General features: G+C 43.3%; 1 long non-coding RNA gene across 1 annotated transcript; it reads left to right on the forward strand.

Annotated features, from left to right (window-relative positions):
* Positions 1 to 30,797: 30,797 nt before the first annotated feature.
* LOC132535219 (uncharacterized) lies at positions 30,798 to 44,902 on the forward strand. The gene is made up of 2 exons (XR_009546988.1): positions 30,798 to 30,877; positions 44,715 to 44,902. It is a non-coding gene; the product is annotated as an uncharacterized LOC132535219 (long non-coding RNA).
* The last annotated feature ends 18,420 nt before the right edge of the window (positions 44,903 to 63,322 follow it).

The raw sequence follows: 63,322 nt of genomic DNA on the forward strand, positions 1-63,322 counted from the left end.
TCAGGTTCCAGCTCCAGTGCCCGTGGTGCCTGTCTCTTTCTCTGGGTGTCTTTCAGTTGGCAGAGGAGCAGTGAGAGCACATATGTGTGAGGCCCTAGCTCCACTAGATAAATAAATGAAATAAATGGGGTGGGGGAGCATTAAGGAATCTCGCACCCTTACTCTTCAGCCTCATAGCCCTCTCCATTCCATAGGTGGCCACTGCTGTTCATTTCTTGTGCAAGTACACACAAGTATGAAAGTGTCTACTTAGCCCCCTTCCTGGCTTACATAACACAGCATACTATATTTGTTTGCAAGAACTGGTGTAACAAAGAACTACGTGCCAGGTGTCTCACAGCTGTGAAATCTAGATGTTCAAAGGATGACAAGGAAAGGACCTATTCTAGGCACATCCATGGCTTGTGATCCCACGAGCAAGTCTGTCTCCAAATTTCCTCTTTTAATTAGGACACCACTCACGTTGGACTAGAGTCCACCCTAAAGATTTCATATTCACTTGGTTATCTCTTTAAAGATCTTACCTTCGGATAAAGATCCATTTTGAGATTTGGGGCAAGGACTGCAACATGTGCATTTTGAAGGGCCACAATCCAACCCAAACACTACAAGACCTTCTGATTTTTTTCCCCCCAGAGCTATTGCTGGGGCTCAGTGCTGGCACTATGAATCCACTGCTCCTGGCGACTTTTTTTTTTTTTTTTTGATAGGACAGATAGAAATTGAGAGAGGAGGGGAAGACAGAGAAAGACAAAGACACCTGTAGACCTGCTTCACCACTTATGAAGCAGGTCCCTTGCAGGTGGGGAGCCGGGGGCTCTGCCCGGGCTCCTTGTGTATGTCCTCATGCTTCACATGATGCACACTTCACCTGGTGCGTTACCTCCCTGCACCCCTGGTCCTTTTTTTAGGTAAGAACATGACCCCTAGAGATCTTCCCACACTTATCCACATTCAGTCTTTTCATGACTTTTCATCACTGCTACTCTGCTCCATTCAGAAGACCGCGATGGCATATTGGACTAGCTTGCTGTAAGTAACTGCCCAGGGTAGGGAGACAGCATAATGACTATAGAAACAGACTGTCATGCCTGAGGTCCCAAGGACCCAGGTTCAATCTCCCACACCGTCATAAACCAGATCTGAGAAGTCTCAAACATGGGATTGCTTGATCAAAGGGCAAAGGCACTTGTAATCCTCATAGATATTGCCAAGCTAGTGCTTCGTAGGGGTGTGGCTCCCCCAACACTGTAGGAGAGGACTTGCCATCTCAACTACAGCATGCTATAGGGTTTTTGCCAATCCTGATAGGTGAGAAACGCTATCTATTTTCATTTCTCTTGTAAATGAGATTATGTGTATTTCACATATTTGGGAACCATCTGCAAATATTTTTCTGTGACTTGGCAAATTTTAAAATTGGTTTGTCACTTTGTTTGTTCTAGATTTCTAAGCACTTTATGAATTAGCTAGATTAACCCTTTTGGTATGTGACTATTTACCTAAATATGAAACACTTTCCCCAAATTTATCACTGACACACTGACACTACTACACTACATGGCACGAGGCTGGTCTTGTGGCATCACTCGTTGTCTTTTTGGCTCTCTGTCTTTCCATCTGAATGACAAACAGTCCAGGAGCAATGACATTGCACATGTGCAAGGACACACACACACACACACACACACAGCAAAACTTGATCATATTATCTGTAACACATCACAAAATTAACAGTACCTCAGCAATATCATCTAATAACCAACCAGTATTAAAATTTCCTTGAAAATAAATTATAATCGGCTGTTATGTCTCTTAACTTCATTTAAATTTTTTTGTTTGTTTTTTATTGCCTCCAGGATTGTCCCTTGGGCTCAGTGCCTGCACAACGAATCCACCACTAATGGCGGCCATCCCCCTTTCCCCCTTTTTTCTCTTTATTCGATGGGACATAGAGAAAATAAGAGGAGGAGAGAGAGATGGAGAGAGAGAGAGAGAGACACCTGTGCAGCACTGATTCACCATTTGTGGAGCTTTCTCCATGCCGGTGGGGAGCGGGGACTCTAACCAGGGTCCTTGCACATGGTAATGTATGTGCTTAACCCAATGCACCACTGACCAGCCCCCTCTTAAATTCCTTTTCATCTACAGGTCCAGTCTCCATTCCCGCCTGTAAGAGGGAGGCTTCAGGACAGTAGGAAGTGTTGCCAATATCACTCTCCTCTATCTCCCCTTCCCTCTTAATTTACCTGCCTTGATCCAAAAGAGAAAAAAAAAAAGAAAGAAAGAAAAAAGGCAGCGAGAAGAGGTGGATTCATTGAGCAGGCACTGAGCTCCAGTGATAACCGCTGGTAACAATTAAAAAAGCTCCAAGTTTAACTATTAGCAGCTCAAGAATAAAGGGAAAGAAGCAATGAAATAGAGAATATAATTTTCAAAATATTAATGCTTATATCGTTCTGCCCCTGTAAGCCTCCTTAAAAATAACACTGCTAAGCATGCCGAGAGTCAAGCAAGATTTCCTTTCTTTCTTTCTTTCCTTCCTTCCTTCCTCTCTTTCTTTCTTCCTTGGAACATGCACTTGCAGGCATATCCTGGGGAAAATATAGAACTTGAAGGCAAAACAAAATTTTCAAATAGATAAAACAGGTTTTCTAGGATGTGAGAGAAGAATTAAAAGTAAGATATATCTCCGAATCTCTTCTTATAGTACCAGCATTATTCTCTTATTATTCCCTTGATACTCTTTAAAAGAAATACTGTATACCATTGACTAAGATATATACTGGCATAGATATGTCTCTGTGTATATTTATATCAACTAAAGGACAATTATGGGGTTGGGTGGTAGTGCACTAGGTTAAGCGCACATAGTACGAAGCACAAGGACACATGCAAGCATCCTGATTTGAGCCCCCAACTCCCCACCTGAAGGGGTGATTGCTTCATAAGCAGTGAAGCAGGTCTGAAGGTGTCTTTCTCTTTTTTATTAATTATCTTTATTTATTAGATAGACACAGCCAGAAATCAAGAGGGTGGGGGAAGATAGATGGGGGAGAGAAAGAAAGACACCTGCAGCCCTGCTTCACCACTTGCAAAACTTTCCCCCAGCAGGTGGGGACTAGGGACTGAAACCTGGGTCCTTGAGTGTTGTAACATATTCGCTGAACAAACCCACAAATTGATGGGGTTTACAGTCAACAATATTTATACACTTACACTTTCCTACATTTTTAATGGAATGATGAAGTATACAATGTATTGGGGGGCTATTTGGCGGTGTATTGTATCAAAACCTTAACAATATACAGTTTTACTCTGGGAAATTTATTCTAAAGAAAAATTGATTAGTGTGCAAAAACCGTTCCTAGGTGACTGAGAACTTCTGCCTGAATGCCATAAAACTTCATCCTAACCTGGGTCTGCTCACTACAACATGTAAAGCCTGCACACTTACTCTGTCCCCTTTGCCTATATTTTTTGTAGTTTCTCTTATTTTTAGATCACCAAGGTTTATAGTGTTCACAATTGTTTCATAATTGTGAATAAGTCTTCCATGCTGTTTGTAAAAATAGAAACCTAATAAACATCATTTATCACAAGACGATTATGTAAGTTCATTCCTAGAATCAAGAATGAGCTCCCAGGGACAGGGCTATTCATCTGTTCTGACATGAATGTAACCCAGGAGCCTGGAGGAGAGAAGTGCTCAAGTTCTTGTCTTTTGAGTTTGCTTTCTCCGGCCTTTACATCGACACAAGCTGTGAGTCTACAACTCCAGGTGCCATTTTCCTCAGCCCAGGACTTTGAAACATGGACTCCTTGATGTCTTGTTGTAGCTAGCATTTACAGTAAAAAGTATTCCAGGGAAACTTTTAGTAACAAGACTTCGTATCTCAGTCAGATTGCAAATCTGGATGCTTGAAATTTAAAAAAATAAATAACGTGAGACTATGAAGTGGATTGCTGAATTGTATGATAGAAAGAATCTGAATTAATTTTTTTGTTTTAAATTCACCAGTTAGCAGGAATTTGAGTTTCTACACAATCATCTTAACTGTTAGGAAAGTCTCTGTATTCAAAATGAAAGAATAAACATGTTTTACTTTTGCTGATTTAAATATATGAGTGTTTAGGAAATGTGAACTAGTGATACACAATAACTTGGATCCACCTGCACATCAAATTTCAGGCTCAGGGGAAAAAAAAAAAGAAAAAAAACTAGTATAGCCACAAGCCCTTTGGAATATAACTAAAATATGCCTACTAGCTATCTACAGAACGGAGAACCCTCTCCTCACCCCCAACTCTTCAACTGCACTACTCCAGCCCTTAGGTCCATGATTAGTCAGCAACTTGTTTGGCTTTGTATGTTAACTCTCTTTTCAACCACCAGGTTCCAGATGCCAGCATGATGCCAACCAGACTTCCCTGGACAGACGACCCCACCAATATGTCCTGGAGCTCCGCTTCCCCAGAGCCCTGCCCCACTAGGGAAAGAGAGAGATAGGCTGGGAATGTGGATCCACCTGTCAACGCCCATGTTCAGCGGGGAAGCAATTACAGAAGCCAGACCTTCCACCTTCTGCATCCCACAATGACCTTGGATCCATACTCCCAGAGGGATAAAGAATAGGAAAGCTGTCAAGGGAGGTGAGGGGATACGGAGTTCTGGTGGTGGGAATTGTGTGGAGTTGTACCCCTCTTATCCTATGGTTTTGTCAGTGTTTCCTTTTTATAAATAAATTTAAAAAAAAAGACTAAGCAGTGCTCTGATCTCTCACTGTTAATTATTTTTACCTACTCTAGAACATGAATGCAAATGAATCATACAAATGAGTTTATTTTGCTAATCATAATATTTTAAATACGTTTTAATTTATTATTATTTTTAAATAATCATTCTTATATTACAGAATTACATGTCGACAGTGGTTTGAATGACCCCAATTAACACCATACATCAAAATTAACTTTAAATGGATCAAAGATCTATCAGACCTGAAAGTGCAAAGTACATAGAAGAACAAACTGGTGAAACATTTCATAACATTAACACTAGAGACATATTCTGAGACTTCACCCCATGGACAAGGGGAACAAAAACAAGATTGATCAAATAGGACTATATCAAATTAAAAAGCTTCCACGCATCAAAAGAAAACTCCATAAAGATAAACAGGAAATCCAGCAAATGGGAGAACATATTCCCACATCACACTTCAGACAAGTGGTTGACTACCAGGCATCTATCTCTAAAGAACTCGTGCAGCTAAAGAAAAAGGGCAACCCGATAAAAAGCGGGCAGGGGACATGCATGGACAGTTCTCCAAAGAAGAGGCGCGCATGACCTGCAGACACATGCAGAAACGCTCCAGGTCACTCAACACCAGAGAAATGCAAATTAAAAGCACATTGAGATACCACCTCACACCTGTAAGAATGGCCTTCATCAACAAAACAGGAGAGGACAAATGTTGGAAAGTTTTAATTTTGTACGGAACCTTGGTTTACAGCCCTAGAGAGGTCTTACAAGTACTTCTCACCTCCTCAAAATGCATTATTACCACAGTCCCATGAAAGCGCTGATACTCTGCCACCAGAGTTCACTGGATCACCCCTCCATCCATGCAGCCCCTTCCCCCTCCCTCCTTTTCCTGTAGTCTGAGTCCGTGGTCTTCACTGGCCTCTGCTTATTTTCCTTGCTTTATTTACTTATAGGTCATTCTATATTTTCATATCCTATAGTCCCTTTAGTAGTTCTTGTATTTCTAGTTTAGTGGTAATGAATTGTTTTTTCGCTAATGGTTATCTGAAAAACAAAGCACTTTTTGATCCAAGTGGAGGGCAAGGTCCTATGGGGGGCCCACCACTGTGTCCTGGAGCTCCGCTTCCCCAGAGCCCTGCCCCACTAGGGAAAGTGAGAGGCAGGCTGGGAGTATGGACCGACCAGTCAATGCCCATGTTCAGCGGGGAAGCAATGACAGAAGCCAGACCTTCCACCTTCTGCATCCCACAATGACCTTGGGTCCATGCTCCCAGAGGGATAGAGAATAGGAAAGCTGTCAGGGGAGGGGATGGGATACAGAGTTCTGGTGGTGGGAACTGTGTGGAGTTGTACCCCTCTTTTTTTAAAAATATTTATTTATTTCCTTTTTGTTGTCCCCATTTTTTTTTTGTTGTAGTTATTATTGTTGTTGTTATTGATGTCGTCGTTGTTGGATAGAACAGAGAGAAATTGAGAGAGGAGGGGAAGACAGAGAGGGGAGAGAAAGACACCTGCAGACCTGCTTCACCGCCTGTGAAGCGACTCCCCTGCAGGTGGGGAGCCGGGGACTCGAACCGGGATCATTATGCCGGTCCTTGTGCTTTGTGCCACGTGCGCTTAACCCACTGCGCTACCGCCAGACTCCCCCCCAGTTGTACCCCTCTTATCCTATGGTTTTGTCAATGTTTCCTTTTATAAATAAAATAAGGGGGAAAAAGCATTTTTCCCCTCCTTCAAACCTGACTCATGAGAACCTAGCTGGATAAAGCTCTACTGGGTAGTGGTTTTTTTTTTTTTTTCTATGAAAAACTTTGAATGTGTTCTGCCAGTTCTTTCTAGCCTATGGAGTTTCTGAGAGAAATCAAGCTGGTAGTCATGCGGGTTCCACTTAGAGACGGAGCTTCGCTTTTCTCTAGTAGTCTTCAAAATCATCTGTCTGATTTTTTTCCATTTTATTTTATTTTCATAACAGGGAATTAACAGGGAATGTTTAGCTAATAGATTGTTAAGTATGGGTTCTATCCCGTTGTCACTTCTTGTGTCCCTGTGACGTTAAAGTTATTCCTGTTGATGTTGTCTCGTAACTCTCTGATGTGATCTTCATTTTTTAATGCATCTTTCATCTGCTGTTTTGTTTCTGGTGACTTTCTCTATCTTATCTTCATGTTCTCCACTTCAGACTTTGGCATCTGTCTTTCTACAGCTGTTTCCTTCTGCTGTGGATGGGGATTGATATTATTATTGTCGCTGCTCTTTGGGGGTTGTTTGTTCCAGCCTGATCATGGCGCTCTCCATCTCTCTGAGCACTGCTATAAGTTTCCCTGCAGTGTCCATCATTATTGCTCTGAATCTGTCGCAGTCCTCCTCCACAGCTCTTGCCAACTCAGTGAACTGCCTTAGGGCCGTAGCTCTGAAGTCTTTCTCTGGGGTTTCCTTCAAGCTGCTGTCTTGGTTTATCACTGCAGGTGCTTTTCTGTGTCCTCCCACTATGACTGATTCTCTGTGAAGACCATGGCCAGGAGTGTGTATCTGAGCAGATCTGGGCAGGGGCCTAAGATTCACAGACACAGGTGCCTGGCTGAGGCTGTACTGTCAAGGTCCTGCCATGCCAGACACTTGAGGCTGCGGGTGTATCACAGGCTAATCGGAGGACTGGAAGCTCATGTACCTCTGGGGACTGAATTCCACAGTGACTGTCTTCAACTCTCTGCAGTTGCTGTTTTTGTTCCCATTTTTCTGCCGGGCTGACAGGGCGGCAACAGATGCAACTGCTGGGCAGGTGGTTACAGTCATGGCTGGGGAAACAGCAACTGCAAAGGCATCCAGCTGTGCTGGGCAGACAGCAGTGGGTACGGCCAATGGTGAGGGTGAGGGGGAGCGGCGGCGGCAGCAGATGAAGCTGGAATGTACGAGATAGTCACAGGCTGGCTGCTTCTTCTAGCGTTTGCCCTTCTTCCATAGCCAATCAACAGCGTCAGGTTGAGCCTGATGTAAAGCAACAAAGGCAGCCAACTAGGCTATGTGGGTGGCAGTGCCACAGCCCAGCAGGCAGATGACTGGAGCTGTAGGAGCCTAGGCAGGTGTGACAGACCTGGGGTGGGGGTGGGGTAAGGAAGGAAGCAGATCTTTAGCTTTTTTTGGAAGAGCCTCTCTCTATATACTTGGCATCTGATTTGGGGGATCTTTATTTTCTTTTATTTTTATTGATTTAATAATGATCAACAAGACCATAGGATAAGAGGGGTACAATTCCATACAATTCCCACCACCAGAGCTCTGCATCCCAACACCTCCATTGGGAGCTTTCCCATTCTTCCTCCCTCTGGGAGAAAGGACCAAAGATCTCTATGGGGAGCAGAAGGTGGAAGGCCTGGCTTCTGTAATCGCTTCTCCGCTGGACATGGACAATAGCAGGTTGACACATACTCCCAGCCTGTTTCCATCTTTCCCTAGTGGGGTGGGGCTCTGGAGAGGCGGGGTTCCAGGACACATTGGTGAGGTCATCTGCCCCGGGAAGTCAGGTTGGCGTCATGGTAGCATCTGCAACTTGGGCTGAAAAGCATTAAGATATAAAGCAGGACAGACTGTTAAATAATCAGGTACCTAAAGGCAAGAACACAGCAGATGAGATCTGAGGTCTCCACTTTGGAAAAAGCTAAGAAGTCTATTTTAGTTATATTCCAAGGGATCCATGACTTTACCAATTTTTGCCTGAGCCTGACAGCTAACATGTAGGTGAACTAAAGGTATTGTTTGGGGAGATAGTGGCAGAGTTGAGGATAGGATTAGAAATCTGGATCAGGGAAGAGAGTAGATCCCAAATATGGGAAGAGTAGATAGATACTGTAACTGTAAACCTCATCGATCTGATCTGATGCCCATAGTCAGCACAGGAGCCTGTGTAACCTCTGCATCCCTGTAGGTCTGAGCTCACGTTCCGTGGTCATGACTAGGAACATTCCAGGCTGCACTCATTTCAGGACCCATCGTCCTTGAGTGACAGAGGATTTTTGACTCAGCCTCCCTTCAGAGAGTGGGGCACTCCCCACCACTGTTTCTTCTGCTGTTATCTGAACTCCAAGCCCACCGCTATGCCATGTATGCTGCAATTTTCATTGTGGTGACTGAGAAAGTAAACAGGATCTGATAGTCTTTCACCGTCTTTCCTTGACATCTGTTTATAATATTTTATAAACAGATTTATATTTAATAAAATGTCTTTCCTTGACATCTGTTTATAATATTTTTGAGACTCATTCATGTCTACAGCCTGTTGTCTGAGTTAAACATGGTTGAGCCTGGTTAGTTCCGGGATGGGAAGACTCTCTCATGCCCATTATGTTTGAATCTCCATAAAGACCAAGGCCAGCAGTGTGTGTTTGGGCAGATTCACAGACACACGTGCCTGACTGAGGCTATACTGCCATACCCCAAATCTGAAGTTACAGGTGTACATAGCAGCTTCTTCCTGCCACTGCTCAGTATTCAGCTCACTGTACCGATATACTGCATATGGGCTGTCCATTCTTTTGTTGCTAGACACATGTTGCTTCTAGCTTTTTACTACTTTCTCTGTGAAAATGGATTTTTCTTTCATTCCAGTAAAAACTAGAAGTGGAAAATATTTTAAGATTATAGGAAAATGGCAGCTTCCCAAAGTAGTTGTGCCATTCTAGACTCCCACAAATAATACCCTGGTCAACACTTGATATGCTTGGTATTGTCAATCCTTTTAAGGTTTGTCATTCCTGTGGGCATGTAATAAAATCTCCTGGTGTTGCAAACTGAATTGCTCTGAACTACAGTATTAGCATCTTTCTGTGTACTTGTTGGCTATTTGATTTCTTTCTTTCTTATTTTTTTTTTTTAAGTTACTACTTAAGTGTCTTGCCTACTTTTGGAACATCAGGTTCTGGTGCCACTAGCTGAAAAATCTATTTATGTAGAGTCAAAAAGTTGACTCTACATGAGACTTTCTGTACTCTGTCCATTTCCAATAATCAATTTGTGCTTTTTTATTATTATTCTTTTTGCTTCCAGGGTTATTACTGGAGCTCGGTGCCTACACTATGAATCCATTGCTTCTAGAGGCTGTTTTTTTCCCATTTTGTTGCCCTTGTTGTTGTCATTATTGTTCTTCCTCTTCTAGCGTTTGCCCTTCTTCCGTAGCCAGTCAACAGTATCAGGGTGAAAGCTGTCAGGAGCTGCTTGTTGCTGGCTTTGAAAGGGACTGGGATCCATGTGGATTCAGTCGGCTAGGAAGGATCGTCAGTTTCCCCAGTGAATGGGTACTCACGGGATGCACCACGGGAAGGTCGATCCAATGCAACCCATTGTTATTGTTATTGTTGCCATTGATATTGTTGTTGGACAGGACAGAGAGAAATGGAGAGAGGAGGGGAGACAGAGAGGGGGAGAGAAAGATAAGACACCTGCAGACCTGCTTCACCGCTTGTGAGTCGACTCCCCTGCAGATGGGGATCCACAGGCTCAAACTGGGATCCTCATGCTGGTCCTTGCACTTCGCGCCACCTGCGCTTAACCTGCTGCACTACTGCCTGGCGCCCCCTCCCACTTTTTAAATACAGGGTGAGAGACAGACTGAGGAGAGACACTGCTCCATGGCTTATGCAGCTTCCCCCCTGCAGCTGAGGGTTTGAACCCCGGGCCTCCTGCATGCTGTCATGTGTGAGCTTTTCCTGGTGCACCACCATCCGGCCCCTAGACGTTTTAATTTTATTTATTTATTTTGCCTCCAGGATTATTGCTGGGGCTCGGTGCCTGCACCCTGAATCCTCTGCTCCTGGAGGCCATTTTTCCCATTTCCGTTGCCTTTGTTGTTTTTTTAAAATTGTTGTTATTGTTGTTATGGCTGTTGTTGTTGGATAGGACAGAGAGAAATGGAGAGAGATGGGGAAGACACAGAGAGGGGGAGAGAAAGATAGACACCTGCAGACCTGCTTCACCGCCTGTGAAGCGACCCCCCTGCAGGTGGGGAGCCGGGGGCTCAAATCAGAATCCTTATGCCGGTCCTTGTGCTTCGCACCAGGTGCGCTTAACCCACTGTGCTACCACCTGGCCCCTGACATTTTTATTTTTTATTTTTATTGCTCTTTTTAAAACTTTCCCTGGAACCCTCCTGCACTGCTGTGGGAATGTCAGTCGGTCCAACCCCTGTGGTGCCATGTGCACTTAACCTGCTGTGCTACCGCCCGACCCCCAATTTGTGTTTTCTTATGCCAGCAGAGCAGCATGCCCTCTCTTGACTGTTTTAGCCACTATAGTAAGTTCTGGAATTAGACTTCATGAGTCCTTCAGTTGTGCTATACTTCTCTTTTTAATTATCTTAATTTATTTGAGAGAGACCACCAGAACTGAGAGGGAGGGGGAGACAGAGAAGGTGAAAGCAGAGAGAGACACATGCAGCCCTGCCTCACCACTCATGAAGCTTTCTCTCTGAGGATGGGGACCAGGGGCTTGAACAAGAGTCCTTGCGTACTGTAACATGTGCACTCAACTACCTGGCCCCCACCTGGCGGGGTGCTATATTTCTTCAAGAACGTTTTTGGCTACTCTGTGAACTCTTCATTTTACGTAAGTCTTAGAATTCACCTACCATTTTTTGCCAAAAGTTTGCTGGGATTTTTATTGAGGTCCGATAATATTGCAAAGATTTTGATAGATTTTAAACATTTAAAAAGAGCATTCCAACGTATAAGCATAATGCATTTCTCCACTTGTTTAGATCTCCAGTTTCTCTCAACAAAATTGTAATGTTATTATTACTACTTAATGTTTGGCGAGAGAAGGAGAGGAAAGAAAGACAAAGGCATTTTCTGCCACCCACATGTCTGCTTTGTTTGTATTCGCTGCCGATGATCAAACACATGCCAGGGATATACTCTACTGTGGATCTCTTCCTCAACTCTCAGAAGTGTTTTATATGCAAGTATAATTTATAAACATGTAAAATGTGAATGATTTACATGCAAATAGTCAATGCAGCTAGGATTATGTGACTTTTTTTTTCAAATTCCAGATTCCCAAATCCAGACAAATCAGCTACCACAGAGGGAAACACTCAGCAAATAACACTGACGAAAGCTTCTATGTAAGTATACTAGAATCCATTCAAGGCATTAGAATGATGATTTAATGTTTAAATTCTGTAGCAGCTCTTAGTGAAGAAGAATCATATTGAAAACAAAATTTTAGTCTGATTGTTTAAAACAACCTATCTAACCTTGTGTACTACAACTTGTTCTAATGCTCATTGCATGTTCCACTATCCTTTTTTCTTCAATTTTTTTTATTTATTATCCTTTTATTAGTGACTTAACAGTGATTTACAAGATTATCAGATAATAGAGTCCTGTGCTCCACTCCCTCCAACAGCAATCACCATAGTTCTCCCAAGGTCAGACATATGGGTTGACTCTATCTGCCTTTTTTTTCAAGTTCATGCATTTCATTTCTTTATATTCCAAGTATGAGTGAACTCATCAGGCAGCTGGCCTTCACTTCCTTACTGATTTCACTAAGCATAAGTGCCACCAGTTCCGTGCATTTTGTCACCAAGGACAAGACTAGTCTCTTTTGAGTATTGAGTAGTGCTCCATTGAGTATCTATCTTATGGTTTCTTTTTTACATTTGTTTATAAGACTCAGATGAGTGGCTTTTATTTCATTACTAAAGGTCCCATCCCCGCTACTTTAAATGTTCCTCACAGGGCTGTTTCGTTGGGTTTGTTTGTTTGTTCATTTGTTTTGTTTTCCCCTTCCTCTCCTCCTCCAACTTCTTTTTCATCTTTGCCCCAAATATTTGAAACTTTTAATCAGGAAAATGAAAAGGAAGCACATGGGGCAGAGTAGTTGGTGCTGCACCCCTTATTTTTACTTCTAAGGACCACCATCAGTTCCTTTCTTTTTTTATTTCTTTATTGGGGGACTAACGCTTTACATTCGACAGTAAATACAACAGTTTGTACATGCCTAACATTTCTCAGTTTCCATATAACAATACAGCCCCCACTAGGTCCTCTGTCATCCTTCATGGACCTGTATTCTCCCCCCCACCCACCCACCCCAGAGTCTTTTACTTGGGGGCAAGATGCCAATTCCAGTTCAGGTTCTACTTGTGTTTTCTCTTCTAATCTTGCTTCAAATTCTGCCTGTGAGTGAGATTATCCTATATTCATCCTTCTGTTTCTGATTTATTTCACTTAACATGAATTTTTCATGGTCCATCCAAGATTGGCTGAAAACGGTGAAGTCACCATTTTTTACAGCTGAGTAGTATTCCATTGTGTATATATACCACAACTTGCTCAGCCACTCGTCTGTTGTTGGACACCTGGGTTGCTTCCAGGTTTTGGCTATTACAAATTGTGCTGCCAACAACATATGTGTACAAAGATCTTCTTGGATGGGTGTGTTGAGTTCCTTAGGATATCTCCCCAGGAGAGGAATTGCAGGATCATAGGGTAGGCCCATTTCTAGTCTTCTGAGAGTTCTCCAGACTGTTCTCCACAGAGGTTGGACCCATTGACATTCCCACCAGCAGTGCAGGAGGGTTCCTTTGACCCCACACCCTCTCCAGCATTTGCTGCTGTTACCTTTTCTGCTGTAGGACATTTTCCAGAAGTGAAGTGGTATCTCATTGTTGTCTTTATTTGCATTTCTCTCACAATCAAACACTTGAGGCATTTTTTCACGTGTTTCTCGGCCTTTTGGATCTCTTCTGTGAATATTCTGTCCATGTCCTCTCCCTATTTTTGGATAGGGTCCTTTGTTTTCTTGTGGTTGAGTTTGTCATGCTCTTTATATATTTTGGTTATTAAACTCTTGTCTGATGTATGGCATGTAAAGATCTTCTCCCATTCTGTGAGGGATCTCTTGGCTTGGGTAGTGGGGTTTTTTTTTTTTTTGCTGTGCAAAAGCTTTTTAATTTTACGTAGTCCCATAGGTTTATACTTGCCTTAGTCTTCTTCGTAACTGGATTAGTTTCATTGAAGATGTCTTTAAAATTTATAGGGAAAAGAGTTCTGCCAATATTTTCCTCTAAGTAGCTGATAGTTTCTGGTCTAAGATCCAAGTCCTTGATCCACTTGGAATTTACTTTTGTATTTGGTGAAATATAGTGGTTCAGTTTCATTCTTCTGCATGTTTCAACACATTTTTTCCAACACCATTTGTTGAAGAGACTCTGCTTTCCCCACTTAATAGTCTGGGCAGCTTTGTCAAAGATTAGATGTCCATAGGTGTGGGGCCTCACTTCTGGGCTCTCAATTCTATTCCACTGGTCAGTGTATCTATTCGTGTTCCAGTACCAAGCAGTTTTAATGACAGTGGCCCTATAATACAATTTGAGATCTGGGAGTGTGATGCCTCCAGTTCTGTTCTTTCTTCTCAAGATTGTTTTGGCAATTCTAGGTCTCTTCTGGTCCCAAATAAACATTTGTAGCATTTGTTCTATTCTCCTAAAAAGTGTGGTTGGGATCTTGATGGGGATAGCATTAAATCTGTATATGGCTCTGGGTAGTATATTCATTTTGATAATGTTAATTCTTCCAACTCATGAACATGGAATGTCTTTCCACTTCTTTGTGTCTTTTTCAATTTCCTTGAGTAATGACTCATTTTCAGTATACAAGCCTTTCACTTCTTTGGTTAGGTTTATTCCTAGACATTTTATTGTTTTTGTTGCTATAGTAAAAGGAATTGATTTCTGTATTTCAACTTCTTCTAACTTAGTGTTTGCATAGAGGAATGCCACTGACTTTTGAATGTTAATTTTGTAGCCTGACACCTTACTGTATTTCCTGATGATTTCCAAAAGCTTCTTGCTGGATTCCTTATACTATCATGTCATACTATCATGTCATCTGCAAATAGAGTTTGACTTCTTCTCTTCCAATCTGTATCCCTTTAATTCTTTGCTCCTGCCTGATTGCTATGACAAGAACTTCCAACACTATGTTGAATAGTAATGGTGATAGTGGGCAGCCCTGTCTAGCACCTAATCTGAGTGGAAATGCTTCCAGTTTATCACCATTGAGTATGATGCTGGCTGTAGGTTTGCTATATATAGACTCCACTATCTTCAGGAATTTTCCATCTATACCCATTTTTTGTAGTGTTTTGATCATAAAAGGATGGTGTATATTGTCAAAGGCTTTCTCTGCATCTATTGATATGACTATGTGCTTTTTGGTCTTGCTTTTGTTGATGGGGTGGATCACGTTGATTGATTTATGTACCTTGCATGCCTGGGATAAACCCCACTTGGTCATGATGAACAATCTTTTTAATATACTGCTGTATCTGGTTGGCTAGAATTTTGTTCAACATTTTAGCATCTATGTTGATAAAGAGATATTGCTCTGTAGTTTTCTTTTTTCATTGTGTTCCTGTCTGCTATTGGTATCAAAGTGATGTTGACTTCATAGAAGCTGAAAAGGAGTATTCCAGTGTCTTCAATCTTCTGTAAGACTTTTTAAAGTAGAGGTATTAGTTCTTCTTTGAAAGTCTTGTAGAATGCAGTTGTAAAACCATCTGGTCCAAGACTTTTATTCTTGGGAAGGTTTTTGATAACTGTTTCAATTTCATTAGCTGTGATGAGCCTGTTCATGTTATCTAGTTCCTCTATTTAATTTTGGAAGTTCGTAGTAGGTATCTAGGAAATCATCCATTTCTTCCAAGTTCTCTAGCTTGATGGCATATTCTGTGAACAACCGTTCATAGAATCCTCACGTGATATGCTGAATTTCTGTGGCGTCTCTTGTGATACCTCCTCTTTCATTTATGTTCTGATTTATTTGGGTCTTCTCCCTGTTATGTTTTGTGAGTCTGGCTAAAGGTTTGTCGATTTTGTTCACTCTTTCAAAGAACCAACATTTACTTTCATTGATCTTTTGTATGGTTTTCTTATTTTCAATGTTATTGATTTCTTCCCTAACTCTAGTCATTTCTGTCCTTCTGGTTGCTTTAGGTTTCCTTTGTTCTTCTTCTTCTAGGTCTTTAAGATGTGCAATCAGGCTGTTTATTTGTGCTTTTTCTTGTTTCCTAATGTGTGCTTGTATGGCTATGAACTTCCCTCTCAGTACTGCCTTACCTGCGTCACAAATATTTTGATAGGTAGTGTCAACACTGTCATTGAACTCTTGAAAGATTTTGATTTCTTCCTTTATTTCTTCTTTGACCAAGTAGCTGTTAAGTAGTGTACTGTTGAGCTTCCACATTGTGGGACTACTACTAATCTTTTGTTGACTGTTAAGTGTTAGTTTAATTCCACTGTCGTCTGAGAAGATGCTTGGGATGATTTCAATGTTCTTGAATTTGCTGATACTGTCTTTGTGGCCTAACATATGGTCTATCCTTGTGAATGACCCATGTGGACTTCAGTAAAATGTGTATTCCAGTTTCTTGGGTTGAATGACTCTGAAAATGTCCAAAAGTTCTAGATTACCTATCTCCTCATTTAGCTCCCTCATGTCTTTATTGATTTTCTTCCTGGGATGATCTGTCAAGTTGAGAGAGTGGGGTGTTGAAGTCCCCTACAATGACTGTGCTGCCATTAATATATTGTTGTAGCTCTTTCAGTAGATGTTTGATGTATTTAGATGGCTTCTCATCAGGTGCATAGATGTTAATAATTGTTAAGTCCTCTTGATTGACTGATCCACTGAGCATTAAGTAGTGTCCATGCCTATCTTTTTAAATTTTATTTATTTTAAAGTCTATCATGTCAGATATGAGAATAGCTGTTCTTGCCCTTTTTTGTGGGCCATTGGTTTATATGATAGTTTTCCATCCTTTCACTTTGAGTCTGTGTTTGTCTTGTTGAGTTAGGTGGGTGTTGTATGCTTTACATTGGGTTGTTCCAGATCTCCCCCACCAAGAAAATTGGATCAGTCCTGCTAATTTCACGGGCCCGCTTGGCCCCGCCCCAAAGAACCCCGAGAGAGTTCCAGAGTTCCAGAGTTCGAGAGTTGGAGAGTTAGAGAGTGCTTGGTGCCGCCACGGGGGAAAGAGGCAACAGAGTTTTGTTTGGTGATTAGTTTGGGTTAGTTTATGAATTGTTGTTCCTGAACAAAGAAATACAGCTTCCCTGCCCAGCCGTGTGTCTGGTCGTCTCTGTTACCCACCCGTGAAGCTAGCCCGGCCAGCTGGAGCCGCCAAATTTTAACAACAGTGGGTTTCCTGTAGACAGCATATTGTTGGGTTGTATTTTCTGATCCATCTTCCTACTCGGTGTCTTTTAATAGGTGAATTCAGGCCATTGGCATTTATTGATATCAAAGATTGAAGATATTTTAACGCCATTCTTGTAGAGTTTTAGAGTGTTCTGATATATGGCCTATTTATGGTGGTCTGACTGTTTATAGGAGACCTTTCAGAACTTCTTTCAGGGAAGGCTTGGTGATAATTGATTCTTTCAACTGTTGCTTGTCTGAGAAGGTTTTGATGCCTCCATCTAGTTTGACTGACAGTCTAGCAGGATACAGTAGTCTTGGTTGAAAACCTTTCTCATTGAGCACTCAATAGGTATCTTGCCATTCTCTTCTGGCCGGTAGTGTTTGTATAGAGAAGTCTGCTGCTAATCTTATGGGTTTTCCTCTGTAAGTGACTCTTTTGTTTTTTCTCTTACAGCCTTCAGGATCCTTCCTTTATCCTTATTCCTTTCCATTCTAAATATAATGTGTCTTGGTGTCTTTAAGTCTGGGTTAATTCTGTTTGGGACCCTCTGTGCTTCTTGAACCTTTATGTCTTTGATGTTGTCTAGACTAGAGAAGTTCTCAGCTATTATGTCCTGATGAATGCCTTCTTCCCCTCCCTCTCTTTCTTCCTCTAGTAAGCCAATAATATGTATGTTATTTCTTTTGAAGTCATCCCATAGGTCTCTGTTGTTGTTTTCAGTATCTCTTAATCTCTTTTTGAGATCTCTTACTTCTTTTTTAGTTGTCTCTAATTTGTCCTTGATCTTGTTAATTCTGTCTTCAGCTTCATTCATTCTATTCTCTCTCCCCTCTACTGTTTTCTAGAGTTCATCTATTTTGTTACCCTGTTCTGATACTGTTTTAGCTTGTTCAGCTAGTTGTGTTCTTAGCTCAGCTACTTCAGCTTTCAGCTCTCTAATAACCTTGAGATAACTAGTGTTTTCTTCCAGAGTCTCATTTGTTGTTTCTGCATTTCTGATGACAATTCTTTCAAACTCTTTACTCACTCCTGTGATTATTTCCTTAACTAGTGTTTGGATGTTGAACTCGTTATTTTGTGCTTCAACCTTTGGGGGGCTTTTAGCTGGACTCTTGTCCTGGTTCATTTCTCCAATATTTCTTCTTGTTGGCTTAACCATCTTACATAGTATGTTCCCTCTCTCAGTAATTTTCTCAGTATAGTTCCCTCTCTCAGTAATTTTCAAATTAGTGATCACTCTTGCCTGGATTGACTTGTGTCTAAATAAGGTAATTAAAGGGTTCACAGTTGTGGAAACTGACAGTTGTTTCAATATTACTTTAATCCCTGAGTTGGAGCTCAGTGGCTTAAAAGCTTCTTTTGTGCTTTTTCTTCCCTGTAGTCTATGGGAGCCTGAGCACTTTTAAAGTATAAGTAGGCTTCTTAGCTTAATTACTGACTCCTGACCAAGAGATAAAGCAGCGTGGGGCAGAGATAATGCAGTGATTATGCAAAGAGACTCTCACAGACCCACCACTAGGCCACAGAGGTATAGCTCTTCTCCTGAGTTTCCTAGTTAGTTCTTTGTCCCCTGGTGTCAGCACAGGGCCTCCCTGCAACTGCTCCAGATTCTGAGGACAGTAGCAATGGAGGCTCACAGTTGGGTTTGGTGAGTCTTAGGGGAGTCCTCTCCTCCCTTCAGCCGTCTTTTTGTTGGTGAAACAGACTGGAGGTGGTGTCTCAACTGGTAAAATGCAGGACTGTTATCAGCCACTTAATCTCTCCCTAGGCTCCTCTCTGTCCATACGTGTTTGCACTCACTGGTGACTTGGTGGGTTCCTGAAGTCATTCTAGTCCTGTCTTGTTGTGGTTCCAGGTGGTCTCCTTTGGTTTTCCTAGTTGACCCGGGAGAGGAGAGGAGAGGAGAGAAACACAGCTGCTGCTGCTCCATAGTCCCACCTCCAGGAAAGTCAGTTCCTTTCTAAGCCTCACATATCCACTCCTCTTAATCCACCAAGCTGATCCTTTACTTCCAAGGGATCAACACTGCCTGGAGCCTGCACTCCTTAGCTCTTTCCTAGACTACTGAAATAATGTCTCAACTATTCTCCATGCCTCCACCTACCAGCTACAAATTTACTCTGCATGCTGACTTCAATGTTTCTTTTTTAAAACCTACACTTGTGCATTTAGTTTATGTTTGGTATCTCTATTAAATAGAATGGTTCAGATACATTTGTTGTCTTTCTTTCAAATAGCTTGGGAAATATCTTTCTTCTCCATAGAGCCATGATTATTTTGTTATATTAGAAATGATCAATCCGTGGTCAGGAGGTGGCGCAGTGGATAAGGCTTTAGGCTCTCAAGCATGAGGTCCCAAGTTCAACCCCTGGCAGCACATGTACCAGTGATATCTGGTTCTTTCTTTCTTATCATTTCTCACAAATAAATAAAATCATAAATTAAAAAAAATTATCAATCCTCCAGTTAACAAAATGCTTTGAACAAATTGGTTAAAATCTCTGAATCACACTCAGAATTTTTATTAAGTTAGAAAATTACTGATCTGAAATCATAAAATCAAAATTCTACACTGAAACAGTATACACCATCTACCTCTGGGGGAAAAAAAAACTTAACTTGCTGCTAGACCAAAATGTTAGATGCACCCTTTGCAGAAGAAATAAATAGCAAATTGTGTCTCCTTGATAAATGATTTGAGTGGATTCTTCCTGACTGTGACATAAATCATGATTTTAAAAATGTTATTAGCACTGACTCGATGTCAAAAAAATCCACACTATCTGGAAACCTTGGTTTCAAACTGTGGGTAGTTTATCACCATGTAAATGACCCCAAGAGAGGACCCATGTAATTTTCAGAACATAAACAAGCAACAGGAAATTTCTATGCAGCGGAATTACAGCTTTGTGCCTCAAAAGGGTGGACCCAATTCGTTTTCATTACTAATAACTCTCCAATCCATTCTATGAACCTGACTTCATTATGTTGAGGGGGGAAAAATACAAAACAAAAAATTGTGGTCTGTGGCTGCACTTCTGCTTGCCAAACTGGAAGAGAAGAAAAAGACTATTATGCCACTTTGCTCTACTACTGCATTCCAGCAGTTCTGGGTGACAAACCAACATCCATCATGCTTTGCATTACAATTTTTCTTTGCCACTTTCCCCAAGCTCATTATAACATAATTATGTTCCTTTTTTTTTCTAGTCAGGGACCTGTATTTTCTTTCATACAGCACAACAGCTGCAAAGCTCAACCTTGATACCTCGTCAAAATGGTGAAATGGGGTTCGCTTTTGTTTTGGACTTGGCCATTCCAATTCGCATACTCCTGCCTGACAAATTTTCTTGCTGCCAAAACAAACAAACAAAAAATGCATTCAGCCCTGAAACTTTCATAAAGCTGGGCAAAGGAGCTTCCAGGGTATCAGTACTTGTCTGTACTGTAATTTATCCTAGAGCCAAGTTGTTTTGGAAATGTGTTGAGAAGACTAATGCTGCTCATTCTTTTTATAGCTTCATAATTGCTAAAGGGGAATTGTCTTTGTGTCAAACCCATCTGAACATTTTTATTCTTCTTTCTATTTATGTCTACTCATGTATACTTGCATCAACACTTGCTGAGAGTTGGGGATAACAGGCCAAAATCTTCTCAATAAAAACCCCATGCTTCATGGCAAAAATTCCAAGATCTTATGGGAATGGTATAAGAACTAACTTTTTTGAGCATCACTCTGTGATAGACATGCTTCCATATGCTTCTGATGAAGAATCTAATCTATTCTGCACAAAAGCCATGAAAAGGTTCCTAATAGGACCCTCACTTGGCAGAGGAGAAAGGAGGTGGTGAGAGGCTTGAGAAACTTGCTTGTGAGTCCACAGCAAATGTGGTCCTCCAACAAGGACGTGATTTTAGGTAGTCAAATTCCAAACCACTGTCCTCTGCCTTCCCACCCTGGTATTTATTCACCAGCTTCTAATTACTCAGGAATCTCAGACTCCCCCACCTGGTTGTGTCTTTGGCAAATTCCTTAGGAAGCAGACCACAGACATTAAACACCTAGATACTGATTGTATTTTAACTACTTCATTGTAATCTCTCTTCCTGGTTATGTTTTCAACTACAATAGCCTTGTACACATTATGTCTCTGATTACTAGCAGTCTTCTTTCGTCCTCCAAATGATGACACTGAGTAAGAGCTGCAGAGACAAGTCATCAGTGATCTGAAGCTTCAGTGCTCAACTAACAGCTTTTTTTCTTCTTCTTCTTCCAGATTTAAGCCCATTAAAAGATCAAAACTGGGGGTCAGGTGGTAGCGCAGCTGGTTAAGCGCACATGGCACAAAGTGCATGGACCAATGTAAGGATCCTGGTTCAAGTCCCTGCCTCCCCACCTGCAGAGGAGTCACTTCACAAGCGGTGAGGTAGATCTGCAGGTATCTTTCTCTCCCTCTCAGTCTTCCCCTCCTCTCTGTTTCTCTGTCCTATCCAACAACAATAGCAATAACAACAATAACAATACTAACAACAAAAGGGCAACAAATATGGGAAGAAATGGCCTCCAGAAGCAGTGGATTCATAGTGTAGGCACCGAGCCCCAGCAATAACCTTGGAGGCAAAAAAAGGAGGAAAAAATCAAGACTAATATTTTTGTAAGTTAAATTGTTTTATGCTTCTTACATGCTAATGATTTTCTCTTTTATTCTCTTTGATATTTATTAGTTTTTATATTATTATTTTTTTAGGAAATTCCATTCTACAAAGTGAGTTATAAATCTTGAGGAGACATCTGCACTTTCATGTTCATTATAACATTATTCACAGTAGTCAAGATATGGAAACAAGCTAGACCTGTCCATCAGTGGATAGACACAGGAGAAGCACACACAAGGCAACAATGCTCCAACTTAAGAAAGCAGGACATCGCCTGGAACACGGGGCAGAGGAGGGAGGACCCAGTGGGGATTGTATTGTTATGTGGAAAACTGGGAAATGTTATGCATGTCAACTGTAAACCATTAATCCCCCAATAAAGAAATTTAAAAAAAGAAGGACGACACCCTGCTCTTTGTGACATACTCTCATACTACCTGATATAGGTCAGAGAGAAGGATCACTTGTATGTGTAATCTATAATACCCAAACCAGAAATACAGAGAGTAGACAAGAGACCACCAGGGGCTGAAGGTGGAGGGTAGAGGAAATGAAAAGATATCGGTCACAGGGTACAGACTTCTAGCTACAAGATTAGCAAATTCTTCAGAGCAAAGGTACCATATGGCAATTATTTTTTTATGAGTGACTTAATAATGATTGATAAGATTGTGGGATAAAGCAGGTATAATTCCATATAATTTCTACCACCAGAGTTCTGTATCCCATCCCCTCCATTAAAGGCTTCCCTATTCTTTATCCCTCTGGGAGTATGGAACAAAGATTTTTATGGGGTGCAAAAGGTGGGAGTTCTGGCTTCTGTACTTGCTTCTCTGCTGGACATGGGCATTGACAGGTCAATCCATAGTATGGCAAGTATAGATAACAACAGCATATGATGTACTTGCTTGCTACTAAAAGAGTGTATCTTAAATGATTTCACAACAGAAAAAGAAATAGTAGTTATGGGAAGGGACAGATATGTGAGCTTATGTTTTAATGGTAATCATTTTGTAATCTGTAAGTGTATCACATCAACAGGGAAACCTTAAATTTACACAACATTGTATGCCAACTATATCTCAGTAAAATTGGTAAAGAATCATTTTATAAAATAAAATTTCAACAGTATGAACACATATATTAATCTTTTAGTATTTACCAAAATGTACAGCATTTTTAAAGTGAGCAATAAAGCATCTGGGGACTTAAATACGATATCTGAACAACACAAAAGAGAGACACCACTGTATAACCAGTAGAAAAACTATTATTAAAAAAGGGGGTGGGGTGGCGCATCTGGTTGAGCACACATGCTGCAATGCTCAAGGATCTCGGTTTGAGTCCCTGGCACTCACCTGCAGGTGTCTCTCTGTCTCTTTCCCTTTCTATCTCCCCCTTCCTCTTGACTTCTGGCTGCCTCTATCTAATAAATATATAAAGATAATTTTCAAGAAAGGAAAATAACAAGTGTTAGTGAGAAACTGGGACTCCTGTTGATAGGAATGGGAAGTATACAACCACGGTAGGAGATAGTTTGGCAGTTCCTCCAAATGTTAACCATGGAACTACTAGATGACCCAAAAGGGAAAACTGAGGACCGAGATACTTGTCCAACAATGTTCGTAGCAGCATAACTCACAACAGTCAAAGGTGAAAACCCAATTATCTAACAACAAATGAGCCACTGAACAATATGTACTATACACAATGAAATGTGTATGTATTCACCCTTGTCTGAAAATAGAGTGACATTCTGATTTATGCTACAGTATAGATGAACCTTGAAATGAATGAAAGAAGCCAGTCACCAAGGAGCAAGCAGAGATTGGGAGAGTGCGCACTTTACTACACACAGGAGCCATGTTTGAGTCTCTGGCACCACACAGAAGCACTGTGTATGACACTAGGCAAAGCTTCATGAATGGTGGGACACCTTCAACAAGAAGATGAAGTGGAGGCAGGGGGAGGTGCAGAACCAGAGTCACTTGTCTCGGCCACCCATTGCTACAGGATAGTTCTGCTGGTGCCAAAACCAGAGGTCCTCTTCTCACTGAATAGAGAAATCATCGCTGCTAACGACAAAATAATGATGTTGATAACACACACATGTGAGCACTTACTAAATATTACTCACTATTCAAACATGTTTCTCACACATTTACCTATAATCACCTGATGAAAAGGTTCTAAAAATAGCATAAGCCATAACAAGATAGGCAAGTGTCTGAGAGGTTAAAGAACTTGCCTGGTATCACAGATTCCACATAGGAAATCAGAACATGACAATATGTACTAAGTCAGTAGAGTCTGCTGTCACTCATAGCCTCCTATTAACAAAAGGAACACTCCACATCTATAGACTCTGCTGTCACTCATAGCCTCCTATTAACAAAAGGAGCACTCCACACCTATAGACTCTGCTGTCACTCATAGCCTCCTATTAACAAAAGGAGCACTCCACACCTATAGACTCTGCTGTCACTCATAGCCTCCTATTAACAAAAGGAGCACTCCACACCTATAGACTCTGCTGTCACTCATAGCCTCCTATTAACAAAAGGAGCACTCCACACCTATAGACTCTGCTGTCACTCATAGCCTCCTATTAACAAAAGGAGCACCCCACACCTATAGACTCTGCTGTCACTCATAGCCTCCTATTAACAAAAGGAGCACCCCACACCTATAGACTCTGCTGTCACTCATAGCCTCCTATTAACAAAAGGAGCACCCCACACCTATAGACTCTGCTGTCACTCATAGCCTCCTATTAACAAAAGGAGCACCCCACACCTATAGACTCTGCTGTCACTCATAGCCTCCTATTAACAAAAGGAGCACCCCACACCTATAGACTCTGCTGTCACTCATAGCCTCCTATTAACAAAAGGAGCACCCCACACCTATAGACTCTGCTGTCACTCATAGCCTCCTATTAACAAAAGGAGCACCCCACACCTATAGACTCTGCTGTCACTCACAGCCTCCTATTAACAAAAGGAACACCCCACACCTACAGACTCTGCTGTCACTCACAGCCTCCTATTAACAAAAGGAGCACTCCACACCTACAGACTCTGCTGTCACTCACAGCCTCCTATTAACAAAAGGAGCACTCCACACCTACAGACTCTGCTGTCACTCACAGCCTCCTATTAACAAAAGGAGCACTCCACACCTACAGACTCTGCTGTCACTCACAGCCTCCTATTAACAAAAGGAGCACCCCACACCTATAGACTCTGCTGTCACTCACAGCTTCCTATTAACAAAAGGAGCACCCCACAACTACAGACTCTGCTGTCACTCATAGCCTCCTATTAACAAAAGGAACACCCCACACCTACAGACTCTGCTGTCACTCATAGCCTCCTATTAACAAAAGGAACACCCCACACCTACAGACTCTGCTGTCACTCATAACCTCCTATTAACAAAAGGAACACTCCACACCTAACAGACTCTGCTGTCACTCATAGCCTCCTATTAACAAAAGGAGCACCCCACACCTACAGACTCTGCTGTCACTCATAGCCTCCTATTAACAAAAGGAGCACCCCACACCTACAGACTCTGCTGTCACTCATAGCCTCCTATTAACAAAAGGAGCACCCCACACCTACAGACTCTGCTGTCACTCATAGCCTCCTATTAACAAAAGGAGCACCCCACACCTACAGACTCTGCTGTCACTCATAGCCTCCTATTAACAAAAGGAACACCCCACACCTACAGACTCTGCTGTCACTCACAGCCTCCTATTAACAAAAGGAACACCCCACACCTACAGACTCTGCTGTCACTCACAGCCTCCTATTAACAAAAGGAACACCCCACACCTACAGACTCTGCTGTCACTCACAGCCTCCTATTAACAAAAGGAGCACCCCACACCTACAGACTCTGCTGTCACTCATAGCCTCCTATTAACAAAAGGAGCACCCCACACCTACAGACTCTGCTGTCACTCACAGCCTCCTATTAACAAAAGGAACACCCCACACCTACAGGCTCTGCTGTCACTCACAGCCTCCTATTAACAAAAGGAACACCCCACACCTACAGACTCTGCTGTCACTCATAGCCTCCTATTAACAAAAGGAACACTCCATACCTATAGACTCTGCTGTCACTCATAGCCTCCTATTAACAAAAGGAGCACCCCACACCTACAGACTCTGCTGTCACTCATAGCCTCCTATTAACAAAAGGAGCACCCCTCACCTATAGACATCTAGTTTTGACAAGGGGGACCAAACTGTTAAGTGGAAAAAGGAGGACCGCTTCAAAAAATAGTGTTGGAAAAGTTGGGTTGAAACATGAAGAATGAAAGTGAACCACTACATCTTACCACTCACAAAAGTAAATTCCAAATGGATCAAGGACCTGGATGTTAGACCAGAAACTATCAAATATTTAGAGGAAAATATTGGCAGAACTTTTTTTCCACCTAAACTTTATAAAAGGCATTTTCAATAACACAAGTCCAATTGCAAGGAAGTCAAAAACATAAACAAAAAAATAAACCAATACATCAATTTTTTTATAGATTGGGAGAAGTTTTTTTTTTTTTTTAGATTTTATTTATTTATGAGAAAGATAGGAGGAAAGAGAAAGAGCCAGACATCACTCTGATACATGTGCTGCCAGGGATTGAACTCGAGACCACATGCTTGAGAGTCCAACGCTTTACCCACTGCACCACCTCCTGGACCACAAATGGGAGAAGATCTTTATATGCCATAAATCAGACAAAATATATAAAGAGCTCACCAAACTCAGCAACAACAACAACAAAAAAAAAATGACACCATTCAGAAATGGGGAGAGGGTATGAACAGAATATTCACCACAGAAAAGATCCAAAAAGCCAAGAGACATGAAAAAATGTCCAAGTCACTGATTGTCAGAGAAACACAAATAAAGACAACAATGAGAATTCTCCTGTGAGAATTTCACACATCAGAAATAGTAGTAACAACTAGTGCTGGAGAGGTTGTGGGAATGTAAATGGAACCAACCCCTGTGGAGAGCAGTCTGAAGAATTCTCAGAAAGCTAAAAACTGACCTACCCAACAAGCTGGCAATCCCTCTCTTGGGGATATATCCTACAGAATCAAACACACCCATCTAAAAAGATCTGTGTTCACAGCAGAAAATTTGTAGTAGCCAAAACCTGGAAGCAAGCTCGGTGTCCAACAACAGATTAGTGGCTGAGAAAGTTGTCTATATGCACAATGCAATCCTACTCAGCTATTTAAGAATTCATCAATTCACCTTCTTCACCTCAGTTTGGATGAGCTTGAAGGCATTATGTTAAGTGAAATAAGCCATGTACCAACAATGGCATTTATTATAAACCTTTAATCCTCTAATTAAAAAAATTAAAAGGCAACAAACAACAAAGGGACAGATGGAAAGAGACCTGCAAGAAACCAGTGTTACTCTCCAGCATGTGTCCCAGAGCCCCGCTGACTTGACACTCTGGGCTAGGTATTTCTGAAGAAGATACCTTCATACGAGTGCCCTCTAAGTTTTCTCTTTATCCAGGATCACCTAATACCCACCTGGGACTCATTACATGGCTTCTTTTCCCTCTTCCCAGTCAAAGAGCTGTTTTCACAGATTTTTTGGCAATTGGGCCTTTATTGCACTGAAGTGGACAAAGAGGGAGTATCCACAGGACAAAGGCGTTCTGGTTTGTACATGTCTTGTTCTCCAAACTGTTAGAACCAAATCCATTAATTGTCCGTCTATTGTTTGAGCCTCGGGTCAAGAGCTTTAAATCCTGGGTTATAATTAAACCAAAGTACTTTGTGGTGAGAGTCAAGAAGTCCTGAGGGAAAGGAGACACTTAGTTCAGGATAGAAACTTAAACCCAAGAGGAGTCACGGATCAAGTGAGACAGTCTGATAATACTTCAGCTCTTGAAAAGGAAAGTGGTTGGGGATAAGAGTGTTTTTGCTGAGGCTTATCATGGAGAGATGAGAAATTGTACCAATGTGCCAACAACTGTCTTGTAACCCTTTAACCCCCTCCAATACAATGATTTTTAAAAAGGAAAGTTCTTGAGTCCTTTTCCTAACAAGAGGGCACCAGGACCACTGGGAATTGTGCATTTGAGTACAATAACTCATAAACAAGTACTACCTAACTTAGTTCATGATATACCTATCACTATAAACCATAACAATTTCTATTATTTGCTAGCCCATGCCAAACAATCATCTCTCTCTTCTAAAAGAAGAATGCATTTAAGAACACATGGGGTTACTCAGGGTATGCTTGAGCTGGAATCACAGGGTACAGAAACCCCTTCATTTTGCTCCTAGGAAACTAGAGTACTGAAAGGCTGACCTGTTTTATATGCAAACTGGATTTATAGCTCCCAGTCCAGCAAACCGTCACTAGGTCACACTAAACACTGTTAGCTCAGGTATTTTTTCTCCTGGAGCTCACATGAACGGAGGATATTCAAGGTACATTCCATAGAAAAGCAAGCTGCCCAAATCTCATCTGCTCTATTCTTACCTTTAGGTTCCTGATTATTAAAACAAATTGTTCTGCTTTATATCTTAATGCATTTCAGCCACCAAGTTGCAGATGCTACCATGACGCCAACCTGACTTCCCTTGGCAGTTGACCTCATCATGTGTCCTGGAACCTCACCTCCCCAGACCCCTCCCCCACTAGGGAGAGAGAGAGAGACAAACTAGGAGTATGGATCGACCTGCCAAAACCCATGTCCAGGAGAGAAACAATTAGAGAAGTCAGACCTTCCACCTTCTGCACCCCAGCTCCCAGACAGTTAAAGAACAGGAAAGCTTCTAATGGAGGGGATGGGATGCGGAACTCTGGTGGTGGGAATTGTGTGTAATTGTACCCCTCTTATCCAACAGTCTTCTCTATCATTATTAAATCAAGAAAGAAAGAAAGAAAGAAAGAAAGAAAGAAAGAAAGAAAGAAAGAAAAGAAAGCTGTTGCATACATATCTGGTAACAATTCATTCATATTAATGATTTGGGGGGGGGGAGTAGTTTGAAACCTTAGTCAAATCTGAGTGAATCTCCAGGGTTCTCTTGGGAAGTCAGAAGAAAGATGTTCTCTTCTCTACTGTACATATAATAAGTAGTCATATGGAAACTGAGAAATGTTACATATGTATCTACTACTGCATTTTACTTTGATCTGTAAATGATGAAGCCCCCATAAAGAAAAGAAGGAGGAAGAGGAGGAGGAGGAGGGGTAGGAGTCATATGGCCTCTGGAGCAGCTAAACATGTTGAGGCTTCACAGCTAAAGACAAGACAAGGTTCTTCAAAAGCCAAGCAGAAAGGAGAGGAAGCAGGAGAGAAAGCAGCAGGTGTTGGTGAGAGTTGTGAGCTCCCTGATCAAGCATCACACAAACCCAGCCCTGCCCCTGGGCTTCTCAACTACCTATTCAGCAGCACACTGCCTTTCTGTTCCCGTCAGAGCTCATCTGGACTGCCTGCAGCAGGCAGAATCTCACTGACTCAGCTCATGCTGTAGGGAAGGTTTCTCCCGTGCGAAAGAAATAGTTTCATGTGAGCGGCTATCCTTTGGGTTTGGCATGGAGGGGAGTCAGAGGGCTTTTACTTCTGACTTTTCAGCCCTCTGTACAGTTTGAATCTTTACTCCTATAATGACACTAAGTAAATATTTCTGAACGAACAGGAAACATACTTTCATTGGAAATTGTTGTTAAAGTTCGGGGGCTCCAGCAGGCCGGGCTAGCGTCGCGGCGGTAGACAGAGACTCGGGGACACACGGCTGGGCTGAGAAGCTGCAGTTTAATCTTTATTCACGAGCGGGCAAATCACCACACCATGTGCTTCTCCATCATTCTCCCTCTGCCACTGCTGCTGGGACTCTGGACGTCCTTAGCATAGGGGGCAGGGAGAAAGAGGGGCGCGAAACTAGCAAGGGCCAAACCAATTCTCTCAGAGTTGGGGGGAAGGGGAACAAACCAATATGAAACATAGCAACAGGAAATCCAAGTGTGAGAGTGTCAGATGCCCTTGGGTCACCATGACGACAGTAAGTGATCACGGGGGGGGGGGGGGGGGGGGGGGGGGCAGGGCCTCCCCTCTGAGATCCAGCTGGATCTCTCATGTTACATTTTTATATGTTTAGAATGAGATTATTGTAAAGGCTATTTAAGGAAGACATCCCATGCATAATTCATAATTTGTCAACAGTCACTCAGATTTGTGGACAAATTACAGAAACCCAGGATGAAAGACAATTCCTTGGGTAACTCAGTTACCTGCAGTTTATTATTTAAAGATTTATTTATTTATTGAGAGAGAGAGAGAGAGAGAGAGAGAGAGAGGAGCACCAAAGCACTGCTCTGGGATATGTATTACTGGGGACTGAACGCAGGGCTTCCTGATTCTAAACCCTGTGCTCTACCCACTAAACTATCTCCCTGGCCACCAAAGAAAGCTTGTAATGGTTTAATTCCAAACTATAATGGTGAATCCAAAAGTCTGGAATTGATCCAATATAAGAGAGACCTTGAGAAGTAAGTACAGTAGGCAAACAAGATAAAACTAAATCAAAACAAAAATGAAATGCTGAATTTACATAGAAAAAGAAACTGGGAGGGGCCAGGTGTTACAGTGCGCAAGGACCTGGGTTTGAGTCCCCGGTCCCCACCTGCAGGGGGAAAGCTTCATAAGTGGTGAAGCAGGGCTGCAGGTGTCTCTCTGTCTCTCTCCTTTTCTATCTCCCCTTTTCCTTTCAATTTCTGGCTGTCTCTATCCAATAAATACATAAATATAATAAATTAAAAAAAAGAAAAGCAACTGGGAGGGGAATTTCAGGAGACTTTGCTTCGCAGCATGACAAATTTACTCTTTTCTCCCTCCGCCCCCACTATATTAGAAGACTGATGGCTCACAGAATAATTGTCTACACACGGGCTCCAGTCCCAGACCTGCATCAGGGGTGTCTGCAAATACTCTCAGCCCCCACCTCCCCTTCTCAGCCCCCTCTTCCATTCCTTCCCCAGAGTTCCTTGCTTTGGTGCAGTCCTTCACCTGATTGGTTATACATCATGTGGAATAGAGTTGTCTCGGATTAACCTACGCGGAATCCTGGCTCAGGAGCTATTTATCATACATGAACTATTGCTAACTACCAAATCTCATTCTGATATTTTAGGAAGAAACATCCTTCAAAATTTCAAGCATGTGCATTTGGAAAAGAGCCTGTCTCGCTGTTGCCTCGGGTATGACAATTCAAGAGGGCTCTGCTCCAGGAGTGAAGTGAATTGTAATTGTAGCCCTTACATTTGTTTTGTGACTGGTTTGGAGTTTATTTCTGTGTGCATTGTAAGGAAGGAGTTCAACTTCCAATTTTGCCTGGGACTATCCAATTGCCCTGGCACCATCTATTGAAAAGACTGCCCTTTCAGCCCCTGAGTTATTTTTTGATAAGATTTTTGTTTCTTTTTAAAAAAAATTGTTTATAAGAAAGAGAGGAGAGAGAACGAACCAGACATCACTCTGGCACATGTGTTGCCGTGGACTGAACTCGAGACCTCATGCTTGAGAGTCCAAAGCTTTACCACCGCGCCGCCTCCCAGACCACGCCCCTAATTGAGTTTTCTAGGCACTCTCGTCAAAAACCAATTGACCAAACAGAAATGCACATACTGCATAATCTCACTACTAGGTAGAATCTGAAAAGCAAGCAAATGAACTCAGGTATAGATAACAGGTTAGTGGATGCCAAAGATGGGGTGCCTATGACACGGTCTGGCACCGTGGTCTCCTAGTCAAGATCTCAAGATGCCTGCCTCCATGGGTGGCCAACACTATATCGTTTCTTCTCCAAAACAGAAGATTCCGGGTACATCTGGGTGACAAGTCTAGCAGATGGAGACTTGTCTCAAGTGGCCTCCCCCAGGGCTCTGTTCTGGCTCCTACGCTATTTAATATTTACATCAATGACCTCCCAGAAACTTCTTCAAGGAAGTTCATCTACGCCGATGACATCTGCTGTGCAACTCAGGCATCCAAGTTCGACATCCTCGAGGAAACACTCACGAAAGACATGTCTCTGATATCTGATTACTGTAAAAAATGGCGACTAATCCCTAGCACTGCAAAAACGGTATCATCTGTTTTCCATCTACTCCATGGGGTAAGGGACAGGTGGAAGGGGTCAGACATACAAAGGGAGAAAGTCACAGAAAGGAGCAGAATGTGTAGCATGATGACTAGAGTTAATGAAACAACTGATCTTTAAACAACACGGGCGGGAACTGTGTGGGTGTGCTTACATGCGGATAATTTTCAGTCAGTATCAGGAACAACCGTTCGAGATTATCGACATCTGAAGCACGATAGCAGTAAATGAAAGTAATGTTCATCTAATTTTCACGTCTGATGCCTAGTGTTAGTAACATGGGTAACATCTACAGTCTCCTGAATCATATAAGACTGCTGATACAGATGTTTGCAGACTGATGATTCATCTGGGGAACAGCTGTTGTAAACTTATTCTATAAAGTAATATAGTAAAGTGCTGAAATTCTATCTTCTCTTCCCTGTGACTTTCTTTCCTAAAGATGTATTTGTTATAGCAAAAAGAGACCAGAGCCTCCCTGCTCAACTCTGAGAAGGTACCAAGGATTGAGCTTGTGGCTGCTAGGGCCTCAGGACTGTAAGTTCTATGCTCTGACAAGCTCCATCTTGGGAATTTTTTCTTTTAGAGTCAGAGATAGTGAAAGAGACCACAGCACTGAAGCTTCTTTAGATGCTGTTAGAGGCAAATTAAGGGCAGACAGAGGCACTGAGAGAAGGCTTTCCTGAACATCCTGTCCATCAAAGCAATTATTACGGGATGGACAGTGATAGGTCCCTATGTAAATGAGACAGCCTGGAATAACCAATCGCCAAACATGGGGGCCAACTCGCTCCTATTTAAGACCCCCAACTGCCTGTACAAGCACTGGGCCCTGGGGCCAAGCAGTGGCACAGCTGGCTAAGTGCACACATGACAAGTACTTGGCCCTGGGGAACTGGGGTCATTGTTTGTGGTGTCCTACACATCTGTGCTGCTCTCTTGTCTTTTTCTCTGTGAATGAAATTCATCTCACCTGACTGATAGGGTTCCATTGATACTTCATGGCAACTACTAGGATGGACCTGGAGCTGGGAAGCCTATGGGGACTTCCTGAAGAGAGCTGTAACACTCCACAGGGCCTGGGAACCTGCCTTCTGCCAGCATCCAGTAGCCCATCTGAGCTACCCTAAGAGAGTGGGACTCTGCTACTCCTCATAACCACCCAGCCCCTAGTATCTGTTCTAAGGCATCACTGGTATGGCACTAAAGCAGTATGATGAGTCGGGCGACCCAGATGTGGCTGACCATCTCATTGCCTCCCTGGATGCAGCACGCCAAGCCCGCTGGCAACAACTCACGGAAAGTCTGAACTTCACCCACTCAAGTAGGAAGGCCTGGAAGCTTCTTCACAGACTGGGTGCCAGTAGCCAACCCCCTCCCGTCTCCCATCCTCCCGTATCTCCAAACTCAGTGGCCAGTCACCTAACTCAAGTTGGACGTGCTAACATCGACCCAGTCTGGAAAAGAGAAATTTCCCATGAGTGGTCATCCCACTTCTGGCTATCTTGTCCATCTCCAAAAATCTCTCCCTTTACACTGTCTGAACTGGAAGACGCTTTGAAGAGGGTTAAACCGGGAACAGCTGCTGGCTATGATAACATCACCCCAGAACTCATTCTTAACCTGGGCCCTGCGGCAAAGAAGTGGCTCGCTTCATTCCTGTCCCACATCTTGGAATCTGAGTCTATGCCCAAAGTTTGGCGTCGTGCGAAGATAATAGCGGTTTTGAAACCAAAGAAAGACCCAACACTGGCCGCCAGCTATAGACCAATTTCTCTCCTGTCCGTGTGTTACAAACTCCTTGAGAGGCTGCTTCTGTCACGTATTTCTCCTCTTACAGAGAAATTCCTATCACCAACCCAGGCTGGTTTCCGCCCAGGAAGATCTACCTGCGAACAAGTCCTGGCCCTCTCAACTTACATTGAAAATGGATTCCAGAAGAATTTAAAGATGGGTGCTGTCTTTGTTGATTTCACAGCAGCCTATGACACGGTCTGGCACCGTGGTCTCCTAGTCAAGATCTCAAGATGCCTGCCTCCATGGGTGGCCAACACTATATTGTTTCTTCTCCAAAACAGAAGATTCCGGGTACATCTGGGTGACAAGTCTAGCAGATGGAGACTTGTCTCAAGTGGCCTCCCCCAGGGATCTATTCTGGCTCCTACGCTATTTAATATTTACATCAATGACCTCCCAGAAACTTCTCCAAGGAAGTTCATCTACGCCGATGACATCTGCTGTGCAACTCAGGCATCCAAGTTCGACATCCTCGAGGAAACACTCACGAAAGACATGTCTCTGATATCTGATTACTGTAAAAAATGGCGACTAATCCCTAGCACTGCAAAAACAGTATCATCTGTTTTCCATCTACACCATGCCTCGGCCTCGCGTGAGCTTAATGTGCAGCTTGGCGATACGAGAATCCGGCATGAAGCCCAGCCAGTCTATCTTGGCGTTACTCTCGATCGCACTCTGTCATTTCACGAACATCTCATAAAAACTGCAGCAAAGGTGGGCGCGAGGAATAACATCATTGCAAGACTGGCCAGCTCCTCATGGGGCGTGAGCGCTTCCACACTACGATCATCATCTCTGGCATTATGCTATTCCACTGCAGAATACTGTGCCCCAGGATGGTTCCGTAGCCCCCATGTCCACTTGGTCGATTCCAAATTATATTCCTCCATGAGGATAATTTCTGGAAACATCCGTTCCACCCCGGTTCCATGGCTGCCAGTTCTTAGCAACATCGCCCCGCCCGCCAGATATTCGTCGGGATGCGGCATCATCTAAGTTCATTTTCCACGTCTACGCTCGACGGGACCTGCCAATATACGCGGAGATCTTCGCCCACCCTGTTCAACGCTTGACGTCTCGTCACCCAATCTGGTCTCCTACGCCTACACTGAACTTCTCTGTTCCAGACTCTTGGAAACAGAGTTGGCAGTCAGCTGAGGTCAAGAACAAACACCTCATCACAGACCCCTGCGAGCGTCAACCCGGCTTTGACCTGGCACGTTATGATCGGGCCCTCCTCCATCGCTATCGAACAGGCCATGGCCGGTGCGCCGCTATGTTCCATCACTGGGGAGCCAGAGACGACCCGAACTGCCCCTGCGGCTACAGACAGACTATGACCCACATAGTCAACGACTGCCACCTCTCCAGATTCAAAGGAGGTCTCGAAACTTTGCATCAGGCTCAACCTGATGCTGTTGACTGGCTACGGAAGAAGGGCAAACGCTAGAAGAAGAAGAAGTTATCTACTTATTCTTTGATTTCTTTCATCAGTGTTTGGAGGTTCCTGACATGTGACGTCTGTATTTTGTCATCTTCACAACTAAGCATTTCATGTTTTTATTGATCATAAACTACATTGTATCTTTAACCTTTGTACCCATGTGAATCATTACAGAATAGAAGTGCAACGGGTTTTTTGTTTGGCAACCTTTTGTCTTTCAATTTTGCCAAACCTACTTATTAAATCTAAGAATTTCTTTTGCAGACTTCTTGGAATTTCCTACCATGGCCATCATAGCATCTTACTTTTTTTGTGCGTGGGTGTGGAGCCAAGACTTCACACATGCAGCTTCACCACTCCTGGGTCACGTTTTCATTCCGACAGAGACAGAGAGAGGAGGGGAGGAGACACCACACCACCAGGCACTTCCTATATATGCTGTCAGTGTTTGAACCTGGCTCACTTACAGGGGGAAGAGTGATTCCCACTCGGCATGCCATCCCTCCGGCCCACTTCCATAGGTCTTTTCTGATCAGTACTCCTTTTTATCTCCTTTTCTTAGAACTCTTAATACTATGCTGAATAAAAGTGATGAGTGGGCACTCTTGTCCAGCTCCTGATTTAGGGAGAAAGCACTCATTCTCCCATCACAGATCATGTTGCTGTGTTGTAAGTGTTCTCAGTCAAGCTGAGGAAGTTTCCTATTCCAGTTTTTCTGAGAATTTCATCATGATTAAGTGGTGAATTTTGCTAAATGCCTTTCCTGTGTAAACTGATTTTGATATGTGATTTTTTTTCTCCTGTAGTATATTCATATGATGAAATACATTTATTATTTGTGAATACTAAGATGGTCTTGCATTCCTATAAGAAACTCCACTTGGTCATGGTATTTAATTCTTTTTGAATGTTGCCAAACATTACTTGCTACTTTTTAGAAGGATTTTTGTAATCATTTTACTGGATTTTAATCTATTTTTTGTTGTTTTCTTTTTTCACATTTTTTAATTTATAAAATGGAAACATTGACAAGGCCATAGGATAAGAAGGGAACATTTCCACACACTGCCCACTCCCAGAGCTCCGTATCTAATCCTCTCCCCTGATAGCTTCTCTATTCTTTATCTCTCTGGGAGCATGGACCCAGGATCATTGTGGGATGCAGAAGGTGGAAGGTCTGGCTTCTGTTACTGCTTCTCTGCTGAACATGGGCATTGGCAGGTCGATCCATACTCCTAGCCTGTCTCTTTCCCTAGTGGAGCAGGGATCTGGGGAAACAGGGCTCCAAGACACATGGTGGGGTCCTCTGCCCAAGGAAGTCGGGTTGGCATCATGGTATCATATGGAACCTGGTGGCTGAAAAAGAGTTAAGCTATAATGCAGAACAAACTGCTGACTAATCATGAACCTAAAGGCATGAATACTGCAGATAAAATTTGGGGTCTGCATTTTGGAAAAAGCTAGTAGGTCTGTTTTAGGTATATTCCAGAGGGCCCATGACTTTACTAGTTTGTGCCTTCGCCTGACATCTAATATGCAAGTAGACCCAGGTTATTGTCTGGGAGATAGTGTTATAGTTGGAAAAAGGACTAGGAAAGCTGGATCAGGGAAGAGAATAGCTCCGAAATATGGGGAAAGTATATACATATTGTTAACTGCAACCCCCACCGGTTTGATCTGGGGCCCATAGTCAGCACAGGAGCCTGTGTAACCTCTGCCTCCCTGTAGGTCTGGGCTCACATTCTGTGGTCACGGCTAGGAACATTCCAGGCTGCACTCATTTCAGGACCCATCTTCCTCGGGTAGTAGGCAGAGTATGATGTCCAACCTCCCTTCGGAGACTGGAATATTTTTTTTTTTACCATTGTTGATCCACACTGAGGGCAAGATCCTATAAGGGGCCCACAAAGGGTTCCATTATGTTGTTCCTGATGGAGACGACCAGTGACAGTGGAGAGAGGGATCTGTTAGAGGTCTAGGCCCATCATGTCTGTGTGGGAATCCCAGAGCTCCCTGACTAGGGCCCCAGGTGATGGGGTGGCCTAGTAGTGACTGAAGAGTCATCGTTAAAGTGTGCCAGTATCTTGCCCCTAATTCAGCTTTTGTGGTCCTTACTTTGTCAGACACAGTTAGTTTTTGGGGTGATTGGGAGACGTGTAATAGAAGGTAGGGGAGGAAGTGGATTTTAATCTGTAATTTTCCACTGTTTGCAGTTTTATATCATCTTTATTGGGTTTTCATATAGGGGTTCTGATTTCAAAATGAGTTGGAATTTTGTATTCATTCCTCTTCTATTTCTGGAAGAAACTGTAGAATTGATGTTAATTCTTTAAATATTTGGTATAAATTCTTCAGTGAGACCATCTGGTACTGAAGATTTATTTGGGTATGTTTAAAATTATAAATTCAGTTTTGCTGATACTTATAGAGTTTGTCAAACTATTTCATATTGGGAAGAGTAGTTGAAGTTATTAAATTTAAAATGCAAGTAATTATTCATAGCATTCCTTATTGTCCTTTTGATGTCTGCAGGGACTATAATATTATCCTTACTTCACTCCTGATATTGCTAATTTCTGTCTTCTTTCTTCTGTCCTTTCTCTCTTCCTCTTTTTTCCTTCCTTTCTTTCTTTCCTCCCTTCCTTCCTTAGTGCTTTTTCTACATCATTTGACTTGACTCTGTGGTATTTTCCCTTTCTTCTTTTTTTTTTCCTTCTTTTTGTCAGTTTGCTAGAGTATGTACATTTCATCAATCTTTTAGATGTTTATCTAGATATTAATCAGATCTGGTCAGTTGGTGATTTTGTTGGGTTTTTCCATATTCTTACTGTTTCAGTTTCAACTGTTGAAGAGCCACTAAAATCTCCTAACTAGAAGGTGGATATGGCTCCTTTCAGTTCTATTGTCATTTTTGCTTCAAGCATTGTACATCTCTGTTTAAGATTTTTGGCTCTGCTTGGCAGATTATGCAATGATCATCTCTGATTTCTGTCTTCTTTCAAGTCTGTCACATATCAGTATAACTACTCTTGCTTTCTTTTCATGTTTGCATGATTTCCCCTTCCCTTTCCTTTTAGCCTATCTGCATTTTTGTGCTTATGGAGCACAGCATACAGTGGGATTAATCTTAGTCCACACATTCCATCTCTGTCTTTTGACTTGGTGAGGTTTTCCTATTCAGTGTAACTGTTGATATGCTCAAGATTAAGTCTGAAATCTCAGGTTTGTTTCCTGCTTATTTCTCTTTTTCACTTCCCTGTTTTCTTTTTTCCTAAGTTTTGTGAGTTACTTAAACATACTTCAGAAGTCTCTCTAGATTGTGATATTTTTTATTTTACTACATTTTTATCATTATTAGTATTTTTTGTCATTGCCAGGGTTGATGTCTTCAGGTAGAGAGAGGGAGACAGAGACAGAAACACCACAGCACCAGGACCCCACCCAGTGTGGGGAAGTGCACTATCTATTCCAGCTTTGCTGGAACCTTCTGTGATACATTATTTTAAAGATGTGTGTGTGTTTATTTATGGAATTATTCATTTATGAGAAAGAGGATGAGATCAAGAGAAAGAGAATGAGATCAAGAGAGAGGTACGGCCAAATATCATTCTGGTATAAGCAAATCCAGGGATCAAACTCAGGACCTCATGCTTGAGAGTCCAATAATTTCCACTGTGTCAAATCTAGGGCCACATCTAGGATGTTTTTTACTGTATGACTTTATTTAATGTTTGTGGTACATTATGTAAGTAAATAACACAGACTATTGGCATTGGGGTTTTTAAAATTTTTTTATTATCTTTATTTATTAATTGGATAGAGACAGAAATCGAGAGGGACCTAGATATACACCAGTTTCTGTGAGAGAGAGCTTATGTGCACACGTATCCATAAACTACTGCAAAATATATACCTGAAAGCAGGACTACACTAGAGTTTGCAGTGAGTACCTCCCTAACACTTCCTCTCCACTATTCCAAGCTTGGGATCCATGATTGCTCAACAAATTGTTTGGCTTTATATGTTAACTCTCTTTTCAATCACCAGGTTCCAGATGCCACCAGGATGCTGGCTGGGCTTCCCTGGATTGAAGACCCCACCAATGTGTCCTGGAGCTCAGCTTCCCCAGAGTCACACCCTACTAGGGAAAGAGAGAGGCAGACTGGGAGTATGGACCGACCAGTCAACGCCCATGTTCAGCGGGGAACAGTTCCAGAAGCCAGACCTTCTACCTTCTGCATCCCACAATGACCCTGGGTCCATGCTCCCAGAGGGATAGAGAATGGGAAAGCTATCAGGGGAGGGGGGGGGTTATGGGGATTGGGTGTTGGGAACTGTGTGGAGTTGTACCCCTCCTACCTTATGCCTTTGTTCACTAATCCTTTCTTAAATAAAAAATTTAAAAAAAAATTAAGACATTCAAAAAAAAAAAAGAAATCGAGAGGGAAGGGAGGGATAGAGAGGGTGAGAGACAGAGACACACCTGCTTCAACACTTGTAAAGCTTTCCCCCTGCAGGTGGGGACTGGGGGCTTGAACCTGCGTCCTTGCGCATTGTAACATGGGGGCTCAACCAGGTGTGCCACCACCTGGTCCCTAGGGTTTGGGTTTTATTTATTTATTTATTTATTTATTTTTTATTTTCCCTTTTGTTGCCCTTGTTTTTTTGTTTTGTTTTGTTATTGTTTTTGTTGTTGTTAGATAGGACAGAGAGAAATGGAGAGAGGAGAAGACAGAAAGGGAGAGAGAAAGACAGACACCTGCAGACCTGCTTCACCGCCTGTGAAGTGACTCCCCTGCAGGTGGGGAGCCGGGGGTTCGAACTGGGATCTTTATGCCAGTTCTTGTGCTTTGCGCCACGTGCACTTAACCCGCTGCGCTACCGCCCGACTCCCTGGTTTTTTTTTTTTTTAAGTCATTTAAGTCAGTTGTAAACCTTCACTTGCTTCTATCCCCTAACCCTCAGTCATATGCAATATTGTTTTAAATGTTTCCCCACATATTTTCCCCTGCCGGATAAGGTTCTAATTTTTGTCTCAACCATTGAACATAATTTAGAAAATCAAAGAAAAGAAGGAAATCTGATAGCGCTATTTTTTACTTCTTTCTAGCTTTCTTCCTCCTGATGTTCCAGATTCCCTCTCTGATAATCACCTTTCTGTTTCAACAACTTCCTATATTCTTTTAGCCGCTAACATCTCTCTTGGTTTTTCTTCATCTGAAAATGTCTTGATGTTAGTTTTGACAGTCGTGGTTGGTCTCCATGGCTTCTGATGAGACTGCTGCATAGATAAGGTATCATTTCTCTCGCACTGCTTTCTAGGTATTGATTTTGATTTTAGTGAGTGTGGGATGTGTGTGTGTGCATACGTACATGCAGCCAGGTTCTTGAGCAGGCATGATTTCACCAGTCCCTTGGGCATGTGTGACTGCAGTCCTAGGTTGCCTTTTTATTCATATAGAAATCGAAAGGGGTGTGGTCCGGGAGGTGGTGCAGTGGTAAAGCTTTGGACTCTCAAGCATGAGGTCCCGAGTTCGATCCCTAATAGCACATGTGCTAGAGTGATGTCTGGTTCTTTCTCTCTCCTACTGTCTTTCTCATAAATAAATAAAATCTTTAAAAAAAAAAAAAGAAAAGAAATAGAAAGGGAACCAGACAGCAGCACAGTGGGTTAAGCGCACATGGCATAAAGCGCAAGGATCCTGGTTTGAGCCCCCGGCTGCCCCCACACACGGGGTAACTTCACCGGGGGTGAAGCAGGTCTGCAGGTGTCTATCTTTCTCTCCTCTCTCGATTTCTCTCTGTCCTACCCAAAAAACTAAAACAGCAATAGCAATGGCAACAATAACAACAGCAATAAGGGCAACAAAATGGGAAGAATGTCCTCCAGGGGTAGTGGATTCATAGTGCAGGCACCAGTCCCCAGCAATAATCCAGGAGGCAAAAAAAAAAAAAAAAAAAGGAAGGAAGGAAGGAAGGAAGGGAAAGAGGGAAAGTTGACCAGAAGAGGCCAGGTGGGAACACACACATATGACATCCCAGCTAGGACAGTGTCGAGTGTGTGCCCCCACCCCAAGCTTGAAGAAGTATTGATTTTTAAAATTTATGCATTACACAACATTGTTCAGACAAAACAAGTGGTGGTTACATATTATGTAAATGAGTATCAGACTACAGTTCTGAGGAAGAAGAGATCAGGGTAAGTAAGGGTGCTGAAAACTGTCTTTATCGGGGGTCGGGCGGTAGCGCAGCGGGTTAAGAGCACATGGTGCAAAGCGCAAGGACCGGCAGGAGGATCCCGGTTCAAGCCCCCGGCTCCCCACCTGCAGGATGGTCGCTTCACAGGCGGTAAAGCAGGTCTGCAGGTGTCTATCCCCCCTCTCAGTCTCCCCTCCTCTCTCAATTTCTCTCTGTCCTATCCAGCAACGACAACAGCAATGATAACGACAATAACAATGACAACAACAAGGGCAACAAAGCGGGGAAAAAATGGCCTCCAGGAGCAGTGGATTCATAGTGCAGGCACCGAGCCCCAGCAGTAACGCTGGAGGTTAAAAAACAAACAGTCTTTATCCAAATGTCATTACGTCAGGAACATTCTTTTGATGCCGTAAGCTAATGTAGTTATCTAGTCTAGTTATCCCATGCGCAATCCCCAGATCCTCAGGGCAGCAGCCAGACATTCAGACTTACTGGTGATCACTGTAACCATCCACCTTTCTACTGCCTCAGAGCAGGATTTTGTGATAATGGGACAGAGCCTGAAGTACAGGCCTCATGGTATACACCAGTCAAAAGAATGGACCTAGGAGACAAATAACAAGCAAAACACACATTCTGCAAACATAGATGCAAAGGTATCTATCTATGGGTAAGATTTCCACGGACAAGTATCAGGAAGCCTGGGATCAAGAAACCTCTCCAGCACTAGAGGAGTACTGAGCTCTGAACAGGCAGTACCACACGCAGGCAGGTTCTGCTTTCCACTGCTGAGCTATCGCCCCGGCCCTTCACAATTCTCAGTCCTTCTTTATTCTCCAGAGCTGTATTTCAGGAACACACCAACTATGTGTCTTTGAGTAGATTTCTTTGAGCTCACGGTTTGAAAGTTACTTAGTTTCTTGAGTGTGTGGGTTTGTGTATTTTCAAAGTTGGGAAATTTTGAACCATTTTTCTTGAGTACTTTTCCAACCCCTCCTTTCTCCTTTCCTTCTCGAATTCTAATGACACATTTGTATTAATGCTATAAGTGTCTTAAAGTTCCGTACATTGTCCCCACCTGTTCTCTATGTTGGGCAGGTCTGATAATTTCTATCATTCTGTCTCCATGTTTACAGATTCTTCTCTGACTTCTCCATCCTTAAGTAGCCCAACCACTGACTTTTTTTTCACTATTATAGTTTTCATTTGATTCTTTCTATCTTCTGGTTCTCTGTTGAGGCATTCTACGTTATCTTTTGTTTTGAGAATGTTTTCGACTGCTTGTTGAAGCATTTTTATGGCTGCTGTTTTAAATCTACGTCAGGTGATTCCAGCATCTATGTTATTTTCATGTTTCTGTCTACTGATTCTTTTTTTTTTTCCCATTAAAGTTGTTGTCTTTTTGGTTCTTCAGATAGTATGAAATTTTTTACTTATTTTTATTAGTGATTTAATAATGGTTTACAAAATCATGATTCCAGGGAATAAGGGCTGGACTGTGGTGCATCTGGTTAAGCTCACACATGCACACATTACCATGCACGCACAAGGGCAGGGTTCAAGCCCCTACTCCCTCCTGCAGGGGGGAAGTTTCACATCAGTGAAATAGGTCTACAGGTATCTCTCTGTCTCTCTCCCTATCTCCCTGCCCTCTCAGTTTCTCTCTGTGCTACTACAAGAGCAAGATAAATAAAATAGGAGAAAACAGAAAGTGACATTAAATAATAAGAAGACTAGGTGCGGCTGCACATCACACCCAGCTCCACAGCTCTGTGCCCCCATAGATCTCACAGTCTTAGTGACAGTTAACTACTTTTTAAATATAAGTTCATGTGATTCAGTTCTTTATATTGCACATATGAGGAAAACCAGGCTGTAGTTGTCTTCTAGAGAAATGCAGGTCATTTGATATCAGATATAAATTATAGCTACAAGAATGTTTAAACACAAAGAACTGGAGGGAAAAATTCCTTGACTTTACCTCTTTCTACCCCCCCCCCACATTTTAATGCAGGAATGGGGGACTCCACAGGTCCCAGTTTCCAAAACCAGTGTCTACAGCCAATCCCATTTAAGTGCAAGTGAATATCCATTTCCTCTACTCCTAGTATCTGAAACTTCATAAGACATGGCAATTACAAAATGGCCATTATTTTGAGGAAAACAAAATTCAGCAAAAAAGTCTCAAAAGTACAAAGATTTTATAACAACAACAACAACAAAAAGAATGAAAGGGATCAATGGTTGCTAAACATAGGGATGTAGTCTATGGAAGGCTAAATACAACATGAGGAATCAGAAATCCCTGAGCAGTTACTGGCTTGTATTATAGTTAACATAACAGACTGTGTTTGGATAATATATCCTAATGGAGGAATGGCATGGCAACTTAAAACTTAAAACAGCTATTCAATTCAGAACAGAAGAGACAGTATACATACACATAACATGCATAAGTCTATATACATACACATACCATACATATTATATTACATATGAATACGTACGTATATTCTTAACTATGAATGACTTTCTAATCTCCAGTTGAGGTTAAAACACAAATAACGGTGGTCAGAAGATTGTTCACCAGGTAGAGTGCACAGTTTACAAAGCACATAAGCCCAGGTTCCTACCCATGGGAGCACAATGCAGAGAGGGAACTTCAGAAGCCATGGAGTGGTGTCTCCCCTTCCCTATCTCTCACCCTCTACCTGGGAAAAAAAAAGAAAGGAAAAAGGAAAATAAAGGCTACTAGAAGTAAAACTGAATGGCTTCAAAGACCCAGTGGTAAAAAATGAAAAATATAAAAGTAAAAAGAGATGTTCCAGGTGTTGTCAGGAGAGTCTCAGGAATATTCTGGGTACCTGCTGTAGCAGCCAAGAGTGGAGCAAATGAACGTTTAGTATAAAGTGTCCATAGAATGGAAATGAACACAGCAGCGATTTAAACTATTGGCAATTCATTAAACGCAATACTTAGCACACTGCAAGCACTTTAACTCTCTCTGTCTCCCTCTCTCCCTCTCTCCCTCTCTCTTGTTGTGGTGCCAAGGAATGAACTCATGGCCTCACTCATGCATGTGTTATATCACCATTGAGCATCTCCCCGGGACTGAATTTTTTCATTCTTTATTTTAAAGAGAGAGAATAAAGGGAGAGAAAGACAGAGAGAAAGGAGAGACACCATAGCACTGATCCACCATCTATACAGTTCTCCCTTGGTGCCATTCATGGTGCTCTTATGTGGTGCCAGGTCTTGAACCCAGGACCGCATGTCCCTACTGAGTAAGCTATCTCTTGATCTACCTTGAAATACTGAAATAAATGTATATATTCCCAATCTTTAAGCACTCATTATAGTCACTTGTGTTTACAGGCAACACTTGGATTCTTCCCTGGTCCTATTATTGACCAGAGAACTTGTTCTGTCACCATGTTTATAGTTTTTGAGAATTTGTTTAACATGGAATCACTGTTGCATCTTTTCACAGCATTTTATCTTCACATCTGGCTTCAGAACCGTTGAGTTGTGGAGTCCACTCACGCCTGCTAATGTTTCTACAAGCTTTATTTTGGAAATCTGGTGCACTTTGGCTTTGAAACATGTGGATGGAAGATTTTTAACATAAGGAGCCCTGAATGCTTTGTTATTCTTAAATAAATGTATGCAACTATTAAATTTTGTGTTTCTTGGGCTTTGTTTTCCACAGCTGACTGGGCACATTCCCAGTCAGGAAATGAAGTTGGCAGAACAGCTGCAATAGTGGAAAAGGGGCCAGTGGCCATGAGAAAGAGCCGATGAAAAAGTCTGCTGCTGATTAACTGGATGTTATCGGAGAAGCATCTACCTTAAAGGGAGACTTCCAAAACAGGAGTCGCCATCCACTCAAGGTTCTTAAAGGCTCAGGAAATTCTAAATTGCTTGGTAATACTTGATAGAGGCGTTAATCATATGAAGTGTATGCTATGAAATGTGGCATTCATCTTAATCATGTTTGCTTTTAATGCTAGTGCTCAGGTAGCGACACTAGAAGGAATGTGACATTTGTCTCCCTGGAAAGCACTTAACTGCTTTAACCACAGTTCTGCTTCCACCCAGAAGTGTGTGGCCATTTTCTTTTATTGTATTTATTTATTGGATAGAGACAGCCAGAAATTGAGACGAAGGGGGAGTTAGAGAGGGAGAGAGACTGAGAGACACCTGCAGCACTGCTTTACCGCAATAAGCTTCCCCCTGCAGGAGGGAGCTGACCCGGGTCCTCGCACACTGTAACGTGTGCGCTCAACCAGGAGCACTGCCACCCAAGCCCTGTCTCTTCTCATTTTGATATATTTCTAAACACACACTTTGTGATCTGTAAGATGTAGTCACACAAGTATATCATCTATTTTTCTCACATGTTGTAAATTACATAGTATAGGACTATATGATTTTAATTCATGATTGTTTCAAAATATTTAATGTAGTTGATAATAGCAATTTTTTGTCAACTTTATTTGTCCTCAGCTAACATGGTGAATTAAGGTATATTACTGATGGGTTTTTGTCTGTTTCTCCTGGCATTTCCACACGTATGTTTGATGAAGATGTTTTATGTGACGCATAGGTATTTGAACTGCTTGCCTCCGTTGGAATTCCCAGGTGCCCGCTTTTGTCTTGTCTACTCCTTTCTAGCTGGAGTCTCGCCTTGTTTAATAATAGGATCGTGAAACACTTTTCTCTTCTTTTTCATTTTTTTTCTATCTTTACCCATGTTTTCTCTGTTCTCTTTCCCTCTCCTCTCCTCCCCTCCCCTTTCCTTTCCCTTCTTTTCCTTTTTTTGCCTCCAGGTTTATCACTGAGGCTCGGCGCCTGCACCACGAATCCACTGCTCCTGGAGGCCACTTTCCCCCTCACTTTTGTTGTCCCTGTTGTTGTCATTATTGTTATTGTTGCTATTGCTGTTGTTGTTTAGGACAGACAGAAATCGAGAGAGGAGGGGAGACAGAGAGGGGGACAGACACCTGCAGACCTGCTTCACCGCCTGTGAAGTGACCCCCACTGCAAGTGGGGAGCCAGGGGCTCAAACCGGGATCCTTACGCCCGTCCTTGCACTTAACCCACTGCACCATCATCCAGCCTCCTTTCTTTTCTTTTCTTTCTTTCTTTTTTTTTTTTTTTTTTGCCAAATAGTGTAACAGAGAGAAAGAGAGGTACCACTGCACCACTTCTGAAGCTTCTCCTCTGCATAGTGCTGCTGTGAGGGGGAGGGGGTTGAACGCAGGTCCCTGCACATGGCAGTGTGTGTGACCAGCTGAGTCAGCTATCTCGCAACCCCTGCCTCTGCTTTTATTTTTCATTTTTTCTGCTTTGCTTTGTGATCTAATCTGCATTTTCTTCTTCTAATGGTACTCATAATTGCATTTATTAGTACGAAATATATTTGGTCTTGGTTCTGTCATATTTTATTTGATATCTTCTGGTTGACACTGCGTTGCAGTAACTCCTAATCACTTCTTTCACATCTTTGAAATTGGGATGTGTTTTACGATTAATGGTGTATCAGTTTAACTAACACAGCGATAGTTAAAGACGACTTTACCACTAGTTTAATATTAAGATTCAGTAGAATTTGGTGAAGACTTTAATATATGTGGTACACTTACACTTTGTATTGTGGCTTTTTTCCATTTATTAAGAAACTCTACGCTCTGTTCCAGTAACTATGCATTTATAATATCTAAAAATCTTTCGTCTAAAAACTGAAAAGAATTAGCTTTTATATCTTCCTCCTCATTCCCTCCTATCCTTCCCTACCGAACTCTAGTCAATAGTGCTGTCTTTCACAATAGCTATCTTCATTCTTAAGCAATACACAAGCTTTTCTTATCTTATCTACCGCCAGGCATACAGTGTTGCAATAAAGAGAATGTTGTTCTGTTGTATTGTTATATGGAAAACTGAGAAATGTTATGCATGTACAAACTATTGTATTTACTGTCGAATGTAAAACATTAATTCCCCAATAAAGAAATTTAAAGAGAGAGAGAGAAAAAATGTAGCTCTCCCTGTTTAACAAAAAATCAGAGTGCAGTGACTTCAGACAGTGAGCAGGCGCTATTTGTCACGGACCCGTGGAGTGGCAGAGCCTCTCCTCAGCCCAGTGTGGTGACACCATCTAGTTAAAGGGTGAGCAGTGGGAGTAGTCCTGAGAGGCTGCTCTCACAGGTGTGGCAGTGGCTACGTGTCAGCTGAGGCACAAGCTCTGATCATCCCACAGACTAGTCTGGGCTTGTTTAGATAGAGCCAGCGCTCGGAGCCCCCAACAGCAAGAAGGGGCTGACCTCAACAGCAAGCATCTTTCAAATCTCTGCTTGCACTGCATCTGCTGTTCCACTGACCATGCATGTCACAGAGGCCAAGCCCAGTGTCTATGTGGGAGAAAGGCTGTTTTGCACAGTGTGCCTCATATGCTGTTCCATTAATTCTGGGCCCTTTTTTTGCTTTTTTTTTTTTTTTTTTTTTTTTGCATCTCTTGTTCTATGCAGTCAACATTCAACCGTTTTCTGAGGCTTCTTCATCTATCATCTCTTGGTTGGTGGGAGGTCATTCTCCAAAGGTTCCCTCGAAGGGATTATTAACGATGGAGGCAGAGCAAGAGCCACCTTCTTCTAATTTCACAAAGCAGCCATGGCTGTGTAGGTCAGTGGTGAGGGCCTGAGTCTGAGAAGGAGGAGTAACTATAGCCCAGAGGCAGGGGGATTAAGCTCTCATCTCCCCAAACACCTTTCCCTGGGCTGCTGCTTGTTCTTCAAATTCAGTTAGCAGGGAACCAGGTGGCGGCCTGGTTGAGTACACACATTACCATGCATAAGGACTTCGGTTCAAGCCCCCTGTTCACACCTGCAGTGGGGAGGCTTCATAAGCAGTGAAACAGTGCTGCAGATGTCTCTTTTTCTCTATCTGCCCCATCCCTCTCAATTTCTCTGTCTCTATCAAAAATATCAGTCAATAAAATAAAATTAAATTAAATTAAATTAAAATTAAAAAGGTGGGGGCACATAGCATAATGGTTATGCAAAGAGACTCTCATGCCTGAGGCTCCAAAGTCCCAGGTTCGGTCCCCTGCGCCACCATAAGCCAGAGCAGTGCTGTGGCAAAAATAATATTTATTTATTTATTCCCTTTTGTTGCCCTTGTTGTTTTATTGCTGTAGTTATTGTTGTTTTTGATGTCGTCGTTGTTGGATAGGACAGAGAGAAATGGAGAGAGGAGGGCAAGTCAGAGAAGGGGAGAGACAGAGACACCTGCAGTCCTGCTTCATCGCTTGTGAAGCGACTCCCCTACAGGTGAGGAGTGGGGGGTTCGAACCAGGATCCTTATGCTGGTCCTTGCGCTTTGTGCCACCTGCACTTAACCTGCTGTGCTGCTGCCCGACTCAGTAAAAATAATAATCATAAAACTAAATTAAAAGAGTGAGTAAAAAAAAGCCAGTGAGCAGTTCTCAGGCCTCACTTGATAGAGAGACAACAGTCTCCTCTACAGGAGCCTGTGCCGAGGTCTCAGATGCCTTGCATGGAGCTTACATCCTGAGAGTCAGCAGATGCCCCCCACCATGGTTGGTTCCTGGAGAGTGCCAATACACAGTGCCACAGAATGCTTTATTGCTCCAGCTACTTGCTCCCCAGGCACAGAAGCAGACATCCAGTACATAAGCAATGCTTTGTAACTTCTACCTAGTGGGAGTAAGCTCTAAGCTCCTGTCCTCTGAAATCAGTCGGAGACTAGGACCCAAGAGAGCTCTGTAACAGCTTATATCAGGTGGACTTGGCATCTCCGCCTCTCACTATTTTCACAAGAAGAGCTCTGTAAGAGCTTATATCAGGTGGACTTGGCATCTCCACCTCTCACTATTTTCACAAGAAGAGCTCTGTAACAGCTTATATCAGGTGGACTTGGCATCTCCGCCTCTCACTATTTTCACAAGAAGAGCTCTGTAAGAGCTTATATCAGGTGGACTTGGCATCTCCGCCTCTCACTATTTTCACAAGAAGAGCTCTGTAACAGCTTATATCAGGTGGACTTGGCATCTCCGCCTCTCACTATTTTCACAAGAAGCATGGTGCTGGCAAGCCCACTCATCCAAGGAGGATGAGAGGCCTGTGGACAGAGCTGTCCCAGCTGCTGTAGAGGTGTGCAGGAAGAAGCAGGACCACCCCAGCTGCCACCCCCACCCACAACAATAAGGGCACCCGACTGAGTTCCGAACAGTCTGTGCTCACGCCCCCTGAATGTGCCTGATCTTGTCTGACCTTAAAAGCTGAGTAGGGCCGGACTGTTAGGGGCTGCTTAGGGAAATACTCCTCTGCAGGGACCACATTAGCAAACCCCCCACCCCACCCCGCACCTGCAGGAAGCCTGGAGAGGGGCCAGATGCCCTGACTGCATCCTGTACCCGCATCTCTCTTTCCGCCGGAAAATGAAGATGAATGCAGATGTGTGCACAGTGGCTAAAGTGAGTCCCCTCAGGGTCCTGCTTCAGCATCCCCAGAACCCACTATGTAAGTTAGATGGCCAAGAAACTTGGGCCTTCAAGTTCTCTCTTGTGGTCTACATGCCTTTGAAGTATGAATTTTCCTCTCCTCTCCCCCTGCTTTGTTTCAATAAACACCTGTCTCTCTGAAACATGGCCAACTCTCTAGTGATTCCTCCATGTAGGTGACCCTCTAGCATCCTACCAGCGGGCATAAAGGGGCCCTCTGTCCTCTGTCCTCTTCCCACTTGCTCTCCTGCAATAGGATCTGGTTCATACTTGAACAGGAGACTCCAGATCAGATAAACCCAAGACAGCCCACACTGATCACTGAGTATTGTCACGGCTGCATGCTTGCACCCTTGGTAGAAGGCTCACAATATCATATAAGACCGCCCAAATCAAGCTCTTGACACCCATCTGCAGAGCTTTGTGAGTGGTGAGGCAGGGATGCAGGTGTCTCTCTTGCTCTCTCTCCCTCTCTACTTACAGTCTCTTGCCCTTTATCAGAGAGAGAAAAGGGGGGGGGGGATGGCCACCAGAAACTGTAGTGTCACTGTACAGCCACAGAGCCCCAACGATAACCGTTACAACAAAAAGAAGCCAGGGAGTCAGCGGTGGCACGCCCTGCTGAGAGCACACATTACCAAGCAAGGGTAAAGAACAAACACCTCATCACAGACCCCTGCAAGCGTCCACCCGGCTTTGACCTGGCACGTTATGATCGGGCCCTCCTCCATCGCTATGGAACAGGCCATGGCCGGTGCGCCGCTATGTTCCATCGCTGGGGAGCCAGAGACGACCCGAACTGCCCCTGCAGCTACAGACAGACTATGATCCACACAGTCAATGACTGCCACCTCTCCAGATTCAAAGGAGGTCTCGAAACTTGACATCAGGCTCAACCTGACGCTGTTGACTGGCTACGGAAGAAGGGCAAACGCTAGAAGAAGAAGCAAGCAAGGGCCTGGCTTTGAGCGCCATCCCCCAGCCCGTCACCCCCTGCAGAGGGAGGGAAGCTTCATGAGCGTTGAAACAGGTCTACAAGTGTCTATCTTCCTCTCTATCTCCCCTTCCCCTCTCTAGCTCCCTAGTTCTGTCTCTATCTAGTAAAAAAAAAAAAAAAAAAGGAAAAAATGACCACGAGAAGCAGTGGACTCATTGTCTGGCACTGAACCCCAGCGATAACCATGGTGGTAATAAAAAATAATAATAATAAAAGGAAACAACTGAGTATTAAGCCACTGAGGTTTGAAGTGGTTTGCTGTTGGAGCACCGTTGTTATCTCTGAGAATTAACACGTGTCAGAAGTTCATTATGAGCAGTGTTCCTTGCAAAACTCCCAATAGCCGCCTCAATCAAAAGATGACCTACTTTGAGCCACCTTCCTTCTCTGGCACAGGCTGGAGCCTCTCTGCCCACTGAGTGGCCAGGAGCCCATGCAGGCTATATGAGATCTTTGCAATTTCCAATCCCTTAGCAGTTACCACTCTTACCTCTAAAATACCTCCAACTGTTTCTTTTTTGCAGTGCCAAAGGCTCTAAGTCTCTTAATACCTAGTATTTGAATAAATTAATCAATGACACCTCAGAAGGTCATTTTCTGAACGTGTCATGAGAGTTCAAGGGTCCACCATTATTGCATCTAAAGCATTTCAACACACCACTGAGATTATGAAAAAGCAAATTCGATTTCAGGGGAATTTGATTTTGATTGCATTTCAGTTACAATCGAGTTCCAGTGTTCCAACATTGACACACATTTTAATGGACTGCTGGGAGTCTGGAACAAAAGAGGAGGCAAAATTCCATTAATTCCTTTAGCCCTTCCATCCAAAATTGACGTTAAGAGAAATCTATTTGGCCTAAAAGGAACTTGTGCCTTGTAGTGATATACTTGTTTAATCACTCAGAAAAATTAAAACTAGGTTCTTTACTGCTCTACTTCTCTGAACTTTTAATATGCTAATGCACATTGTAAAGCTCTGAGAGGGGGAATTAGTATGCAGCACTTCCTAAGCCAACTTGGCCCCAGAACCCTGAGAACTTTTTGTGCTTAGGGCATTTGTATGATTAATATCAGCCCATGGAACACAGTTTGAGAAATTCTGCTCCTTTCCAGTGACCTACAAAGTAATGAATCATTCTGTCAGTTACATAGTTATGTTTCAACCCCACCTTCCTAGTCCCCAATGGACTACCTCCATGGTTAGTAAGTGAGCCTTTTATGGCCACAGCCAAGAAACAGGTCAGGAGTAATTACAATGAAAACACTTCTTCAGTTAAACAAAGCCCCGCAGGTCTGTAAGAGTCTGCAGTAGTGGTCTGGTTATTCTCTTTACAACACTGGATCTTTGAATAAAACTGGAACTGAACTCCACCGCTAAGCAGACTTCTGAAGTGTTCTCAGGAACACTTTTTTTTTTCTTTTTTGGCACCTGCTGACACTCTGAACACTCTTAACTCTTCTTGGTAGTAAGCTGTATATTGCACCCCATACTCTGCATGTAGAGCTGATTGGAGTGAAATAAATCCACACAGGCTTAGAATTTAACAGCACATCTGTTGTCCTCACTATCTTACAGTGGGTCCCCACAAACCAGAGTGGGCCACTGAACTGCTGAAGGCAAAATGCACGGCACCAAACACACACTAGCACCAGTGAGTGAGTGCTGTTCAGTGAACCACTGCTCTTCCCAGCTGCACTCTGCTGACTTTAGCTATCTCAAAACAAGAATGAAAGATGCCTCTAGCTAGAGGTCACCGGAATAGCCTATACAGCCTTATTCCCACAATAGCGGCATTCTAAAGCTTGTATGGGGGGGGGGGGTCCATTATAGTTCACACTGCCCTTAAAAATCTAAGGTGCCAGACATGTGATTCATGTCTTCAGAATTGCCTCTCAGTAAAAGCCACCAAGGTCAAGAGCAAGAGGCCTTTTTCATGAAGTAAATAAAAAGTAATAAAAGACTCCAACAAACAGAAAGCCATGTCTGGATATTGGGTAGGATTGCTGGGGTCTCACGGAAGGCCCTACTCAGGAAATCCTTGGACTCCCCCATAGATCCAATGGGCCTAGACCTCTAATAGATCCCTCTCTCCATCATCTCCAATCACTTCCACCAGGAACATCATTCTAAGCCTCTTTAGGACTACACTTTTACTATGAACTACCAATGATAGGGACTGCCCCAACTCTCCAAAGGGAGGCTGGGTCACCCGACCCTGCCCTGCCACTCAAAGAAAACTGGTCCTGAAATGAGTACATCCTGGATTGTTCCCAGATGTGACCATGAACTGTGAGCTCAGACTCAGAGGTTATACAGGCCCCTGTGCTAAATATGAGCAGATATGGACTCCGGGTCAGATCAAGGAGGTAAACAGTTAATTGTATTTATATATTTTCTTCAAGTTTTGGAGCTACTCTATGCTCTGATCCAGTTTTCTAGTCCTATTCCCACCTCTAATACTATTTTCCCAGACAATAATTTTAGTCCACCTGCAGGTTAGCTATCAAACTCCAGTAAAAATTACCACAGTCATGGGCCCCTAGGAACATACCTCAAATAGACTTCCTAGCTTCTTTGCAGATTTCTAAAATCCCTATTCCCATCTGCTCTATTCCTACTTTATGGTTCCTGTTCATTAAACATTTTGTCCTGCTTTATATAAAACAGCATTTGCCCACCAAGTCACAGATGCCACTACAATTTCATCTTGAATTCCCTAGAACCTCGCCTCTCCAGAGCCCTACCCCACTAAGCAAAGATAGAAACAGACTGGGGGTATGGATCAATCTGCCAATGCCCATTCCAGCGTAGAAGCAATTATAGAAGCCAGAACTCCCACCGTCTGCACCCCATAAAGAATCTTGGTCCATACTCTAACGGGGAGAAGTGTTAGGGGAACATGACCAGAGGGCTCTGAACTCCAATTCCATCAAGACCTGGAGAAAGGAGGAGGAGAAGGAAAGACACTCAAAAGTAGTAGGTGTAACTTAGAAAGGAAGAGAAGGCAGGACCGTAGAGGGGGGAAAAGGGCAAATAGATAATAAATATAGATAGATAGATAGATAGATAGATGGATGGATGGATAGATATGGAAATAATAGTCGCCTCATATCTGTGATCTTGAGAGAACTAATAGTTTCCAGTGGAGGGAATGGGGACACAGAACTCTGGTGGTGGCAACGATGTAGGAAAATCAGTTCCATTAACATTCAGGAAAACTGAATAAACAAACAAACTTGGGTCCATGCATAACTCTCCAGCAAAACAGATTTCAAATAGGGCAGAAAACATAACTCTTTAAAAATTGTATTAGTGGGGAGTCGGGCTGTAGTGCAGCGGGCTAAGCGCAGGTGGCGCAAAGCACAAGGACCGGCATAAGGATCCTGGTTCGAACCCCGGCTCCCCACCTGCAGGGGAGTCGCTTCACAGGCGGTGAAGCAGGTCTGCAGGTGTCTCTCTTTCTCTCCTCCTCTCTGTCTTCCCCTCCCTCTCTCCATTTCTCTCTGTCCTATCCAACAACGACAACAATAATAACTACAACAATAAAACAAGGGCAACAAAAGGGAATAAATAAAATAAATATAAAAATTTTTTTAAAAAAATTGTATTAGTGACTTAATATTGATTTAGAAAATTATAAAGTAACAGGGATATTATTCGCACCGTTCCCACCACCAGAGTTCTGTGTCCCCATTCCCTCTACCAGAAGTTACAAGAGAGGTTGCAGACATGGGTTGATTATTATTTCTATAACTATCTATTTGCCCATTTTTTTTGCTCTGGTCCTGCCCTCTCTTCTCTTCCAAGTCACACCCACCCATCACGACTTCTGAGTGTCCCTCCTCTCTTCCTCCTCTCTCTCTGGGTGCTGATGGAGTTGGAGTTTAGAGCCCTCTGGTCATCTTGCCCCTATCATTTCTCCTCCTTTGGGAATACTGACCAAAATTCTTTTTGGGGTGCAGAAGGTGGGTGTTCTGGCTTCTATAACTGATTCTCCACTGGACATGAGCCTTAGCAGGTTGATCCAAACCTTCCAGCCTGTCAGAAAATGTAAATTTTTAAATAGATGAAGTCAGAAGAAAAACTGACAGTTTTCATCACCTTGGGATGGGAAAAACGTTTCTAATTATGCTACAAAACCCAGAAAGCACAAATAAAACTTTAAAAGAAACCTGTGGGGAGTCGAGCAGTAGCACAGCGGGTTAGGCGCAGGTGGTACAAAGCTCAAGGACAGGCGTTAGGGTCACGGGTTGAGCCCCCGGCTTCCCACCTGCAGGGGAGTCACTTCACAGGTGGTGAAGCAGGTCTGCAGGTGTTTGTCTTTCTCTCCCCCTCTGTCTTCCCCTCCTCTCTCCATTTCTCTCTGTCCTATCCAACAACGACGACATCAATAACAACAACCATAAAAGAAACAGCAAGGGCAACAAAAGGGAAAATAAATAAGAAAAATTTTTTTTAAAAAGAGGAAAAAAAAGACACCTGTAAAGTTGAAAAGAGGGTAGAAGGAACATTTCTCAGCAAAGGAGTAAAATTAATAATAAATATCATTTTCCACCAAACCTCAACTAAACAAGTAATAACCAACTTAGCAAAGCTACAAAGGACAGCTGGTGGAGCTGGGAGACAGCTCAGCTGGTACAGTGCACACATGACCATGTGCAAAGGCTTGAGACCACAGGAGCACCATGCTCAAGGGAAGCTTCCCAAGTGGTACAGCAGCGCTGTGCTGACTCTCTCCTCTTATCTGCCCCCACCTCTTACCAGAAAAAGGAGAGGTAAGAGATCTCCCTGGGCTAAGTACTAAAACTGACAGAGAAGTTGAAAAAGAAAGCTACCCGAGAATACAAGGAGATGATGACTCCATTCAGAGACGTTCCACTTTATTAACAACAAAGAAGCAAAGACAAAATCAGGACAGCCGTGTTTTGCCTGACACAAGAAGACAGGTGAGAGAAAGCCACAAACGCTGGTGCTGACTCGGATACAGAGAGCAGGAGTTTCTGCACATGAATGATATTCCTGTACGGACGGACGCTGAAGGGCCAACAGTCTTTGCCATGATGACGTCACAGCCCGCAGAGCACAATCTCGTTTCTATTTAATGACCCCCACCACCACCATTCACCCAGACATGTATCTGCACACATAGGAGAATTATTGACAAAGCTATTGAGGTTTGGGGTGAGTTTTATTTACTTCCTTGGACTTTTAAACACTGACCGATTTTTTTTTTAGAATGGGCATATTTTTCAGTATAGCTTTTTAAAAATGAAAGTCATGAATTAACTCTACATCCAGAGACCGCTTAATGCAAATATGTAACCTAGGGAGTCGGGTGGTAGCACAGCGGGCTAAGCACACGTGGCGCAAAGCGCAAGGACTGGGGTAAGGATCCCAGTTTGAGCCCCCGGCTCCCCACCTGCAGGGGAGTCTCTTCACAAGCGGTGAAGCAGGTCTGCAGGTGTCTGTCTTTCTCTCCCCCTCTCTGTCTTCCCCTCCTCTCTCCACTTCTCTCTGTCCTATCCAACAACGACTACATCAATAACAAGAACAATAATAACTACAACAACAATAAAAAAACATCAAGGACAACAAAAGGAAAAATAAGTAAAAATTTTAAAAAGAAAAAAATTTAAAAAGCAAATATGTAACCTGGCTGCTGGGAGTGGTGGATTCATTGTGCAGGCACTGAGCCCCAGATAACCCTGGTGACAAAAAAAAAAAATTAATTTAAAAAAATAATCCATGGAAAGCTCTGGATCTAATATGGCTGCTTGCTGTCTTGGCATCCACTATACCAGAGGGAGATACAAAGGCATGACCAGGAGTGAAGAGAAGGAAGGAGAGGAAAATCAGAAACAGGATCTTACATCAACTAGGTGGCACGTTGTAAGGGTCTACTTCCGGAAACAGTCCTGAAGGAAGGACACCAGCAGCCCTCTCCCTGCGGCCTGGGGGTGTCCCAGAAGAGGGGCCAGAGGAGGCAGTGTCCGAATCCCACACCAGCAGCTCCCTCCCCACCCGACTGCTAAGGTCATGGAATGCAAATAAATGCAGAGGTGAGCACCTGAAGACTAAGGCTGAAGGAACTGCACATCCCGAAACACACTATAAAGAACCCAGAAACTCGGGGCTCTCGCTCCTCTCTCTCTTCTCTCCCCCCACCCCTCTCTCTCTTGCTTCTGTATGCCTCTAAAGCGTGTTTTCCTCTCTTTTCTATCCCTGCTTTGTCTCAAGAAGTACTCATCTCTCTGAAATACAGCTGTCTCTAGTGATTCTTCCATGTGATGGCAGTCAAGAACCCTTCCAGCTTAGAGAGGACCTGGGTGTCTTCTGCCCTGTTCCCTTCTACTCGCCTGCTACAATGTTTGCCACTATGCGTGTTATCTTACTCCATCCTATAATCGTGTAAGCTGAGTGCTTCATTCCATCATTTTTATATTTATGGAAATTGAGGCTTAATGATACTAGGAAAATTGTCCAAGATGAGGCAGTAAGTAAATTACAGGAACAGGATTCAAACCAAGACATGGGCAATTTATTCCCAAACCTCACTCTCTCCCCACCCCTGCCCCCAACATGAAGTCATGAAGACCTTGTTTGCACTGCTGTTGCTAAAGGCACCCAAAAAAAACCACACCAGCAGTAAGAACACAGAAATGAAAGCTCTGTTATAAGGGAAAGGTCACACAAACTGATAAATAATAGAAGACAGAGCCGCAGCATGAGCATGAAGATACTGTCTCCCCTCAAATCTTCCTTGGGCAAAAGAATGGCTTAAAACAAAGCCTGTGTATGGCCAAGTATGTGACCTCGCCCCAGACAGATCCAAACTGCATGACACTACGAAATAGCAAGTCTGAGCTTTTCAGAAATGCCAAGGTCATGAAAGGCAAGGAAGGCTGAGGCAATGTTCCTGGTTAAAGGAGGTTGACAAGTCCCAGGAGTGTGTGGTCCTGAGTTGGGAGAGACTGCGTGCGTGAAGGGTGATGCTAGGACTTGGGCATGTGCTCAATACAGATTGTCAGCATGGTAAAAGTTCTGTTAGCTGTGTTGAATTTCGTGATTGTGACAGTCTTCTCATGGATATGTAAAAGAACACTTTTGTTCTTGGGGTTGTATGTATCACTGTTTGGGGGTGGAGTACTGTTAGGGGCTCCTTAGGGACAGGGACCAAGTCTGGCGCACAGGAACAGTTCTGAAGGGTGCTGGGAGGTATACCAGGAAGCTGGTTGAACTGGTCAAACCCCCCCACCCCCCCCACCCCCCGTCACACACCTCATGTGACATGAAAGAGGGCCCAGATGTCACAATGCTGCACTAGCTCCCTTTCATCTGGTGTGAGGCCACAGGTTTCTAGAAGTGTGTGCCACAGCACAACTATGGACTGCAGAGGATCTGAGAGGTCAGCAGCCCTCACAGCTTCTCTCTCCTTTTCACAGTACTATGTCCCTGAGCCCAGGCTCAGTGGAACACTAGAGGGATCGGAGACACTCGGCTCTTCTCACTCTAGGCCTACATGAGTCTGTGTCTCATTCCTTCCTGTCACCTCCTTGCTTCAACAAAGGCCTGCTTCACCTGAAAACTGATGGAATATCTTTTTTTTTTCCTTCTCCAGGTTATTGCTGGAGCTCGGTGCCTACACTACAAAACCACTGCTCCTGAAGGCCCTTGTTGTTACCCTTGTTGCTATTATTATTGTCGTTGTTGTTGTTGTTGCATAGGACAGACAGAAATCAAGAAAGGTAGGGGAAGACAGAGAGAGGGGAAAGACAGACATCTACAGACCTGCTTCACTGCCTGTGAAGCGACCCCCCTGCAGGTGGGGAGTTGAGGGCTTGAACCAGGTCCTTATGCCGCTGCGCTACCACCCGACCCCCCAGAGTCTCTTTTGACTCTTCCCTGTAATATTCATCTATGACCCAACCAGAATTCAATGGGGACCCTCAGACCCATTATCCTGCTTTACCTGCAACAGTATCACAATACCTTGAATTTATTCTAAAACAGTCAGAAAAAAAACCCATGTAGCATGAATTTAAATATAAGACATCTATGTATGAGTTAATATTTATGTATTTAGATACACAGACAGTCGGATAGCTACTCTGGAGTTTGAAGCTGAGTAAGGTGTGTAGGCAGTGTTGGATTTTTTTTCCCCCTAAAATTTGACAATACATGGTATATTCAGTTATGAGACATTCAGATTATTGGAATGGTGTCCTCTGTTGTTGTTTTTTATCACTTTATTTATTTATTAATGAAAGGGCTAAGAGGAGAGAAAAAGAACCAGACATTCTGGTACATGTGCTACCAGGGATCTAACTCAGGACCTCATGCTTAAAAGTCCAGCACCTTATCCACTGTGTCACTTCCCGGACCACAGGATCTTTCTGGGGCCCTTTTGGACTGAGAGATGGTCTCCTTCATGTTGGTATGCCCGTCCTCCCTGTAAGTTCAGTCTGCATCTAAGTTCCTCCTTCTTCTGTGGGCACCAGTCAGAATGGGTTGGAGCCCACCCTAAGTGACTTCACTCACATTTGACTGCCTTCTGTACAGTCGTGCTGGGGGTCAGCACTCCAACATGAGAATTTAGGGGACACAAATCATAATTCACCCCATAACAGTAGAGGTGTGGGGTGTGGGGACTCTCTCCCAGGGTACCAAAAAGTCTTCCTCTGCTCAACTCAATCAGGAGACGATAATAAGAAGACCCACTTAGCACATTTGGAGCCTATCTGCTGTGTGAAAGGCGAACAATCAGTAGGATGATGAGGCAGCTGGGGAAGCAGATATGGAATCAGAGGGCGGGGGCTGTGTGGCCAGTTCCCGCTGGAGCCGACGGTGCCACCCTGCCACTCACCGTTGGCTTTCCCGAGACTCAGCAGGCTCCGGGGCTGCGTGAAGATTAAATGAGAAAAGCAGCAAAGGCATTATGCAAACTGCAAGCCCCATGTAGCCCGCTAATCACAGGCACCACCGCCTGCTGGGAGACTTAATCAGAGCTCCAGCAGCGTGAGCTCAGAGAAGAGAGAGAGAGGGAACGGGAGAGGGAGAGAGAGACACACAGAGAGAGAGGGTGGTGTGGAGGAGTGAGGGTTGGAGGGCTGGATGGAGACAGCACTGAAAACTGACAAATGCTGAGCGGGATCCGTCTGCCTTTTCTTTCACTGCCAGTTTTATGGGGTCTGGGAGACACAGAGCTTCCAATTTACAAACCTAATTGTGCTCCGCTTTCTACGACATATTTACAAGATTTCCGTCCATTCCCCGTTCTCTGGAAGAACTGAGACATTCGGTCCTTTAAACGATTCTCCACAGCTACATTTGGATGCCTTCTCAGACCTCCCAATGTAGGTCACACACTACCCCCCCCCCAATCCTAGGGGCCATCACAATCCCCCTGGAGTCTCACTTCCCTGTCGGGGAAGAGCTGGGTCCACTGCTCCAGCAAAGCTGGTATTTCTGCCTCTACTCTGGTCTCTGCTCCCTTCTGTCCTTCCAGCCATGAGGTGACAATTTTCCCTTTAGCGAGGATGTTTCCGCCTTGCCTTAGACTTAGCTTCTATCCTCGCGTGCCCCTGATTTACCACGAGGTCCTTGTTTGCCTGGTGCAAAAAGCTGCCTGGTCCCCAAGCTCGTATTGTGCATCACGCCAGACCTGTGTTCCTGTCAGAGTCGCTGAAGCCCCACACGCAAGAGTGTTGGGAAATGCTTTCTCTTTCCTACAGAATTCACCAGGATCTTCCTCGGGCTAATTAATGATTCATTTCTCGTTTAACTCATGAGCAAGGCAGACAGAAAAGTCAGGGCACTGCTCTAGCATGTATGGCTGGCATGGAGGGGGTGAGTAGGCTCGGATATGCAAGTCCTGTGCTCTTCCCACTAAGCCGCCCCAAACCGACCCAGTCTCCAGACACAGCTTTTTCTCTGAGGAAAGAATAAATCTCTCAGCTCGGTCAGGAGGAAGCTATGAAGTGAAACCACCATCAGAAAAAAAAGACTATAATAACCACTGTGTTTTTAAATATATATATATATATATATATATATTATTTTATTGGTTTTAAGGAGAGAGATACAGAGAGAAAGACCAGAGCACCATTATCTCTGGCTTATGGTGGCATTGGGGATGGAACCTGTGATCCCAGAACCTCAGGTATGAGAGTCTTTTGTATAACCCTTATGCTGTCTCCCCAGTCCAATAACGACTATTAGTAATAAGGTTGGTTTTTTGGTTGTTTTTTTTTAAGGGCATTGGTTTTGACTGGGTCATCTGTGACCATCAAGACAGCAATTTTAGCAGAACAGTGAGGACAGGAGTGGGGGGGGGGGTAAAAACAAAAATCACCAGTGCCTGCACAAGAAACAGTGAAATCTCTGGTAGTGAAAAGAGAGAGAGAAAGCTGCTAGGAAGGACAACAGAGGAAACTGAAAGACATACTGTAAGATTAAGAAATTGTTTCTAACACCCATATCCAGCAGAGAAGCAATTACAAAAGTCAAAACTCTCACCTTCTGCAGCCCCAAAAGAAGGCTGGCCTCCGCAGAGGGGGGACAGTGTTAGAGGAAGATGACCAGAGGGCTCTCAACTCTAATTCCATCAAGACCCCAATACCTGGAGAGAGAAGAGGAAAAACAGAAGCGGCAGTAGGTGTAGGTGACTTAGAAAGGAAGGGAAGGCAGGACTGTGGGGGTGGGGAGGGCAAATATATAACTATAGATAGTTACAGAAATAACAGTCGACCCATATCATTGACCTTGAAAGAACTACAGCAGTTTCCAATGGAGACCCAGAACTCTGGTGGTGGGAATGGTGTGGAACTGTACCCCCCTGTTGTCTCATAATTTTGTAAATCAATATTAAATCGCCAATAAAAAAAAAAGGAGAATGTCTCTATGTTTGAAAGGGGAAAGGAGAACTGAAATGTTAGAGATTATTATATTCTCCAAAAGGTCATGCCTGTCGTACTCACAGCTGAATCATCAGCATCTAGTTCTATCTATCCAGATAAATCAGTATTTGTTGAATGACTGGGAGAACGGCTAGTAGGGAGGCATTACTTCTCTACCACAAAGACCCTGAAAATGGAAAGGCCAAAGTCCAGAGTTCAGAAAGGAGATCGCAATTGGTGGATTGTATGTTGCATGAGCCCAACTTTCCTTCTGCAATATGGTGTGATGTTCTCCACTCCCACTGAATGTTAGCAGGTGGAAGGAAGGGACTGGGAGAATGATTTTTTAAAAGAATGCTTTGGGAGAGAAGCTATAATCAGCAGCAGTGGGCAAAAAGTATGTAACAGAAAAGCAAAAAAAAAAAAAAAGTATATATAGAAACATTTACCCTCAAGCACAAAATAATCTAACCCAAACTTGCTGAGGGCCTCCTGTGTGCCAGTCAGGTGCTAAGCACTGGAGATGCAGAGATGAATGAGGCCCTCTCTCACTGAGACAGAGCAGGATGCTCAGAGCCACCTGGAAATGGAACAGGTCAGGTGCTACCTACCAGCAGAGCAGGAGGACCCCAGGAGCAAGGTCTTCAAGATGTTCTTCAAGAAAAGACACGCAGGGCAGGTGATGTGTGGGCTTACTTGGGCAACAGTGAGAAGTTCCCTAATTCTGTGCCAGGCACCTTGGTGGGCTCTGAGGGTGAACAGAAAGAGACACAGAGTAAATGACCCAATTTATACACAAAGATACAAAACTAAACCCAAGAAAAAGCTAGAAGAGTGGTGTAGGGCTTTATAGAAAGCAAAACTGATTATCGGCAAGTTAACCAACCCAGTCATTACATTCTGTCCACCTAAAACCGGGTAAGCTATACTCTATGTAAACTGGCCACTGGGGAGACAGACCAAATTCACAGCCTGCCATCCCAGAGTTGAGAAGGTGTGGCATGCATCCCTCATTGCTTCCTGTGATCAATTCTTCAAGCTGAAGGGCCCAAAAGGAAATATGGATAATCCATCTGCCTCAAGACAGACGACAATGAATGTGTCCAGTAAGAAATGGCTTCCTGTCCCATTTTCACAATCTTGGGAGAAAGAAGTTTCCATTTAGTAACCTACGCTTTGTCGGGGAAAGTGACTTCCGGTTACTGTCCAGCTTATCAAAGCACTTTGAGATCCATTAAGTCGCCTGTTTCATCCTCTAATAACTCAGGTATGAGACAGATCCATGTTCCTTTTGCCTATTAGACCCCAAGCTTGAGTTACTTCCGTGAGGTGGTAGGTCAAGAGCCCGTTACGATCTGCCTCTCGGCCACCCCACTCAATGAGCACCCTCCTACCACTATCTGGAGGACCTGAGACAGCTATGAACGGGTCACAAAGGTGGGCAGGACAGAGCTCTGGGCCCCTGGGGTGGGGAAATAGGCCAGATATGTATGCGTCTCCACAATATGATGCTCTGTTGTTGTTTTCGCCGGGCTGGCTTCATGGGCGGGTAACAGACGACCAGGGACTCACGGTTGAGCTGTAGGCAGTATCTCTTTATTCATGCAGGACGCAGCACAATCTAAGACGAGCTAAGCTAAACTCAAGGTACAGTACTGTAAAACTCACAATGCTGTCTTTA

This window comes from Erinaceus europaeus, chromosome 21 (assembly GCF_950295315.1).
Source record: "Erinaceus europaeus chromosome 21, mEriEur2.1, whole genome shotgun sequence".
NCBI classification, from domain to species: Eukaryota; Metazoa; Chordata; class Mammalia; order Eulipotyphla; family Erinaceidae; genus Erinaceus; species Erinaceus europaeus.